At 42.4% G+C, this 72,089-nt stretch overlaps 2 protein-coding genes and 2 long non-coding RNA genes across 5 annotated transcripts; all 4 read right to left on the bottom strand.

Annotated features, from left to right (window-relative positions):
• Positions 1-5,071: 5,071 nt before the first annotated feature.
• Positions 5,072-10,176, bottom strand: LOC307025245. 2 transcript variants are annotated; one of them, XR_013804126.1, is made up of 3 exons: positions 9,847-10,170; positions 8,007-8,106; positions 5,072-7,458 (listed from the first exon to the last, which is right to left on the bottom strand). It is a non-coding gene; the product is annotated as an uncharacterized lncRNA (long non-coding RNA). The 2 variants fall into 2 exon arrangements; XR_013804125.1 differs by lacking the exon at positions 5,072-7,458 and having other exon boundaries at positions 7,805-8,106; positions 9,847-10,176.
• Positions 10,177-10,634: 458 nt separating this feature from the next.
• LOC307025347 (uncharacterized protein) lies at positions 10,635-12,719 on the bottom strand (the record flags this gene model as incomplete). The annotated part of the gene is made up of 3 exons (XM_079659981.1): positions 10,635-11,726; positions 11,996-12,610; positions 12,697-12,719. 3 exons carry the CDS (start codon positions 12,717-12,719, stop codon positions 11,324-11,326), a joined length of 1,041 nt encoding a protein of 346 aa, XP_079516107.1. The 3' UTR covers positions 10,635-11,323.
• Positions 12,720-19,169: 6,450 nt separating this feature from the next.
• LOC307024148 lies at positions 19,170-35,776 on the bottom strand. Its single transcript, XR_013803851.1, has 4 exons — positions 29,839-35,776; positions 26,610-26,709; positions 25,983-26,048; positions 19,170-21,153 (listed from the first exon to the last, which is right to left on the bottom strand). It is a non-coding gene; the product is annotated as an uncharacterized lncRNA (long non-coding RNA).
• Positions 35,777-40,865: 5,089 nt separating this feature from the next.
• LOC307025867 (uncharacterized protein) lies at positions 40,866-56,628 on the bottom strand. Its single transcript, XM_079660822.1, has 3 exons — positions 55,649-56,628; positions 50,036-50,101; positions 40,866-42,309 (listed from the first exon to the last, which is right to left on the bottom strand). The coding sequence occupies exons 2-3, from the start codon at positions 50,066-50,068 to the stop codon at positions 41,023-41,025; spliced, it is 1,320 nt and encodes a 439-aa protein (XP_079516948.1). The 5' UTR covers positions 50,069-50,101; positions 55,649-56,628; the 3' UTR covers positions 40,866-41,022.
• Positions 56,629-72,089: the final 15,461 nt, after the last annotated feature.

Below are 72,089 nucleotides of genomic sequence, written 5' to 3'. Positions count from 1 at the left end.
ACCAATGTGAGTTTGGAAAATTGCACAGTATTTTTCAATTTTAGTATACCTCAACAATGGAATTATGATCAATGGAAACGGCCATGACATGTGACCTTTAACAATGTGTGAAATTGGACTTTTAAAATGTGCTATATTTATTATGATAAATACGCCTCCTCGCTCACACCCGCTCCCGAGACCACATCGCTCCCGTCCTCCAGAACCTCCGCTGGCTCCCCGTCCGTCAAAGAATCCACTTCAAAGTCCTCCTGATTACTTACAAAGACCTCAATAATCAGGCCCCCCCCCACCTCACAGACCTGCTGCACCACCACACCCCTTCCCGCTGCCTCTGCTCATCAGAAGCCAACCTCCTATCCATCCCCACCCGCATCAATCACCGGACCTGGGGGGACAGAGCCTTCTCCGTCGCTGCCCCCTCCTCTGGAACTCACTCCCCCAACCCATCAGAGACTGCACTGACCTCACCACCTTCAAAACACTTACACAATCTCACCTCTTCAATCTGACTTTTAATGTTTGTTTTTGTATTATTTGACAAGGTGATCACTCTGTGTTTTAGTACTTTCATCCTCCATATAAAGATCTGTCCTCTAAATCTATGATCTAACTAAAGATGTGTTTAACTTGCGGTGCAGTGTGTCCTGCAGCGTGCACACCCAGAGCTTCTAACAGTGGCATGACCCAGGAGGAGATGAGAGGAAATGCAGAGTGTTTTCTCTGGGATATTTGTACCTCTGCGCCGCTGTGTTGGCGTCCAGGATCCCCACGCCCTGCATCCTGGACCGGACCGGGGTCATGCCGGTGGGGAGCGGCTCCTCCTTCATGGTCAGGGCCACCCGAAGAAGAAGAATCAGAATCAGAATCCTCCCTGCTGTACCAGACACTCAAAGAAGCCAAAAGGACAACCTGGATTAAGGTGGAGAAAAAGCGCTGCAGAAAGGAGGAGGAGGGGAGGAGGACTCCCAAAGTACCGGGTCCCGATCCAAAGAAGAGCCCGGGATCCCTGTGGGTTTCTCCAGGGTGGTTTTTTAGTTCCCAGTGTTCAGAGCAGTCCTTTTAAAGCTGGAGTATATCCAGGGGAGGATAGGGGAGGATCAGCCGGGAGAGGAGAGCCTGGTGGAGCCTCTCGCTCGCTCCCTCGCACGCGCACACACCTGCTTTCCATCAAGCCATTTACAACGGCATATCAACGGAGGCTCCACAACCTTTCTCCGCCAGATCGTCAAGTATCAGCCGTATCTCTCTCTCCTCCGGTACACAGCACCGTAGTGTGGAGTTGCATTAGGTAACGCGAGATACGGCTGATACTTGCGCATTAGTTTCTGTTATGGATCAGTATCAACAGTACTGCCAGTAACGTTACTATATTATCAATGCTGCTTTAGTTATAGCCTGATATATGATGGCTAACTTCACAATGTTGTGATGTGACGTTAGCTAACGCCGGTCACTCACCAAGACAGCTGCTCTGTTCTCCACTGGTTCTCCTCACACCACAGCTCCATTTATCTCCGATGGCCGTTATTTCTTCTAATCCTTGGCTGCTCCTGGTCTCTGGGACGCCTAGCAGGCTCATAATTATAAGGTTGTGGTCCGTCATATGCATTTGAATATTCATGTTCAACTTCTTCTGTGTCGAAACTAGCATTGGGATCCATGTTTATTAATACGTTACACCGGCCGCTCTCCCCCTTGTGTCCCCCATGTTACGTCACAGGCGGGAGGTCACGTGCCGAGTTTTTTTTTTAGCGGAAGTGAACATTTCTTACAAAAACGACGGCAGATGTCACTGTAGTGTATATTTCTGTATATCTTTTTGAAAATCTAATGTATTCTTCATTTTCCTACACATTTATTCACAGGTGTCTTTAACCTGGAAGTTGCTCTTTAAAGAAGCAGCAAATAAAACCATACCAAAAAGAACAACAGAGGGCAGGAAGACGGTGGTGCCGTGGTGGAATGAGGAATGTAGCAGAGCTATTAAAACACCTTAGGCCCCACGGACCCGGTTCCGGGGCCGAAATCGCGTCATTTGCAGGAAACAACGTCTAAGGAACCTTAATATTTAATGAACTATGAATATTTTATATCCATATAACGGGAAAAAAACTAATTTAACTGATCTTTTTCATTTTGTTTTTCAAAAAAAAACACACAATGCTAACAGTGAGCCTCCGGATTAGCCCCGAGCGAAAAATGCTAACCTATTACTGCACGGAAAATCACTCCTAGCTCCCTTATTACTTATCCTAGCTGAACATCCAACACATTGTTTATGATCGTAAAGACACAGAATCTAACGGTGCCCACCTCAACACTGAAAGATACAAACTCGCGACGTTAACAAAAACGTACATCAAAACAAGTGGCGCTAGGTAGCTCACAATGCTTGTTGAGGGCTTTTGTAAGTAATCAGGAGGACTTTGGACGTGGAGCCAGCGGAGGTTCTGGAGGACGGGAGCGATGTGGTCTCGGGAGCGGGTGTGAGCGAGGAGGCGTATTTATCATAATAAATATAGCACATTTTAAATGTCCAATTTCACACGTATTGTTAATGCGTCATTGTAATAAGTCATTGTGAATACACTAAAATATGGAATACAATGCTGGTGCCGGGAACACTTACCCCTCATGCAAGAAAGACAGAAATGGTGCAAGGAGAAGAGAAGCGTTAAACCTGGAGATGTAGTCATGGTAGTTGACCCTACTGCTCCCCGCAGCTCTTGGATCCTGGGAAGAGTGCTAGAAGCTATGGCAGACACTAAAGGACTGGTTCGAGCTGTCAAAGTTAAAACACAGACCAGTGTGCTGGAGAGGCCAATTACCAAGATCTGTCTGCTGTTAGAATGTGAAGAGTGACAGCAGCAAACAGGGTATATGCAGGAATCCTGAAGTCAGATGTAAGAACTTTTTTAAGACCCTTTCCATACATTTTAAGACCTCATCGCCACTTGGAGTTTTAACCGGTTACATTGGCGACACACTTTACCTCACATTGACAATATACAGTATTGATTGTCCTTCCTCCTTATCTTCCAACCATTTGGACGCAAACTTGCATTTCCCCATAACCATGTTGTTTAACAACCGGCGTAAACGGAGCTTCGCGCGCTATCGAGCAGTGAGCGTGCGATGTCCTGTTCAGATGACGTCAAATCCAACGGGATGCCATAAATAAAGTACACAGAATCACACTACACACCTACGCAATGATTACATTCAGGCAGACTGTAGAATACAACCTCTTTGGACAATTTATATACTTATTGAAAACAAGCTACAAAATGTAACACCTTGGAAAATGCCGTTTAATACTTTTTAATAGCCTTCATTTTCGCTAAATAGATTTATCAACTTATATTACTTTTTAAGACCCCGCAGACACCCTGGCAAAGAGTCTTCTTCCGCTGATGGCACGATGATATCATGTAGACAGGATGAGTGACACCACAACTCATATTGATGGATGACTGGATTCATGAAATGAATAGAAGTCCTGAACTGTATAGGCTCCTTTTTAAAAAAAAACATTTTGATAATTGTTTTTGTGGTACTCCAAAATATTATATATAATAATTTTTAGAGAACCTTTCAGAGCCTGAGATTCTGTGGTTTATATTATTTATTATTTAATTTGAGTGCGTTACTCCTGCAGGTCGAGGTGCTGCAGCATAAAAGGAGAGGTGCTGCAGCCTACTGGTGCGGCTGACTGAAGCAAACTGTTCTCCTTGCTGGTTGGAAGTGTCACAGCTTGGTTCTTGTGCCTTTAACATTGAAGTATCAGTTTATATGACAAATAGTTTGTTTAAAAGCATTTATTTATTTTGGCCTTTTTTGGAATAAACTCTTACTTTTCACTCGCATCTGGACATTTCTATATTTTTCTCTCAAACTACAAGCGTCTATTCCTCGGTCAGCCCCACGAGTGAATCACAAACAAAGCACACAAAACAAATGGATATCGTGGTCACTACACGGTTCAAGTGTGAGCTTCCAGTCCCAGTGCATTGTGGAGATATGACCTTGTGTGTTTCAAATACCCCAGATCCTGCAGTCATGTATCTGAAGAGTACACTTCAGATACATGACTACAGGATCTCAGGTATGCAAAGTGGACAGGTAGGCGAGAAAGGCTTTTTTGAGTCTCAGAGACCAAGGTCCTGTACACTTCGCATACATTGACGGCACAACGTCAGGTCTGCGATGTGGACAGTACACCTCAAATACACCACTACATAACATGGTATTCAAAAATAAGGCAATGACATGTTTATAATATGCTGCAAAACACAACAAATATGCAGGGTTATGAGTCTGTTTCTAAGGCCACTTTATTTTTGGAACAGAGAAAACACAATAATAACAAACAACTGTTAGTCAGACTTCAACTCAGAGAAAAAAGCTTTCCCACACTGTTAAAACCACTATGGGTTTTCTCTTGTGTGAATACGGTGATGTGTTTTGAGATTACCTGATGTAGTGAACGTTTTCCCACACTCTTCACACCAGTACGGTTTTTCTCCAGTGTGAATACGGTGATGTGATTTAAGATGACCTGATCTAGAGAAAGTTGTCCCACACTCTTCACAGCTGTACGGTTTTTCTCCAGTGTGAATACGGTGATGTGTTTTGAGAGCATCTGATCTAGTGAATATTTTCCCGCACTCTTCACACCAGTACGGTTTTTCTCCAGTGTGAATACGGTGATGTACTTTGAAAGCATCTGCTGTAGTGAACATTTTCCCACACTCTTCACAGCTGTACGGTCTTTCTCCAGTGTGAATACGGTGATGTGTTTTGAGAGCATCTGATCTAGTGAACATTTTCCCACACTCTTCACACCAGTACGGTTTTTTTCCAGTGTGAATACGGTGATGTACTTTGAGAGCACTTGATGTAGAGAAAGTTGTCCCACACTCTTCACAGCTGTACGTTTTTTCTCCCGTGTGAACACGAAGATGTATTTTGAGAGCACCTGATGTAGAGAAAGTTGTCCCACACTCTTCACAGCTGTACGGTTTTTCTCCCGTGTGAACACGGAGATGTATTTTGAGAGCACCTGCTGTAGAGAAAGTTGTCCCACACTCTTCACAGCTGTATGTTTTTTCTCCTGTGTGAATAAGCAGGTGGCGCTTTAAATTTCCAGATGTTGTAAAGGATTTGTCACATTGCTGACAGCTGTGAAGTCTCTCTTTTCCTTTCGGTTTCTAGAACAGACGGACAGAGAAAGAGAGAAAGTCAATACAATAAAAACTCACTTAATATAAACCTTGAGTTAACAAAATACTACTTATCAACTGTTTGTGTTTATTATATTTGATCCAGTAATACAGCAACATTCTAATCACAGTATATACCAGAGGTGGGGGACTCGAGTCAAATGACTTCAGTCACATATTTTTTTACTTGAGACTTGCTTGAATAACATTGATAAAAGACTCGACTTGACTTGTGTAGGGGTGTAGAGTTATTTGTTCAAGCACCGGATCGGCAAAACAGGAGAGTCTGTGAACCAGTCTGCCTTGATCTATGTATTCATGTCTGTGACTCTCACAGTATCTGCTGCCCACAGCTGTTTTGTAGAAGGAAAACCTCCTTCACTTCATGAAATCTCTGCAGCACCAGGAGGCAGTAACGTGTAACTCAGCAGAATCTGAGAAGAGCAGCACCAGCTGCAAAGAGCTGTGCCTTTTACCGTTTACTTCACTGTGTTTACCTTCATTAGAACAGCTAAAGAGCGACCGCAGGCTTCTACGTTTTAACCACACGCACCTCTACACACGCATACACACACTGAACTCCCCAATAATTGCCCCTATTACCTGTTTTATTATTTCAGAGTAGGGCTGCTCGATTATGGGAAAAATCATAATCTCGATTATTAAAAAACGATTATCCATTTACTTTGAAAACATCAATTTATTGAAAGAAAAAAGGTCTAGTATGTTTTTAACAGTTGACTACCCTGAACTTTAAGTATAATTCAATTGAAAAACTAATACAAAATATATATATATATTTTTAAATAAATACAAAAATAATCATTTTATTTTGATTAATTGTTTTCATAATCGTTGCAAGCCAAAATTGTAATTGCGATTAAAATACGATTAATTGAGCAGCCCTATTTCAGAGCCCCACTCTCCATTGTTGTTAATGTGGAAAATAAAACTCTAGTTTCATAACCACTGTCTTTTAACTGATTTAAATGCGGAAACTGGGGTTATTCATCAGGATTTCGTAGGACTTGACTTGCTTGACTCTCACCCCAGTAACTTGAGACTTGCACATGTATGACTTACTCCCACCCCTGGTATACAGGAGACAGAGGGAGACGGCATCCTGTCACTGCGAGTCTCAGTATGCTCTGTTCGTCTTGTTTTTTGTTTTTGTTTTTTTGGTCTAATTATTGTCTAAACTTTGTCGTGTCTGTATGAAACGTCATTTTGAGAGACCATGCTTTTGATCCTGTGGATTACATTTGCCTTCTGCAGACCATGTCTGGCCATTCAACTTTCCAAGAGACACCTGAGTGACAGCACGAAAAGGTATGGCGAGGAGCCCCGGCTTCTATGCTGCTACAGCCACGAGGCTATGCTAGAGCTACAATGCGATCGGCCTCCTACGAATACATCAAGCCATCTGTGGTCTTCGATATTGGATGACATCCCTCGGGAGCCGCTTAGAAACACCAGGAAAAAGAGACGAGGAAGGAGGGGAGGCGTTCAGAATCGCCTACGGCGGAGATTCAGCCGGCCACCACTTCCATCCATCATTCTCACAAACCTGTGCTCATTGAGCAACAACGTGGACACACTAAGGACATACACAAGGTACTGTCATGAATTTCTTGAGGCCTCTTTATTATGTTTCAAGGAAAGTTGGCTACAATCTACAATTCCTGAATCTCTCTTTGAAGTACCCGGATTCACCCTTGTTCGAGCAGACAGGGATGCGAACTCGGGAAAACCAGAGGAGGCGATATTTGTGTGTATATTAAGCAAGGGGGTGGTACTGTTGCTACTCTGGTTCATATCATTACTAAACATTTAGATAAACGTCACACCTATGCAAGAGCCCTCTTCCTAGACTTCTCAGCCGCATTCAACACAATACAAGCAGACATCTTGGTGTCAACAATTGCCAAAATGGGATCTCATGAATCTTTGTGGGAAAAGTACTGCGGTGTGAATTTTGAATTGAGCCGTCCCTTATAGATACTATCTCTTTACGTATTAGTGATGGGAATTCCGGCTCTTTTTAGTGAGTCGGATTATTTGACTCGGCTCACTAAGAAGAGCCGGCTCTTTCGGCTCCCAGACGGCTCTTCATGTTACCACAGTTTACCAGAGCCTCAGTTTCGCCGCTGGTGAAGTGCACACTGGCCTGAGCTCCAGGGGTCTCCTTGTTCTCCTCCATGCTGCTCTCAGGGCTCCTTCTCCGGCTGGGTCTCTGAAATAATCAACACAAAACAAGACAACTCAAGACAACCGACAGACACAACAAAACTAATCTACTTCGTAGGTTCATAGCAGAGGTGAGAAGTAACTAAGTACATTTACTCAAGTAGTTGAACCACTGTTCAGTGGCGGTTCTAGACCAATTTCACTGGGGGGGCCACTGGGGGGCCAGTTATTTTCTGAGGGGGGCACAATAAATGCAGGACGAAAAAGAGAACTAGACAGTATGAAGTAATTGCGCATAAGAAGTATTTGTTTCATTCCACTTATTTATTTCAGATAGATCTTATAGTTATTACTGTTAGCTTAAGTTATAGTACCATTTTTGCACTAACACCATATCATATTTATATAAAAATAAAGGCAATGAACAGTTACATCTCTACTTTACATAAGGGTGTCTGCATCCCAGGCTGTAGTCTCCTTCCCAAAATGTCACAGACATTGTCTGTGCTATTCGGAGGGCTAAAATGTCTGCATGCGTAACAATGAGCAGAGTCTGACATTTTGGAGTACTCAAGCTAGGGGTGAATCTTGTACCAGTCAGCCTTGAAACTCCTTCTCCGGTCGCCCATCCAGGTCCTTGGAAACAATTTAGGGTGTGGTTGCATTGGTGGCTCCTCTTTGCACTTGCTGATATCTGTGGAGAAAGATAACGCAAATAAATATGTTTATTATTATTATTATAATTGAAACAGATCATTATTAATGATATATAAACATTTACCAGAGCAATGAACAAACACAAATTAGATATCTATATTAATAGATTTATGACAAAAAGCTGCTTTCTCCCTGTTATATTTGGTTAAGCCAGACAACAGGCTTTGGGATAAGATAAGGGCTTGCCTGGACACAAACCATCTCGGCTGCCAACAATAAATACAATAATATTAATAAATAAATATAAATAAATAAGTGACAGAAAAATTATTGTAATAATAATGAAAGAAGTTCAATTAAATGGGAAATGGATGAATTAATCAGAAAAGGAAGAGATGTGTATGTGTTTGTATATGTACATATGTGTGCATATATATTTATATATGTATCTATTTATTTATTACACCTTTTTTTTGTTTTATAATAAAAGAGGAAAAAATAGGTATATCTATATTATGAAGCAAATCATGTATAAATACAACGCCATATGCATACATAAAATGTAACTGACACTGTCATCCCCCTGCCCCCCACCCTTCATGTTATTGTCCTGTCCTATTTGTGATGTGTGTGAGCCATGTCCTTGTCCGTATGTTTTTGTCTTTGAAAATGTTTAATAAAATATAAATGTTAAAAAAAAAAAATTATGACATGAGGGAAAATGAATTAGTATCACACACACTCCGACAAACCATTTGAACTGTAACTAAGATTAAAGCAGGCACGTTTGTTTTTCAAAATCACAAACCTGATGTTCCAGTATTTGTGGATCTATCCCCTGTCTCTGTCTCACTCTCGATTTAATCCTCAGCCTCACTCTGTGACTCCCCATCTTTCTCTCCCTGCTCTGAACCTTCACTTTCCAGATCAGTCTCTCCTGAAAAGTCCTCCGGCTCTGTCTCTGTGGCAATCTGCACTTCCTGCTGTGTGTTACTGTCTGCCTCATCATATTTTTTGGGGGGGGCGATAAAGGACATAATGTCCTTTTTCGCTTCATTTTGAAACTATAGAGCAAACACAAAGGGGGAGGACAACACTTCAGCAACGCAGAATATAAATGTATAACCGCTAGATACATTTCACAACTATATAAGTGGGGTGACCAGGTGTCCCTCTTAAAATAGAACGAAATCGCGGGATACACTTTTGGTGGTGTAAAATGGAGCCTGTGACAAAGAAAATGCAGCTACAACAAAGCCTGGGAAGGTACTTATTATTGGGTAAAACCGGTGGATGGAGATTCCCAGAGCGTGTTCTGGCTCGGTTCGCTGACGGCCGGCGTTACCGTTTAACTGGTGACGCGGGGGAACTCGGGACGTTCTATAACGGTAGGAATGAATGAATGAAAACTTTATTACAGACTCAGGGTCCAGATAAAAGACATTTATTATATGTAATGCCTTGTATTTTATCTATGTAATGTCTTGTCCTTTATCTGGACCCTGATTCTGTAATAAAGTTCATTCATTCCTTCCTACCGTTATAGAACGTCACGAGTTCCCCCGCGTCACCAGTTAAACGGTAACACCGGCACCGCCCTTTATTATTTATTTATTTTAAACGGCATCATTTAAGGCAATGACAGATGATGAAAGCAAACTGTTTGCTGTCGCTGATTACTTTGCACACTACGTTAACTAATGTTAGTCAACAACAACACTTACTGACCTAAAGTCTTACCTTGTAACAATTACACGGATACAATAGTTTAACTCACCTTCAATTATCGTGGTAGTCTCTCGAAACGTAGGTTTCAATCAGTCTTTCTTGGATGCAACAGCCTCTGATGATCCGAGATGAAAAGTGTTTGTTTTTTTCGCGCTTCAGCCGGACAGTGAAAGTGAGTGCACCGCTCTAATGGGTCCTGGGTGCACCGCTCTAATGGGTCCGACTAGAATGACGAATAACGTTAGTTCTGCCTATTCCGTCATTCAATAAATCATGTAATAAACATAGACTGTATATATAAATGGAAGTAGGGTCCGTGACGTCACCCATAGGATTCTGCAGAGTTGCCGAGAAGCCCTTAGTAGGCGGAGTCGGCCACTAACGGCTCGACAGTGACGTCAGAGTTCAACTCCCGCCTACTCCAGCCTGCTCCAAATAAGGGCAAAGACGCGGAGCCGAGGCGGGAACTGCTTCCACCCAGCTGAAAGTTCCAGAGCTAGCTGAAGCTACCAAGCTAAGCTAACATGCTCCCCATCTGCACACTGCCGTGGCATTTTACGTTTCTAAGGTAAGCAGACATGAAACTATTCAGCAAAACTATAAATAATAATCTAAGTTATTGAGTTTTTAGCATAATACTTCAGAATCTTAAAATCCCTTAACGTTTGTATACAATTGTGCTAAATTCAACACTGGAATCAAGCAAATATTAATATGTTTGCATGACATTAGTTATTTATATTTTGATATCACTTAACTATACGTTTAATACATTTAAGTCAAGGTAAGGTACATGTGATGGTAGCTATAGTGCTCTTACCTGTGAGTAGGGTTGCCAACTCCCAGAGTTTCAAATAAGGGACACATCTTGGCAGCGCGGCAAAACCCCCCATTTTTGGGTTAAACCCCTCAATTCCAGTCTAAATTTTGTGTCAAACACCCAAAGTGTGAGGTTATAGTTAGGTTATAGACATGAGACATGAGAAACAGATTATCGTTCAATCATTTATTTTTTCAAATGTGCAAAACAGTTGTCTTTAAATAACTAAATAAATCAGTGCAAAACACACCTTCTGAACAAAAACATAAATATACACCTTCTGAACAAAACACATAAATATAAACCTTCTGAACAAAAAACTGTGTGTTTGAGATGTAGTGCAAACATATTTGGCCTCTTTGAAAGAAAAAAGTAGATTAGTGCAAAATCGTAAACTAAAGAAAAACACACCACCTGTGTGTGTGTGTGTGTGTGTGTGTGTGTGTGTGTGTGTGTGTGTGTGTGTGTGTGTGTGTGTGTGTGTGTGTGTGTGTGTGTGTGTGTGTGTGTGTGTGTGTGTGTGTGTGTGTGTGTGTGTGTGTGTGTGTGTGTGTGTGTGTGTGTGTGTGTGTGTGTGTGTGTGTGTGTGTGTGTGTGTGTGTGTGTGTGTGTGTGTGTGTGTGTGCGCACATTAAAGCAGAAAAAAAATACTATTGGCAAACCCCAAAACTGCCTATGGAACAACCAGAGACGATGTCACACAACCCTATTTCTTCCACTTGTATTTTTGTTGGCCTTTTGCAGCAGCAAGGAGTTGTCTATCCACCAGAGATGCAGTGTAAAACTCTGAGCAAGACTCTTCATAATTGAGAGTGACAATCAGCTCACTCTTAATTAGTTCAACAGAGCATCTGTTCCGCACATCTGACCATTTATTTTTCATCAAAGAAAAGACCCTCTCCACGTACCCAGTAGAGGAAGGGATGCTGAGGACAAAGGACACCACAGCCAGAATGTTTGGAAGGTCAGCTGCCCGGCCCCTGAGAACTGCTACCCACCTCTCAGCTGTTCCCTTCAGCTCCCAATCATCCTTTGACTTTGTGAGGTGATCGAGGAGGCTGTTTGCCGTAACACACTCATCAAAGAGCTCATCCATGGAGAGGTTGAGCCTGCGAATAGAGATGAAACTGGAATTCAGTTCAGTAGCATTATTAAAAACTACTGAGACACTTGTTGAATTCATTTGATAAAATGTTATATTAAAAACAACACATAAAAGCCCCGTGCATTTGTTTGCATTTAAATAAGACATGATTTGTATGATGAGAAGTATTTATGTATAATTTTGTTTTTTATTAATACAAGACAAAAGTGGTGTGCATAATATGCCAGTATAAAGGGAATAAGTACAAAGTGGTACAGTGTGTGAGTTACATACCTGGCAACTAGGTGTAGCTTCTCAATGATCTTTTCCATGTCTTCATATGAGATGTTCCCAGATGTCAGACAGAGTGGCTGCAGGTAAAAGAGCCAGTTTTCCTGAGAGAATGTGAACCACTTCTGCAGATAAGTGATGGCAGTGTTTAAGAAGGCTGTAAACTCTTCCCTGGCAAGGTTAGCTTCAGATGGAATGAGACGCCGAAGCTTTTGTTTGGTGAGGTAGCCATAGAACTGATCATCTCTTCTCTTGATTAGTTTTCTCAGAAAAGAGTCCATGATGGCATATAGGTCAGCAGATGTGGTGGCATCCCTCTCCAGTTTTTTGACCGACTCTTCAAAAAGCATCAGGACATTGTTGCAGAAGAGGAGATACACCTCTGCAAGATCAGCCTCCTCTTCAACCCCAGCTGCATCTTCAGGCAACCTCAGCAACTCTCGCAGCCGCCTTGGACATTCATCACCGAGGCTGATGAAATATGACTTCAGCGCAGTCCAGTTCTCCAACAAGCGGCTGATTGCAGGGTTGAGTGACAGCCATCTGGTCACCACATGGCGCAGAATGTCATGGAACTCTACATCCAGAAACTCACAGAACTCCTTCAGGGTCTCTCTCCTTTTGGTAGAGATGGAAAAGTGACCGTACACCTTCAGGACAATATTTTCCACATCAATTGACAGCTTATCCAAGGCATGTTTCACGGTGTTATGGACCACATGTGCATGGCAGTTGCCACTGAGGATCTCGCTGTTGGACTCCTTCAATTTTGTGAAGACAGAGTTATGGATGCCATAATTGACATTTGCATTGTCTGCACTGAATGCAGACACATGATCCAAAGTTAGACCCATTTTGTCCAGAGAACTTTGGATTGAACTGGCTATCCCTGCAGCAGACTCATCTGCATTTTCAACAAAGTCGATCAGCCTTTTAACAATGCCCTTCTCTGGAGTGAAAAACTGCACAGCCAAGGGAAACATCTTACGATTGCCTCTATTTGAGGCATCAGTTTGTAGAGAAAACTGGAGCGGCTTCACTTCACTCTTCAAATGGCTGAGTACCTCTTCAACTGCCTTTGGTGCCAGGACATCAGTGACCACTGCCTCAGCTTTTGTCTTCCCACACGACATCTTTTTTGCGATTGAGGAGTCACTTAGTGTTTGCAGGGTCAATTTGAATGCACAATCAGATGAGTTATAGCTCAAATTATGTTTGACCGTGTGATAAACATGGGCTACCTCAGCAGCAGTTACCTGTAAAAGAAAAAGAAAATATCACTATACATATAATCATTGTAATATAATATTATATATAATATCAAATACTACCTGATATGTATTACACATGTATATACTAGCTGTTTGAGTGTGTATAGGTTGTATATAGTATGCATTATTTTTTATTATGAACAGAGGTGGGTAGTAATGAGTTACATTTACTTGAGTAGCTTTTTGGATAAATTGTACTTTGAAGAGTAGTTTTAATGAAAAATACTTTTTACTTTTACTTAAGTAATATTGTTCTAAAATAAGAATACGGTTGGCTGCTCTACCCACCTCTTGAATACAATATATATATATATATATATATATATATATATATATATATATATTCCTTCCCTCCCTCCTTGCTTCTTTCCTTTCTTAAATCTGTACTTCATTCATTCCTTCTTTACTTCCATCCTTCCCCCTCTTTCCTTCTTTCCCTCCTTACTTCTTTCCATCTTCCACTCCTTCCTTCCTACCTTACTTGCTTATTTCCTTCCTTCAATCTTTCCTCCTTCCTTCCTTCTTTCCCTAGCTCCTTCTGACCTCCCTTCACTCCTCCCTCCATCCTTCAGTCCTTCCTTTCCCTTGGTGTCCTCTATAGTGGACACAATTAATTTCTGGGTCTCCGGAGGTGAATAGTAGTTTTAATGAAAAATACTTCTTACTTTTACTTGAGTAATATTGTTTTAAAACAACAATACTCTTACTTGAGTACACTTTTGGCTACTCTACCACCTCTGATTATGAATAAATATTAGTCATTACATCTACTTGCATCATTATATGATTAAGTTGATCATATATTGTTTAAAAAATATCACAGTGTATCAGTGTTGGGGTACTTAATTACATTGAACATTTAGCAGTATGAAATTGACCAAACAAAATGTTTGTAAATGTAGGTTTAATTTAAATTCATATACAAAATTAACATCCTTATTTGACATACCAAGTTAGCCTCTGGAGTTGCTGGACGAACGAGGAACTGTGTCAAGGCTCCCTGGCTTCTCCTTTGCTTCTCTGTTTTCATGTGGTTTTCACCTGCAGCATGTTGTTTAACGTCAGTTAGTCCTCCGTGACTAACTGAAAATTGTCGGCGGCAGACAGTACAATTTGCCTTGTGCACATCGTCCCTTACGCTTTCTAGCCACACGTATTCTTTTTCCCACTCAGTTCTGTAGTAACTCTTTCTTTTCGTCTTTTTCTTCGGCGGAGGAGGAGGAGAAAAGTTGTTTTTTGCATCACTTTCGGACTCTGAGGAGGTAGTTTTGTTTGTGCTTGTCGTCGGCAGCATCTTCCATGTTGGGCAGGACGAGCAGCATGGAGGTGAAACGGTTGCTAAGATACGATACGTTATAGTGATTGGCTCCTCTGCTGCATGACTATGAGTATTGACCAATGAGCTGAGCGTGCATGCTGCTGCTCCCACAGCTCAAGATAGCCCCCCCTGCTTGTGTGTGTGTGGCTCTGAGAGGTGCGCACGCAGTCCTCAAGAGAGCGAATGACTGAGAATCACCATAACGAGCGGTCATTCTTCCACCACCCCAAAATACGGGACAAGGTGCGTCCCGTATCAGTTCATTACGGGACAGGTACTTACGTTTCCAAAAACGGGACAATCCCGTATTTTACGGGACAGTTGGCAACCCTACCTGTGAGGCCTCCTCCAAACAGCATAATAACCAGACTGTATCATTAAAACTAAGTACCAGTTCTAGATCCTTGACTTTAGACAAACAATTCAAAAGACGACATGTATTTAAAGACCAATCTTTATTTGAATGTGCCTCTTAACCTGGTATATTAGTTATAAAGTAATAGTATCTACAATCTAAAAAAACTGAGCAACTCAACTGTCAACTTTATATTTCTTATTGTCTAAAGCATTTTTTTTTTTTCTCCCAACAACGAAAAATAAAATGAATTGACACACCAAGCTTTTTTCTTTCTCACTGCTTTCTCTTTGCTTCTTTATTTTTATTCTGGATTTACCCCTCTCATTCTGTTCTTTTCCTCTGATCTTTAATAATAGATAGTAGATAGTTGATAGATAGATGGCTGCACTTTGGTTAACTGACTAACATTGATTTCCTCAATTATACCATAACCTTTTGTCCTCTATCCCTTAACTCCTCTTCCTATACATATTTACTTACCTCTAGTCAGTTCAGGATTAAAGAAAGATTAATCTGGTTGATTTTTTTATTTCCAGGATTGAATGTTCAGACCAAGGCCTAAAACCTGGCATTTCATAAGAAAGTGACTGACCCAATATTACATTTGGTTTATATATTAAACACTACACCAAATGGACAGACACAGATTCAAATAAAGTCACCTGGTTTGTCTCTAGAGTCTGACTGCCATGAGAAAAATCAAATAAATGTTCCAAAATCCGTCACTAGATGTCGTTCATTGTACCAATACGGTTGATATAATACATAACATATTATTATTCTAGTAAAAGGGCTCGCTTTGGTATAAACCTGATCCATACAGGCAGCCCTAAATAATAACAAGTAACCATCATGTGTGGTGCTATCTGTAGTTGTCTGTCTTGTTTTTTGTTGATGTCAAACAACATGGATTTCAAGTCAATATACGAAAGTAAATCAAGAAATGAAGTAAAAAAGCTGATCTTCAAGCTCCTCAAAAACACTGGTCTGAGGACAAGGATTTAATATAAACATTTAATAAATCAACAGTAGGTGGCGATATATGCTCCAAGTGGAAATGATTCGCCATTAAAGAAAAAAGAATGTAGTAGAAGAAGAAATACGCTAACGCTACAAAAAGGCACAACACTGTTACTCTGTTTTTGCTGACATGTAAAATTTGATTTCACCTTGCTCCATTTTTTTTAACGCACGTTCAAAAACGGGAACATTTTCGGGAGTTTCAACCGGGTACCAGCCACCGACAACGGGGACTCTGCTCGGAAAACGGGGACGTTTTGGTCACCCATCCGACTGTGTTTACAGCTAAGCACACACGCTAACATTAAGACTACAATCTCACTTGGGGTTGAGGCTTTTTTTACCCGTTGCTTGACATATCTGATCCAAACATAGTAACGTGTATTAGGGAAAATTATTATTTAAAGTTATTTAATAATTGTAACATTTATTGTACTTTTTGATGGATGAATGATGCTCAAAGTGAGGGGGCAAAGAATACAACTGAGGGGGCAATGCCCCCTTTTGCCCCCTCGTGGCGCCGGGCCCGGTTATTACATAAAGTAATTAACTATTATAAACAATTACGCATGAACAGCATACAGGAATACACACAATGAAGTCTCTATGACTACAATATAAAGAACACTGCATACATTGGCCCCTGCATCAACTTAGCGTTACATTGTTCATTATGCAAGGTGAGGGAGCGTTCCTGGTGCGGCCGCACCTCGTGCTGTCCCATAGTCAGCATGGCAAAGTTAGCGGCTATTGCTAACTGCAGTTACGGTTCATCTATAGGGCAATTATGAGGACAACTCTGGATTACGGGTGTATAATATATGCAGCAGCAGCGAAAACGTCATTACTAAAAATGGATAGGTTACAATATAAAGCGTTACGGTTGTGTATCGGTGCAATTAAGTCAAACCCTACTAATGCAATATTAGTTGAAGCAGAGAGACTCCATTGGAGCTAAGAAGAGAGAAAATTGCTCTTGCTTATTGCGTCAGGTTAAAAGGAAGTGGGGAAGGAAATGTCACAAACAAAACAGAGTGCTGGGAATATTCCAAGTTTCAGGGGCGTGGGATGGACAAGTAAAGGAAAAATAAGGACATACGGCATGAGTTAGTTTTCACCATCAAATCCATTCAGTAGTGTACCCCCATGGCTCTTTCCAATAGTAAATATAGATGTGAGTATTGTAGAAGGAAAAAAGAGAGTGGCAAATAAATGAAGTAGGATTCAAAACAAGTAGTACCTCAGCAGTAATTATCACAATTACCTCAAAATATACACAGATGGTTCTAAGAACAAGGAAGAGTGTGTCGGAGTTGGTATATATATATATATATATATATATATATATATATATATATATATATATATATATATATATATATATATATATATATATATATATAAATGCCGTTTAATACTTTTTAATAGCCTTAATTTTCGCTAAATTGATTTATCAACGTTTAATACTTTTTAAGACCCCGCGGACACCCTGAAGAAAGACAGAAATGGTGCAAGGAGAAGAGAAGCGTTGAACCTGGAGATGTAGTCATGGTAGTTGACCCTACTGCTCCCCGCAGCTCTTGGATCCTGGGAAGAGTGCTAGAAGCTATGGCAGACACTAAAGGACTGGTTCGAGCTGTCAAAGTTAAAACACAGACCAGTGTGCTGGAGAGGCCAATTACCAAGATCTGTCTGCTGTTAGAATGTGAAGAGTGACAGCAGCAAACAGGGTATATGCAGGAATCCTGAAGTCAGATGTAAGACCTTTTTTAAGACCCTTTCCATACATTTTAAGACCTCATCGCCACTTGGAGTTTGAACCGGTTACCTTGGCGACACATCTTACCTCATATTGACTATATACAGTAAGGATTGTCCTTCCTCCTTATCTTCCAACCATTTGGACGCAGACTTGCATTTCCCCATAACGATGTTGCTTAACAACCGGCATAAACGGAGCTTCGCGTGCTATCAAGCAGTGAGCGTGCGATGTCCTGTTCAGATGACGTCAAATCCAACGGGATGCCATAAATAAAGTACACAGAATCACACTACACACCTACGCAATGATTACATTCAGGCAGAATGTAGAATACAACCTCTTTGGACAATTTATATACTTATTGAAGACAAGCTTCAAAATGTAACACCTTGGAAAATGCCGTTTAATACTTTTTAATAGCCTTAATTTTCGCTAAATAGATTTATCAACTTTTATTACTTTTTAAGACCCCGCGGACACCCTGGCAAAGAGTCTTCTTCCGCTGATGGCACGATGATATCATGTAGACAGGATGAGTAACACCACAACTCATATTGATGGATGACTGGATTCATGAAATTAATAGAAATCCTGAACTGTATAGGCTCCTTTTTTTAAAAAAAAATGTGATAATTTTTTTGTGGTACTCCAAAATACAACTAGAGGCCGGTTATGTAGGAGCCATTTCCTTAGATTATATTATTTTATCTTTTTAGAGTACATTTCAGAGCCTGAGATTCTGTGGTTTATATTATTTATTATTTAATTTGAGTGCGTTACTCCTGCAGGTCGAGGTGCTGCAGCATAAAAGGAGAGGTGCTGCAGCCTACTGGTGCGGCTGACTGAAGCAAACTGTTCTCCTTGCTGGTTGGGAGTGTCACAGCTTGGTTATTGTGCCTTTAACATTGAAGTATCAGTTTATATGACAAATAGTTTGTTTAAAAACATTTATTTATTTTTGCCTTTTTAGAATAAACTCTTACTTTTCACTCGCATCTGGACATTTCTATATTTTTTCTCTCAAACTACAAGCGTCTATTCCTCGGTCAGCCCCACGAGTGAATCACAAACAAAGGACACAAAACAAATGGATATCGTGGTCACTACGCGGTTCAAGTGTGAGCTTCCAGTCCCAGTGCATTGTGGAGATATGACCTTGTGTGTTTCAAATACCCCAGATCCTGCAGTCATGTATCTGAAGAGTACACTTCAGATACATGACTGCAGGATCTCAGGTATGCAAAGTGGACAGGTAGGCGAGAAAGGCTTTTTTGAGTCTCAGAGACCAAGGTCCTGTACACTTCGCATACATTGACGGCACAACGTCAGGTCTGCGATGTGGACAGTACACCTCAAATACACCACTACACAACCTGTGGTATTCGAAAATAAGGGAATGACATGTTTATAATATGCTGCAAATCACAACAAATATGCAGGGTTATGAGTCTGTTTCTAAGGACATTTTATTTTTGGAACAGAGAAAACACAATAACATAAACAACTGTTAGTCAGACTTCAACTCAGAAAAAAAAGCTTTCCCACACTCTTAAAGGCCCAGTGAAGTGCATGTTTTTGCACCAAAATGAAATGGCAGTGTCATTCCTTACATATCATTGTGCCTGTTCATGGCTAAAATAATTTTTCATAATTCATAATTAATGAATTATTAATTTTGCCGTCTGAGCCTAACGGAAGTTGCAGACGATAGTGGCTGTGACGTCACAAGAGGTACCCAGTTGCGATTGTAAACATGGCGGAGACTCTGGAAAGTGATACTAGTGGGAGAGAAATGATTGATTTGGACAGCTTTTCGGACAGGATAGATGAGGAAAGTGATCAATCTGGTGCACTTTGAGGGCAACATTAGGAGATTTATGGATACAGCTCTCAACACTCATATGAAACATATATTTCAATAATCAAAAAACATTGGAAGGATTTCTTAACCTATTTTATACAACTAATATTACATAGATGGAAATATTTGTTTACATAGATGACCAAACCCACTGAGATAACTTAGGCTACAGTTTACCTCCCTGAGCTGACGTTATCTCTCTCAGTCCCACAGGAGAGCACTCTCCCTCTCCTTATTGTTGAAACAGCTAATCTCCGTTAGCTCCGAGCTAGCACCAGATGCTAACAACAGCCCTGTAACTCTGTCAGTCTCTCTTTCTCTCTCTCTCGAATCGACCAGTGGCCGTTATTTATCATGATCAATCAAAGAATCTACGAAACAATGACACCAGCCAGGCTCACCTTCATCTTTTGGGAACAGAAACATCGCCACTTCGGCAGACTTGACATTACTACAGCCAGCGGCAATGCATCGTTTCCCCTGTGATTTTCATCCCTCTTTCTTCACTGTCGCCTCCATTGTCAGGTTTTCTTGATTGGCAATCACTTCCAGTCGACTCCGACACACTTTCCAGGAAAATACTAGCTCAAAAACGTTGAGAAATTTGACTTTGAAAAAGAGAAAAAACGAACGGTGGTGAATGTATACAGTGCGGCGGCGTCCATCTCGTGACGTCACGCAGTAGATCGCAAGCCACGCCCACGAAGGCGAAGGTCGACTGCAGATTTCCCCGGAAAATTCAAAACTCGTAGAATTTGTTGCTATTCCAACATTTTTTGATTTGGGTTCCAATGGACAATTTTGGTCATTACTATACGTATTAGCATAACAGATCATGCACAGGTGCACACTTCACAGGGCCTTTAAAACCACTATGGGTTTTCTCCAGTGTGAATACGGTGATGTATTTTGAGATTACCTGATGTAGTGAACGTTTTCCCACACTCTTCACACCAGTACGGTTTTTCTCCAGTGTGAATACGTTGATGTGATTTAAGATTACCTGATCTAGAGAAAGTTGTCCCACACTCTTCACAGCTGTACGGTTTTTCTCCAGTGTGAATACGGTAATGTGTTTTGAGAGCATCTGATCTAGTGAACGTTTTCCCACACTCTTCACACCAGTACGGTTTTTCACCAGTGTGAATACGGTGATGTACTTTGAGAGCATCTGCTGTAGTGAACGTTTTCCCACACTCTTCACAGCTGTACGGTTTTTCTCCAGTGTGAATACGGTGATGTGTTTTGAGATTAGTTAATTGATTGAAAGTTGCCCCACACTCTTCACAGCTGTACGGTTTTTCTCCAGTGTGAATACGGTGATGTACTTTGAGAGCACTTGATGTAGAGAAAGTTGTCCCACACTCTTCACAGCTGTACGGTTTTTCTCCCGTGTGAACACGAAGATGTATTTTGAGAGCACCTGCTGTAGAGAAAGTTGTCCCACACTCTTCACAGCTGTATGTTTTTTCACCTGTATGAATAAGCAGGTGGCGCTTTAAATTTGCAGATGTTGTAAAGGATTTGTCACATTGCTGACAGCTGTGACGTCTCTCTTTTCCTTTCGGTTTCTAGAACAGACGGACAGAGAAAGAGAGAAAGTCAACACAATAAAAACTCACTTAATATAAACCTTGAGTTAACAAAATACTACTTATCAACTGTTTGTGTTTATTATATTTGTATTATATTTGATCCAGTAATACAGCAACATTCTAATCACAGTATATACCAGAGGTGGGGGACTCGAGTCAAATGACTTGAGTCACATATTTTTTAACTTGAGACTTGCTTGAATAACATTGATAAAAGACTCGACTTGACTTGTGTAGGGGTGTAGAGCTATTTGTTCAAGCACCGGATCGGCAAAACAGGAGAGTCTGTGAACCGGTCTGCCTTGATCTATGTATTCATGTCTGTGACTCTCACAGTATCTGCTGCCCACAGCTGTTTTGTAGAAGGAAAACCTCCTTCACTTCATGAAATCTCTGCAGCACCAGGAGGCAGTAACGTGTAACTCAGCAGAATCTGAGAAGAGCAGCACCAGCTGCAAAGAGCTGTGCCTTTTACCGTTTACTTCACTGTGTTTACCTTCATAAGAACAGCTAAAGAGCGACCGCAGGCTTCTACGTTTTAACCACACGCACCTCTACACACGTATACACACACTGAACTCCCCAATAATTCCCCCTATTACCTGTTTTATTATTTCAGAGCAGGGCTGCTCGATTATGGGAAAAATCATAATCTCGATTATTTGGGTCAATAATTGATATCACGACTATTAAAAAACGATTATCCATTTACTTTGAAAACATCAATTTATTGAAAGAAAAAAGGTCTAGTATTTTTTTAACAGTTGATTACCCTGAACTTTAAGTATAATTCAATTGAAAAACCAATACACATTTTTTTTTGTGTGTTAAATAAATAATAAAAAAATAATCATTTTATTTTGATTAAGTTGTTTTCATAATCGTTGCAAGCCAAAACCGTAATTGCGATTAAAATACGATTAATTGAGCAGCCCTATTTCAGAGCCCCACTCTCCATTGTTGTTAATGTGGAAAATAAAACTCTAGTTTCATAACCACTGTCTTTTAACTGAGTTTAACTAGTGCTGCATTTGATACTATCGACCATGATATCCTATTGCAAAGACTAGAGCACTTAGTTGGCATACAGGGAACTGCTTTAGGCTGGTTTAGGTCCTATCTATCTGAACGCTCTCAGTTTGTACGTGTCAACGATTAATCTTCCATGCAAACCAAAGTTAGCCATGGAGTGCCACAGGGCTCAGTGCTTGGACCTATTTTGTTCACACTATATATGCTTCCGTTAGGCAATATTATAAGGAATCATTCTGTAAACTTTCATTGTTATGCGGATGATACTCAACTATATTTATCAATCAAGCCTGATGAAATTAATCATCTAAATAAAATTCAAGACTGCCTCAAGGACTTAAAAACTTGGATGACCTTAAATGTTTTGATGTTAAACACGACCAAAACTGAAGTTATTGTACTTGGCCCGAAGAATCTACGAAACAAATTATCTAAAGATATACTAACTATGGATGGCATTAATTTGGCCTCCAGTGAGACTGTAAGGAATCTTGGTGTTATATTTGATCAGGATTTATCCTTTAACGCCCACATAAAATCAATTTCAAGGACCGCCTACTTCCATCTACGTAACATTGCAAAAATCAGGCATATCTTGCCTCAAAACGATGCAGAGAAACTAGTCCATGCATTTGTTACTTCAAGGCTGGATTATTGTAACTCCTTATCATCAGGGTGTACAAAGAAGTCAGTCAAGTCGCTTCAGTTGATTCAAAATGCTGCAGCTCGTGTACTAACCAGAGTTAGGAAAAGGGACCACATTACTCCTGTTCTGGCTGCCTTACACTGGCTCCCTATAGAACACAGGATAGAATTTAAAATTCTTCTTCTCGCCTACAAAGCCCTTAATGGGCAGGCGCTATCTTACCTTAAAGAACTCATTATACCCTATTGTCCTACTAGGGCATTGCGTTCCAAGAATGCAGGGTTTTTGGTTGTTCCTAGAGTCTCTAAAAGTACAATGGGAGCCAGAGCCTTTTCTTATCAAGCTCCACTTTTGTGGAATCAGCTTCCAGTTTGTGTTCGGGCGGCAGACACCCTATCCGTTTTTAAGAGTGCGCTTAAGACCTTCCTTTTTGATAAAGCTTATAGTTAGGGCTGATTAGATTCAGCCCCTAGTTTTGCTGATATAGGCTTAGTTTGTTGGGGGACATCTTACTTCTTCCTTCTCTCTGTCTATACCTGTGTACTCTCATGTTCCGATTAACCCAGCTTCCCCAAATGTCTTTCTTTTTGGTGTCTATCTACGCCGGGATCCGGAGTCATGGATGATCCTGCGGTCCTGTGTCATGGATCGTGAGTCCTGGATCTTGAGTCGTGGCTGTGGTCCTGGATCATAAGTCCTGGATGGATATCCTCGTGGATTCATCTTCCTATTATACACACATGCATTTCAAAACATTTGGACTACCTATGTTGCAAATTTATTATCTTTTCAATTTACACACAGCATCTATTGCACGTCTGTCCGTCCTGGGAGAGGGATCCCTCCTCTGTTGCTCTCCCTGAGGTTTCTCCCGTGTTCCCCTTTAAACTGTGGGTTTTCTCTGGAAGTTTTTCCTTGTACGATGTGAGGGTCTAAGGACAGAGGGTCTAAGGACAGAGGGTGTCGTATTGTCATACTGATATTCTGTACAAACTGTGAAGTCCACTGAGACAAATGTAACATTTGTGATATTGGGCTATATAAATAAACATTAATTGATTGATTGATTTAAATGCGGAAACTGGAGTTATTCATCAGGATTTCGTAGGACTTGACTTGCTTGACTCTCACCCAAGTAACTTGAGACTTGCACATGTATGACTTACTCCCACCCCTGGTATACAGGAGACAGAGGGAGACGGCATCCTGTCACTGCGAGTCTCAGTATGCTCTGTTCGTCTTGTTTTTTGTTTTAGTTTTTTTGGTCTAATTATTGTCTAAACTTTGTCGTGTCTGTATGAAACGTCATTTTTGAGAGACCATGCTTTTGATCCTGTGGATTACATTTGCCTTCTGCAGACCATGTCTGGCCATTCAACTTTCCAAGAGACACCTGAGTGACAGCACGAACAGGTATGGTGAGGAGCCCCGGCCTCTACGCTGCTACAGCCGCGAGGCTATGCTAGAGCTACAATGCGATCGGCCTCCTACGAATACACCAAGCCATCTGTGCTCTTCGATATTGGATGACATCCCTCGGGAGCCGCTTAGAAACACCAGGAAAAAGAGACGAGGAAGAAGGGGAGGCGTTCAGAATCGCCTACGGCGGAGATTCAGCCGGCCACCACTTCCATCCATCATTCTCACAAACATGCGCTTATTGAGCAACAACGAGGACACACTAAGGACATACACAAGGTACAGTCATGAATTTCTTGAGGCCTCTTTCTTATGTTTCAAGGAAAGTTGGCTACAATCTACAATGCCTGAATCTCTCTTTGAAGTACCACCTAAGTATTCACCCTTGTTTGAGCAGACAGGGATGCGAACTCGGGAAAACCAGAGTAGGCGATATTTGTGTGTATATTAATGACCTGTGGTGCCGATCAGTCAAATGTAAAACCTGCAATCCCAACGTGGAAATTCTCTGCATGACGTTAAGACCCTTTTATCTGCCTAGAGAATTCAGGTGTTTTACTGTTTGTTGTTTACGTGTCTCCCAGCAGCAGAGCGCCACTGGCGGCCGGCTCCATCGCTGACTGTGTTCACGAGCTGCAACTCAGCCACCCCCATGCACCGGCAATAGTGCTCTGGGACATGAAGCAATGTCGCCTGGAGACTGTGTTACCTGGGTTCCAGCAGTATGTTAGGGATCACAGCAGGAAACACAATATCCTGGACAAATGCACCGTAAATGATAAAGGAGCCTTTGTGTCCAAATACTGACCACCAATACTGAACTCTGATCATAATGTTGTGAATATGATACCAGTGTATAAGACCAAACTGAAGGGAAGTCAACCAGAAAAGAAAGTAATAAGGACATGGACAAATGAAAGTAGGGAACAGTTGAAAGCCTGTTTTGATTGGACAGATTGGGACATTTTTCAGGAAGGTTCACTCGATGAAATAACTAATGTTACCAAAGACTATATTAACTTCTGTGTTTCCACTAAAGAAATACAAATCTATCCAAGTGATAAATCATATGTGACTAAGGACATTAACAAAAAGTTATAAAAAACAGGAAAATAGTTTTCAAAAACAAAGACTATGGAAAGAACTGAAAGTCAAATTGAGGGAATCAAAACTGGCACACAGAGAGCTTTTGGGAAATGCTTTTAAAGCCAAAGACCACAAAAAAGTGTGGGACACCATGAGAACCATGACAGGAATGACCTCTTCAGCTAAACCTATTGTGATGGACAAGACATACTTGATCCATACCAATTTGCCTATAAGCAAGGGGGTGGTACTGTTGCTACTCTGGTTCATATCATTACTAAACATTTAGATAAACGTCACACCTATGCAAGAGCCCTCTTCCTAGACTTCTCAGCCGCATTCAACTCAATACAAGCAGACATCTTGGTGTCAACAATTGCCAAAATGGGATCTCATGAATCTTTGTGGGAAAAGTACTGCGGTGTGAATTTTGAATTGAGCCGTCCCTAATAGATACTATCTCTTTACGTATTAGTGATGGGAATGCCGGCTCTTTTTAGAGAGTCGGATCATTTGACTCGGCTCACTAAGAAGAGCCGGCTCTTTCGGCTCCCAGACGGCTCTTCATGTTACCACAGTTTACCAGAGCCTCAGTTTCGCTGCTGATGAAGTGCACACTGACCTGAGCTCCAGAGGTCTCCTTGTTCTCCTCCATGCTGCTCTCAGGGCTCCTTCTCCGGCTGGGTCTCTGAAATAATCAACACAACTACAGCTGACACAAAACAAGACAACTCAATACAACCGAGAGACACAACAAAACTAATCTACTTCGTAGGTTCATAGCAGAGGTGAGAAGTAACTAAGTACATTTACTCAAGTACTTGAACCACTGTTCAGTGGCAGTTCTAGACCAATTTGACTGGGGGGGCCACTGGGGGGCCAGTTATTTTCTGAGGGGGGCACAATAAATGCAGGACGAAAAAGAGAACTAGACAGTATGAAGTAATTGCGCATAAGAAGTATTTGTTTCATTACACTTATTTATTTCAGATAGATCTTATAGTTATTACTGTTAGCTTAAGTTATAGTACCATTTTTGCACTAACACCATATCATATTTATATAAAAATAAAGGCAATGAACAGTTACATCTCTACTTTACATAAGGGTGTCTGCATCCCAGGCTGTAGTCTCCTTCCCAAAATGTCACAGACATTGTCTGCTATTCGGAGGGCTAAAATGTCTGCAGGCGTAACAATGAGCAGAGTCTGACATTTTGGAGTACTCAAGCTAGGGGTGAATCTTGTACCAGTCAGCCTTGAAACTCCTTCTCCGGTCGCCCATCCAGGTCCTTGGAAACAATTTAGGGTGTGGTTGTATTGGTGGCTCCTCTGTGCACTTGCTGATATCTGTGGAGAAAGATAACGCAAATAAATATGTTTATTATTATTATTATAATTGAAACAGATCATTATAAATTATATATGCACATTTACCAGAGCAATGAACAACCACAAATTAGATATCTATATTAATAGATTTATGACACAAAGCTGCTTTCTCCCTGTTATATTTGGTTAAGCCAGACAACAGGCTTTGGGATAAGATAAGGGCTTGCCTGGACTCAAACCATCTCGGCTGCCAACAATAAATACAATAATATTAATAAATAAATATAAATAAGTGACAGAAAAATAATTGTAATAATAATGAAAGAAGTTCAATTAAATGGGAAATGGATGAATTAATCAGAAAAGGAAGAGATGTGTATGTGTGTGTATATGTACATATGTGTGCATATATATTTATATATGTATCTATTTATTTATTACACCTTTTTTTTGTTTTATAATAAAAGAGGAAAAAATAGGTATATCTATATTATGAAGCAAATCATGTATAAATACAACGCCATATGCATACATAAAATGTAACTGACACTGTCATCCCCCTGCCCCCCACCCTTCATGTTATTGTCCTGTCCTATTTGTGATGTGTGTGAGCCATGTCCTTGTCCGTATGTTTTTGTCTTTGAAAATGTTTAATAAAATATAAATGTTAAAAAAAAGATTTATGACATGAGGGAAAATGAATTAGTATCACACACACTCCGACAAACCATTTGAACTGTAACTAAGATTAAAACAGGCACGTTTGTTTTTCAAAATCACAAACCTGATGTTCCAGTATTTGTGGATCTATCCTCTGTCTCACTCTCGATTTCATCCTCAGCCTCACTCTGTGACTCCCCATCTTTCTCTCCCTGCTCTGAACCTTCGCTTTCCAGATCAGTCTCTCCTGAAAAGTCCTCCGGCTCTGTCTCTGTGGCAATCTGCACTTCCTGCTGTGTGTTACTGTCTACCTCATCATATTTTTTTGGGGGGGCGATAAAGGACATAATGTCCTTTTTTTCATTTTGAAACTATAGAGCAAACACAAAGGGGGAGGACAACACTTCAGCAACGCAGAATATAAATGTATAACTGCTAGATACATTTCACAACTATATAAGTGGGGTGACCAGGTGTCCCTCTTAAAATAGAACGAAATGGCGGGATACACTTTTGGTGGTGTAAAATGGAGCCTGAGACAAAGAAAATGCAGCTACAACAAAGCCTGGGAAGGTACTTATTATTGGGTAAAACCGGTGGATGGAGATTCCCAGAGCGTGTTCTGGCTCGGTTCGCTGACGGCCGGTGTTACCGTTTAACTGGTGACGCGGGGGAACTCGGGACGTTCTATAACGGTAGGAATGAATGAATGAACTTTATTACAGACTCAGGGTCCAGATAAAATACAAGGCATTACATATAATAAATTACATACACAGCATAACAGGAATGTGTCAGGGGCTTGTACTTTGAGGAGCCATTGTCGAATAGCCAGGAAATACACATTTCGATCGCCTCTTCTGTTGTTTACATTTATCTTTTGGTATATTTGGCTCCATAGGAACACTTTGATGCACATTCAGTACCAGTGTGTGAGGTTGTGGTTGCGATGCCGATATCCGGACGCATACAGCGAGGACTACAACATGACAATGAGGTGAACGGGGATGTCTGTTCAAAACATTGCAATCGTGAATAAATCATTTCAAATATATATTTGTCTCCGACTTTCATTTGTACATCGTTGTTAATGTGATGTTTAGTAGCTTTGATAGCTGTCCATACCTTCAGACAGCCTAAAAGTAAGACACAAGTTGTTTACTCACAGCCCGAATGCAGCATTGAGATCTGTGGCAAGCTGTGATCCTCTCCGATTAAGTTGTGACAGGTCTTCTGTAGCTATTCTCCAGCGAGCAAAGTTTTTATTAAATACCTCCATCCCTCTCATCACAACAAGACTCTACACTGTGCAGAAAAAAAAAACATAAATGAAAATAACCTTGCTGGATAGCTTAGAGTGAAACAAACAAACTATCTTCCATGGCTGATATTGATGTCACAGTAACAAGTAAACCACAGAAAAGTCCAGTGGGGCACAAGTTGAATCCATATGATGAAATTGTTATTTTATATATATATATATACACATGCTATATATATTTATATTTAATTCTATCCTAGATTTTCTAGGCTATATAAACCGGCCATAGAAGATAGTTTGTTTGTTTCACTCTAAGCTATCCAGCAAGGTTATTTTCATTTATGTTGTTTTTTTTCTGCATAGTGTAGAGTCTTGTTGTGATGAGAGGGATGGAGGTATTTAATAAAAACCTTGCTCGCTGGAGAATAGCTATGTCCTGTCACAACTTAATCGGAGAGGATCACAGCTTGCCACAGATCTCAATGCTGCATTCGGGCTGTGAGTAAACAACTTGTGTCTTACTTTTAGGTTGTCAGAAGGTATGAACAGCTATCAAAGCTACTAAACATCACATTAACAACGATGTACAAATGAAAGTCGGAGACAAATATATATTTGAAATGATTTATTCACGTTTGCAATGTTTTGAACAGACATCCCCAGTCACCTCATTGTCATGTTGTAGTCCTCGCTGTATGCGTCCGGATATCGGCATCGCAACCACAACCTCACACACTGGTACTGAATGTGCATCAAAGTGTTCCTATGGAGCCAAATATACCGAAAGATAAATGTAAACAACAGAAGAGGCGATCGAAATGTGTATTTCCTGGCTATTCGACAATGGCTCCTCAAAGTACACGCCCCTGACACATTCCTGTTATGCTGTGTATGTAATTTATTATATGTAATGCCTTGTATTTTATCTATGTAGTGTCTTTTATCTGGAGCCTGAGTCTGTAATAAAGTTCATTCATTCCTTCCTACCGTTATAGAACGTCACGAGTTCCCCCGCGTCACCAGTTAAACGGTAACACCGGCACCGCCCTTTATTATTTATTTATTTCAAACGGCATCATTTAAGGCAATGACAGATGATGAAAGCAAACTGTTTGCTGTCGCTGATTACTTTGCACACTACGTTAACTAACGTTAGTCAACAACAACACTTACTGACCTAAAGTCTTACCTTGTAACAATTACACGGATACAATAGTTTAACTCACCTTCAATTATCGTGGTAGTCTCTCGAAACGTAGGTTTCAATCAGTCTTTCTTGGATGCAACAGCCTCTGATGATCCGAGATGAAAAGTGTTTGTTTTTTTCGCGCTTCAGCCAGACAGTGAAAGTGAGTGCACCGCTCTAATGGGTCCTTGGTGCACCGCTCTAATGGGTCCGACTAGAATGACGAATAACGTTAGTTCTGCCTATTCCGTCATTCAATAAATCATGTAATAAACATAGACTGTATATATAAATGGACGTAGGGTCTGTGACGTCACCCATAGGATTCTGCAGAGTTGCCGAGAAGCCCTTAGTATGCGGAGTCGCCCACTAACGGCTCGACAGTGACGTCAGAGTTCAACTCCCGTCTTCTCCATCCGTAGTAGTGACACCGTTACACAGCAAACCGCGCAGACAAAGAAATGGCACAATTAGCAGGCCGATGCTGCCCTCTATTGGCCAAAGGCCACAACAGAATAGCGATTGAAGTGACACGTTATTACATAAAGTAATTAACTATTATAAACAATTACGCATGAACAGCATACAGGAATACACACAATGAAGTCTATATGACTACATTATAAAGAACACTGCATACATTGGCCCCTGCATCAACTTAGCGTTACATTGTTCATTATGCAAGGTGAGGGAGCGTTCCTTGTGCGGCCGCACCTCGTGCTGTCCCATAGTCAGCATGGCAAAGTTAGCGGCTATTGCTAACTGCAGTTACGGTTCATCTCACCTCAATTATGAGGACAACTCTGGATTACGGGTGTATAATATATGCAGCAGCAGCAAAAACGTCATTACTAAAAATGGATAGGTTACAATATAAAGCGTTACGGTTGTGTATCGGTGGAATTAAGTCAAACCCTACTAATGCAATATTAGTTGAAGCAGGAGAGACTCCATTGGAGCTAAGAAGAGAGAAAATTGCCCTTGCTTATTGGGTCAGGTTAAAAGGAAGTGGGGAAGGAAATGTCACAAACAAAACAGAGTGCTGGGAATATTCCAAGTTTCAGGGGCGTGGGATGGACAAGTAAAGGAAAAATAAGGACATACGGCATGAGTTAGTTTTCACCATCAAATCCATTCAGTAGTGTACCCCCATGGCTCTTTCCAATAGTAAATATAGATGTGAGTATTGTAGAAAGGAAAAGAGAGTGGTAAATAAATGAAGTAGGATTCAAAACAAGTAGTACCTCAGCAGTAATTATCACAATTACCTCAAAATATACACAGATGGTTCTAAGAACAAGGAAGAGTGTGTCGGAGTTGGTATATATATCCCAGACTTTAAAATATCGATATCAAAAAGAGCGTCAGACCAACTTTCAGTGTATACAGCAGAAATGCTGGCAGTAGAAATAGGACTACAGTGGGTGGAAGAGGTCAGACCAGATAGGGTGGTGATATGCACAGATTCCTTATCCAGTTTACAAAGCATACAGTCAACAACAACTGCCAGAGAAGACATTCTCATAGAAATCAATCACAGCCTGTTAAGACTCCACAGAAGCGGCATAGATCTGCAGTTCTGCTGGGTGCCTGCTCATGAGGGGGTGAAAGGGAACGAGTGTGCTGACAGATTAGCAAAAAGTGCACTACTAAAGGAAATCACATTACCAGTTCAACTTGGAGAAGGAGAAGGAAAAGCAGCAATTAAGAAGAAAGGGATGGAGATCTGGCAGAAAAGGTGGGAGAAAGACCAGAAAGGCAAAGAGTATCAAAAGTGCAAAAGACAATCACAATAAATATTTATAAAGAAAGAAACAGAAGGGAGGAAATCATGATAGCTAGACTCAGACTGGATCACACTGCTTTGAATGGTACGCTGCATGTCATGGTGAAAAGTGACAGTGACAAGTGGGAACTGTGGAGTTAGGGAAAATGTGGAACATATTTTATTACATTGTGTCACCTATAGAGTTAAAAGAGGAAAATGAAGGGATAAAGTTTTAGAGGCAGAGAGGGAGTGGAATAGCTGGTATTCTGGGAACAGAAGGAGAAGGAGTAAGAGCTACCAGAAAGGCACTGTTCACCTTTCTGAGGGAAACTGGGATAGGGAAAATAATCTAACACTAGGTTAGAATAAGATCATGGATGATTTGTTTTCTGTTTTTGCTTTGTTTTATTTATTTTATGGTTTCTTAGTTTTATGTTTTTCGATATGCTGGTTTATTAGAGGGATGACATGATACAAACTCTTGTACAGTAGGTGGCGGTATGCAACCAAAAGCTGGGTGCGATCCGCCATTAAAAAGAGAAGAAGAAGAAGAAGAAGAAATAAATGTCATTAGGGGAGAATAAATAATTCTCACATCTGATATATATAGTTAAAGTAAAATAATACAAAAACAAACATTAAAAGTCAGATTGAAGAGGTGAGATTGTGTAAGTGTTTTGAAGGTGGTGAGGTCAGTGCAGTCTCTGATGGGTTGGGGGAGTGAGTTCCAGAGGGAGGGGGCAGCGACGGAGAAGGCTCTGTCCCCCCAGGTCCGGTGATTGATGCGGGTGGGGATGGATAGGAGGTTGGCTTCTGATGAGCAAAGGCAGCGGGAAGGGGTGTGGTGGTGCAGCAGGTCTGTGAGGTAGGGGGGGGGGCCTGGTTGTTGAGGGCTTTGTAAGTAATCAGGAGGACTTTGAAGTGGATTCTTAGACGGACGGGGAGCCAGCGGAGGTTCTGGAGGACGGGAGCGCTGTGGTCTCGGGAGCGGGTGTGAGCGAGGAGGCGTATTTATCATAATAAATATAGCACATTTTAAAAGTCCAATTTCACACGTATTGTTAATGCGTCATTGTAATAAGTCATTGTGAATTCACTAAACATGGAATACAAGCTCAATTAATGAGAGAAAACAGTAATGCTATGAATGAAATGCAAGGTGCTCTCATTAATACATTTGGTGATCTATATCAACTGATTGATTGACAACAACATGAAGGTGTTCACATCACACTATGACCACACGAGGGAGCTAATATCCTCATTGCCATTCTGTCAATATGTAAATTATCCCAGTGTCATTTTTTTCCTACAAATTTTGGCCAATGGCGTCACTTACAATTGCACTTCGATACGGCCGATCGCCATTCGCAACTGAGAGAGCACTTGGAGTGCAATGGTGTGTGGAAGAGGACAATTTTACATTCAATGTCAGCATCAAGCCACAACCACGCACAAGGAGAGGAATATTATCTATGAGCTCCATCTAGAATCCTCTTGGGTTCCTTGCACCCTTCACTCTGCCTGCCAAGTTGCCATTACCAGAGCTGTGTAGCACTAGCTACGGTTGGGATGAGAACATACCTGGTTAGTTAGCAGTGGGTTACATGGAAGCTAGATCTTCAGAAGATGACTGACATCAAGGTAAAAAGGTGCATCAAGCCCAATGACTTTGGCCAACAGATCCAAGCACAACTACACCATTTCTGGGATGCAAGTGAGCAGGGGTACGGCACAGTGAGCTACTTGAGACTGGTAAACCACAATAACAACATTCACGTGGCATTCATGATGGGAAAGGCAAGAGTAGCTCCTCTCAAGAAGATCACAATCCCCAGGATGGAGCTTGCTGCTGCAGTGCTGGCTACAAGAGTGGACACATTACTCAGAACAGAGTTGCAACTACAGTTGGAAAGCTCTATGTTTTGGACTGATAGCCAATCTGTGCTCAAATACATTGCAAACCAACACACAAGGTTTCACACATTTGTTGCAAACAGGATCTCCATCATCAGGGAGTCCACAGAGATAACCCAATGGCACCATGTGAACACAAAGATCCATCCTGCTGATGTCGCCTCTAGAGGACAAAAGGCCGACACATTAATGGAGAACAGAACATGGATCCGTGGCCCAGAAATGCTCTGGAAGTCAGAAAAGGACTAGCCGCTGTTTCCCCTGGAATCCATCTCTCTCTCCTGTGATGATTTAGAGGTCAAAATAATTGCTATTGTCAACACAGTTATAGTCACAGAAAATCCTACAGGCAAGCTACTCATGCATTTCTCCAGATGGAGGAAACTACAAGTTGCAGTAGCATGGATCCTGAAGTTCAAAGAAGGCTTGAAGCGGCTCGTTCAAAGGAGAAAAGAGCTTATTTCCACTTTAAATGACTCCAACACCGATGCTCAAAACAAAAGCAATGTCGAGCAGAAAATAGAAACCATGAAGGCCACACTGGGTGGACAGACCATTACTCTGGAAGATCTTGAGAAGGCAGAAAACTCCATCATATGCCAAACCCAAAGACAGTATTTTCCAGAGGAAATGACAGCACTGCAAACAACAAAACGTGGTGTCAAAAGGACAAGCAGCCTCTACAAGCTTGATCCAGTGTTAAAGGATGGAGTGCTAAGAATGGGAGGACACCTGAGGAGGGCAGCGATGCCAGAAGAAACTAAGTTCCCTGTCATACTGCCAAAAAACTGCCATGTGTCAACTCTCACATTAAGGCACATGCATGAAAGAACTGGACATGGAGGAAGAAACCACATCCTCTCTGAAGTTAGGAAGAGGTATTGGATCATCAAAGCCAACTCCGCTGCAAGAAAAATATTGGGGGATTGGGTTTTGTGCAGACGACAAAGAGCCACAGTTGGAGAGCAGAAGATGGCTGACTTGCCACAGGAAAGGCTTGAGCCAGACATGCCTCCATTTACCGATGTTGGTGTGGACTACTTTGGCCCTATTCAAGTCAAGAGAGGACGTACCACATTAAAGAGGTACGGAGTGCTGTACACGTGCATGACAAGCAGAGCTGTGCATATTGAGGTCGCCAGCTCACTTGATACAGACTCATGCATTGATGCTTTGAGAAGATTCATATGCAGAAGAGGTCAAGTGAAACATATAAGATCTGACAATGGGACCCATTTTGTTGGAGCTCAGAGAGAGTTAAAGGAAGCCCTCTCCATTCTGAACCAGCACAGAATTCAGGGAACTATGCTGCAAAAGGGCATAAAGTGGAGTTTCAACCCCCCAGGAGCATCCCACCATGGAGGAGTATGGGAGCGTCTGATAAAGTCTGTGAGACTTTAGATCAGTGGTCGCCAACCAGTCGATCGCGAGTGTGGTGCGGGTAGATCGCGGACGGTTAAAAAAAAAGTAACAAAAGAAAGAAAAATTAAATTAAAATAATAATGTTTGAAAAATACGTTTTTAGATGTAAACCTATCATCCACCACCCCGTTAGCAGGTGCCACTTGATTGACGTATATTTGAGACACCTCAATAATATAATACATTAACCATGCTTTACGTGAACCTCATCATGACACAAGAGACAACGGCAGGACTGTAATTTCCCGTGTTCAGTGAACGCAACAGAGGCAAGACACCACACCAATCAGAGAGTTGCATGGAAATACACGTGTGCTTGTGTCATTCAAGCTCGGCTCTGTGTGTGTGTGGCGATAGCGCATTTAGTGTGATAGAGAGCAGTGGTGTAGTCTACGTGATACGCTGGTATACGCCGTATACCCACTAGAAAATGCCAGTGATTTCCGTATGCCCTCTTAAAAATGAGCGATGATACGTAACAACATCATTTTGTGACTTCGCTTTCACGCTTTCGCCCCCTTCTGTGTTAATACTTTTGGACGTCTGGGGCTTCCGTCGCCTTTGGCCTGTTGCTAAGCAACAGCAACACACTTTGTTCGGCTCTGACAAACCCCACGTTTCTCCAACGTTATCAGAATTTGATCCTTCCATCATTCAAGTTCGCGGAGCGCTAAACAGGAAGCAAACATGAAACGAAAACAGACGAAAATATTTTAATGTTTTCCGAAGTTTTCCCCTATTACCACTACAGAAGAAGAGCCAGGTCAGGCGGCTGTCCTAAAGGTGACAGAGAACGAGCCCGGCGCTACCGCAAATTTACCCGGTAAGTGGAATTAGCATGGTTATCATTAACATAACAGTAGCTGGAATGTAAGAACAGGCATCCTTGGTTAGAGTGGAGGGACAGAAAGTTAGGTAAATGTCAGCACACATGCAAAGGAAAGCTGATCTAAACAACAGAAATTCATAAAGTCAATGACTATGCAAATGAGAGTTAATTCATGGTCATGTTAAAAGTGCATTTAAAACATTTGCACCATTATATTACTATATGTTAGTTATCAGTAGTTGTCAAATAATTAGCTATTGAAAAAGTGGAACATTTTTCTCCTTTTATCTGCTTTTCATGCATTTGTTAGCCATGATGTAAATATTGTAATCAGTTTATTAAATACTTTTGAGTAAATCTTGGCTCTTTTCTGCAGATATTAGCGCTACAAAATCAACAGGTGTCCTCACAGAACAACGAGTGTCTATGTCTGAGGAGTGGGTGCACTTTAAGATCCAGTCCTCAGATTCAAGCAGATCAACATCTCTGGCCTCTTTGAGAAACAAGATTAGACGACATGAGACGTCCAGAGCACACAAAATAGCCCAGGAGCTCACGGAGAAGGGTGGACAGGATTTAGTTGGAAATGTGGTGAGAGCTGTGTCAGAGGCAGTGTTTGCAGTAGGCCATATTGAGATTTTGATAAAAATGTCGATTAATTGTTCAACCCTAGAAGATAAGTGGGCTTTTTCCATCATTGTTCATTCTTTTATTTTTTTATTGTTAATGTCTCTGGCAGTTAAAAGTCACATAAAAATGCTTATAATACATTGACATGTTGATAACACATAACCAGTCTCAAGACTAGTCTATGCATTTGTAAGTGTGATGGTGTTCATGAGGTGTTGCTTCGAGACAGGATGAATACAATTATTACAGTATACCCACTACAAAAAAGTAGACTAAACCACTGATAGAGAGGGAGTGAGGGAGAGAGGGAGTGAGGGAGAGAGAGGTACCGGTGCTAGCGGGGACCGTGATGTTAGCATCTGGTTAGCTAGCTGCACTAACGGACATGAGGAGCCGTTTCCACAACAAGCTGGAGGAGAGTCCTCTCCTGTCAGACTGAGGGGCTCAGGTGAGCTAAAGGACTCTTGAGTGTTTAGAACCGTTTTATCACAAATTATTCAAAAGATTATTTCCGCGGCACATCTTCATATGATCATTATAGTTATACAAAAAATAAGAGAATAAATGAAAAAAAGGTATGAAATAGCCTACTATATGGCAGTAAAACAAGAATACAGTTTAATGTGATTTGTAAAATATCCATAAAGAAAAAGAAAATCTGTTTACAATTCTGTTTCATATGGGTGCTGAGAGAGGTATCCATAGATCTCTTCATGTTGCTCTCAAAGTGCACCAGATTGATGCTTTCAACTTCAATATTTAAAAAAAAATCTTCCCGGGGGAGAATCCCCCCGGATCCCCGGTGAGGAGGTGAGGTCCGCCCCCCAATAGCACTTTACCCCTGTCTATATGCCGTGAGCTGATTATGGAGCCTTCATTGTAACAGTAATTCAGATGAGCCAGATATAAAAGACCTCAAATTGGAAGCATTGTCTGGGCCGTCTTTTTTCACTCAATTCTGCAATAGGTAGATCTCGCCTGTCACCTAGGCCGAGGTCGGTGATCTTGGGCTTAAAAAGGTTGGTGACCACTGCTTTAGATGAAGAAGGGCTACAAACCCTTTTATGTGAGGTAGAGGCCATTTTGAACAGTGGACCAATCACAACAGTCTCAAATGACCCTCAAGACCTGGAGCCTCTAACCCCAAATCACATCTTGCTTTTAAAAACCAAGCCAATTCTGCCCCTGGCGTTTTTGACAAGAACGACCTGCACGTAAGAACCCGATGGAAACAGGTGCAATACATGGCAGACCTAATTTGGAAACGCTGGTGCCGGGAACACTTACCCCTCATGCAAGAAAGACAGAAATGATGCAAGGAGAAGAGAAGCGTTGAACCTGGAGATGTAGTCATGGTAGTTGACCCTACTGCTCCCCGCAGCTCTTGGATCCTGGGAAGAGTGCTAGAAGCTATGGCAGACACTAAAGGACTGGTTCGAGCTGTCAAAGTTAAAACACAGACCAGTGTGCTGGAGAGGCCAATTACCAAGATCTGTCTGCTGTTAGAATGTGAAGAGTGACGGCAGCAAACAGGGTATATGCAGGAATCCTGAAGTCAGATGTAGGACCTTTTTTAAGACCCTTTCCATACATTTTAAGACCTCGTCGCCACTTTTTAAGTTTTAACCAGTTACATTGGCGACACACTTTACCTCACATTGACTATATACAGTATTGATTGTCCTTCCTCCTTATCTTCCAACCATTTGGACACAAACTTGCATTTCCCCATAACAATGTTGTTTAACAACCGGCGTAAACGGACCTTCACGCGCTATCAAGCAGTGAGCGTGCGATGTCCTGTTCAGATGACGTCAAATCCAACAGGATGCCATAAATAAAGTACACAGAATCACACTACACACCTACGCAATGATTACATTCAGGCAGACTGTAGAATACAACCTCTTTGGTCAATTTATATACTTATTGAAAACAAGCTACAAAATGTAATACCTTGGAAAATTAATAGCCTTCATTTTCGCTAAATAGATTGATCAACTTTTTATACTTTTTAAGACCCCGCGGACACCCTGGCAAAGAGTCTTCTTCCGCTGATGGCACGATGATATCATGTAGACAGGATGAGTAACACCACAACTCATATTGGTAAATGACTGGATTCATGAAATGAATAGAAATCCTGAACTGTATAGGCTCCTTTTTTTAAATGTATATTTGATAATTGTTTTTGTGGTACTCAAATACAATTAGAGGCCGGTTATGTAGGAGCCATTTCCTTAGATTATATTATTTTATCTTTTTAGAGTACCTTTCAGAGCCTGAGATTCTGTGGTTTATATTATTTATTATTTAATTTGAGTGCGTTACTCCTGCAGGTCGAGGTGCTGCAGCATAAAAGGAGAGGTGCTGCAGCCTACCGGTGCAGCTGACTGGAGCAAACTGCTTTTTGACCTTGCTGGTTGGGAGCGTCACAGCTTGGTTCTTGTGCCTTTAAAGAGCAACTTGCAGGTTTTTTTTTTTACTACATTTATGCTTAACCTTGCCTGAAAATTACAATTAAAAATGTTAATGCAGGATTTGATATGTTTTACAAGACATAAGGGCAGGAATTCAGAGGGAAAGGAGCCGTTTTGAGCTCTGCTACTAAAAACTGCTATTTTTTTTAACCGTCATACGTTAAACGCGTCATCTTACGTCACATGGGGGAGTTAACTTTCTCGGACTCGTTCTCTGCCCAATCCGCGGTAGTAGTTTGTAGTTGGTTTGAGCGGTTGTGATTTAGTGAGCTGGTATTTTTTCGGTAATTTTAAATTGCATTTCACCATTTGTAATCATGGTGAGCTTGTGTTTGTGCAGGTTGCACAAACTCAAGCCTGTCAGGGCATCGAGTCCACAGTTTCCCTCACGGAAAAAGGACCGGAGCTAGCGTTCGTTCCTGGGTGCGTTGTGCATCCACCTCCCTGCAGAACATACTCTCCACAGCTTTATCAGGAAACCGTATTACTTCTCTCTCCCCCCCCCTTCGCTGCTCTCTCTCTCTCTCTCTCCCCTCCGGTACACGGCACCGTAAGACGTAGTGTGAAGTTTCATTAGGTAACGCTGTGGTGGCTGTACTGCTCCAGCCGTCTCCTTTGTGTTTGTTTGTTTCCCCCTGTCTGTGCTGTTTGTATGTGCGTGGTGGCTGTCACTCCTGGCTCCCGGCTCAACCTCCACTCACCTGCTGCAATCAGCTGTGCACCCTCCCCGACTACACACCTGCTTTCCATCAAGCCATTTACAACGACATATCAACGGAGGCTCCACAACCTTTCTCCGCCAGATCGTCAAGTATCAGCCGTATCTCGCGTCTCTCCTCCGGTACACAGCACCGTAGTGTGGAGTTGCATTAGGTAACGCGAGATACGGCTGATACTTGCGCATTAGTTTCTGTTATGGATCAGTATAAACAGTCCTGGCAGTAACGTTACTATATTATCAATACTACTTTAGTTATAGCCTGATATATGATTGCTAACTTTACAATGTTGTGATGTGACTGTTGTTAGCTAACATGCTAACGACGGTCACTCACCAAGACAGCTGCTCTGTTCTCCACTGGTTCTCCTCACACCAAAGCTCCATTTCTCTCCGATGGCCGTTATTTTTTCTAATCCTTGGCGGCTCCTGGTCTCTTGGACGCCTAGCAGGCTTATAATTATAATCGTATGCATTCGAATATATATTTTCAACCTCTTCTGTGTCAAAACTAGCATTGTGATCCATGTTTATTCATACGTTAGACCGGCCGCTCTCCCCCTTCTTTCCCCTATGTTACGTCAAACGCGGGATTTCACGTGCGGAGGCTTTTTTTATGCGGAAGTGAACATTTCTTACTAAAACGACGGCAGATGTCACTGTAGTGTATATCTCTGTATATTTTTGGGAAAATCTAGTGTATTCATCATTTTCCTACACATTTATTCACTGGTGTCTCTAACCTGCAAATTGCTCTTTAACATTGAAGTATCAGTTTATCTGACAAATAGTTTGTTTAAAAACATCAATTTATTTGTGCCTTTTTTGGAATAAACTCTTACTTTTCAAATCGCATCTGGATATTTCTATATTTTTCTCTCAAACTACAAGCGTCTATTCCTCGGTCAGCCCCACGAGTGAATCACAAACAAAGGACACAAAACAAATGGACATCGTGGTCACTACACGGTTCAAGTGTGAGCTTCCAGTCCCAGTGCATTGTGGAGATATGACCTTGTGCATTTCAAATACCCCAGATCCTGCAGTCATTTATCTGAAGAGTACACTTCAGATAAATGACTGCAGAATCTCAGGTATGCAAAGTGGACAGGTAGGCGAGAAAGGCTTTTTTGAGTCTCAGAGACCAAGGTCCTGTACACTTCGCATACATTGACTGCACAACGTCAGGTCTGCGATGTGGACAGTACACCTCAAATACACCACTACACAACCTGTGGTATTCGAAAATAAGGGAATGACATGTTTATAATATGCTGCAAAACACAACAAATATGCAGGGCGCGAGTCTGTTTCTAAGGCCATTTTATTTTTGGAACAGAGAAAACACCGTAAATAACAATAATAATAAACAATAATAATAACATAAACAATAATAAAATAAACAACTGTTAGTCAGACTTCAACTCAGAAAAAAAAGTTTTCCCACACTCTTAAAACCACTATGGGTTTTCTCTTGTGTGAATACGGTGATGTGTTTTGAGATTACCTGATGTAGTGAACGTTTTCCCACACTCTTCACACCAGTACGGTTTTTCTCCAGTGTGAATACGGTGATGTGATTTAAGATTACCTGATCTAGAGAAAGTTTTCCCACACTCTTCACAGCTGTACGGTTTTTCTCCAGTGTGAATACGGTGATGTGTTTTGAGAGCATCTGATCTAGTGAACGTTTTCCCACACTCTTCACACCAGTACGGTTTTTCTCCAGTGTGAATATGGTGATGTACTTTGAGAGCACCTGATGTAGTGAAAGTTGTCCCACACTCTTCACAGCTGTACGGTTTTTCTCCAGTGTGAATACGGTGATGTACTTTGAGAGCACCTGATGTAGTGAAAGTTGTCCCACACTCTTCACACCAGTACGGTTTTTCGCCAGTGTGACTACGGTGATGTATTTTGAGAGCATCTGATGTAGTGAACATTTTCCCACACTCTTCATAGCTGTACGTTTTTTCACCAGTGTGAATACGGTGATGTATTTTGAGAGCACCTGATGTAGTGAAAGTTGTCCCACACTCTTCACAGCTGTACGGTTTTTCACCAGTGTGACTACGGTGATGTATTTTGAGAGCATCTGATGTAGTGAACATTTTCCCACACTCTTCACACCAGTACGGTTTTTCACCAGTGTGAATACGGTGATGTATTTTGAGATCACCTGATCTAGAGAAAGTTTTCCCACACTCTTCACAGCTGTACGGTTTTTCTCCAGTGTGAACACGAAGATGTATTTTGAGAGCACCTGAACTAGAGAAAGTTGTCCCACACTCTTCACACCAGTACGGTTTTTCACCAGTGTGAATACGGTGATGTGATTTGAGAGCACCTGATGTAGTGCAAGTTTTCCCACACTCGTCACAGCTGTACGGTTTTTCTCCAGTATGAACACGAAGATGTGTTTTGAGAGCACCTGATCTAGAGAAAGTTGTCCCACACTCTTCACAGCCGTACGGTTTTTCTCCCGTGTGAATACGGTGATGTATTTTGAGATCACCTGATGTAGTGAAAGTCGTCCCACACTCTTCACAGCTGTACGGTTTTTCACCAGTGTGAATACGGTGATGTATTTTGAGATGACTTGATCTGGAGAAAGTTGTCCCACACTCTTCACAGCTGTACGGTTTTTCTCCAGTGTGAATACGCAGGTGGCGCTTCAAAGTTCCAGATGTTGTAAAGGATTTGTCACATTGCTGACAGCTGTGAGGTCTCTCTTTTCCTTTCGGTTTCTAGAACAGACGGACAGAGAAAGCGAGAAAGTCAATCTAAAAAGCATAAATACACAAGTCAACACAATAAAAACTCACTTAATATAAACCTTGAGTTAACAAAATACTACTTATCAACTGTTTGTGTTTATTATATTTGTATTATATTTGATACAGTAATACAGCAACATTCTAATCACAGTATATACCAGAGGTGGGGGACTCGAGTCAAATGACTTGAGTCACATATTTTTTAACTTGAGACTTGCTTGAATAACATTGATAAAAGACTCGACTTGACTTGTGTAGGGGTGTAGAGCTATTTGTTCAAGCACCGGATCGGCAAAACAGGAGAGTCTGTGAACCAGTCTGCCTTGATCTATGTATTCATGTCTGTGACTCTCACAGTATCTGCTGCCCACAGCTGTTTTGTAGAAGGAAAACCTCCTTCACTTCATGAAATCTCTGCAGCACCAGGAGGCAGTAACGTGTAACTCAGCAGAATCTGAGAAGAGCAGCACCAGCTGCAAAGAGCTGTGCCTTTTACTGTTTACTTTACTGTTTTTACCTTCATTAGAACAGAGTAGGGATGGGTATCGTTAGGATTTTATCGATACCGGTACTGCTTATCGGTATCGGTATTTTTCGATACTCTTATCGATACTTTTCAATAATTTGGTGTTAATAAACTAAAAAAAGACAAGGCGATGTGCCTGCAAGACTGCACCAAGGTAAAAAAAACATATTACTCGTGCGCAGCATCTAACCTGCCTGCGAGCCTTCGCTCAGGTCACATTTACACACGGCGCGGCTGAAGCCCGCTAGCACTATTAGCACTATTAGCACTATCGCTAGCACCGTTTTAGATTCAATGAGTGTCTCGTTTGCAAATGCTTCATTAAGTTGCTTGTGTCACCCCCTTTACAAGCAACTAGTTGAGTACATAGATTGCACCTTGCACTATCGCCACTACATTTTTTTAAAGTGCACCTAGACCTTGGATCGCTTCCCTCTGTCCGCCATGCCTGCGGGAGTCTCACAACAATAATAAGAGCGCTGTTGAGAGAGATGAGGAGTGGCATTTACAGTGGCCAATCAGAGGGGTCTCAAACCGGATACATCACACGGGATGAGGGTTCCCAACCAACCAGAATGGTTTAAAGTTAAACTAAGGAAGTAGACGTAACAGATATCGATAGCAGCACCGTTTGTCCAGCGGCTTAACGGTATACCGATACCGTCCAATCAGGTACCGGTATTGACTTAGTACCGGTTCTCGGTACCCATCCCTAGAACAGAGCGACCGCAGGCTGCTAACCAAACACACAACACACACACACTGAACTCCCCAATTATTCCCCCTATTACCTGTTTTATTATTTCAGAGTAGGGCTGCTCGATTATGGCAAAAATCATAATCTCGATTATTTGGGTCAATAATTGATATCACGATTATTAAAAACGATTATCCATTTACTTTGAAAACATCAATTTATTGAAAGAAAAAAGGTGAAGTATGTTTTTAACAGTTGATTACCCTGAACTTTCAGTATAATTCAATTGAAAAACCAATACAAAAAATAATATATTTATTTTTTTAAATAAAAAAATAATCATTTTATTTTGATTAATTGTTTTCATAATCGTTGGGGGAGAAGACGACAGCCTCCACGCGGCCACCCCTGCAAGTAACGAGAGATGGTGAAAGACCAGCTCGTGAAACCAATGTCGCCACCCAATCATCGTCAACCTGGCAGACCAAGGCGTAAAAGGTCGGGGGGATGCAAGTCCACGCCAGGACGGGTATCCATCCCGACGGTCGACCACCAAGGTCTGGCAGTGTTCCAGCTAAACGTCGAGGGCCTCACCAACGCCAAACTCGAGATCATACGCCACCTCGCCGACTCCCACAAGGTTGCAGCCGTCCTCCTACAGGAAACCCACTGTATGGCTGAAGACACCCTAAAGCTGCCCGGGTTCCACCTCGCTGGTTCCATCCTCAGCAGACATCACGGTATTGCGACTTTTGTGAGGTCTGATCTTGGGTGGATAGCCACTGGCCAATCTCCACCAAATGCCAGCGTTGAATGGCTGTCCACCAGGATACAGGCAACATCTGTCGTAAATGTGTACAAGCCTCCACCATCTACACTGACCGTGTCGGCCCTCCCGCTTGTCCAGGCACCTGCCATCTATGCAGGGGACTTTAACTGCCAGCACACTGACTGGGGATACTTCCACACGACACCAGACGGAGAGACGCTGTGTGAGTGGGCCTCCAACGCCAATGCCCAGCTCTTGTTCGACCCTAAAGAGCCACCAAGTTTCCACTCTTCAAGATGGAACACCTTCACCAACCCAGACCTCGCATTTGCTGTATGCCACAACAGTGACCCAATTCCAGAGAGACAGGTTATCGATAGGTTCCCCCGGTCACACCACCGACCGTCTGTCATCAAAGCCCCCTCACTGGTGCAGCCGGTAGAAGGTAAACCTGCCCGTAGGTGGAACTTCCGGAAGGCCAACTGGCAGGCATTCACCGCGGAGACAGAGAGAACATCAGCCAGCCTCCCGGACCCAGACATCACTGATGTGGACTCAGCATATGCAGCCTTCTGCGAAGTGCTTCTAAGTGCAGCAAAGAAAACAATCCCTCGCGGCTACAATGCGAGCTACATCCCGGGCTGGGACGAAGAGTGCAACCACCTCCTGCGCGAACATCAACAGGCTGGCTCAAGGGAGGATGTGGACACGACTGCAACGGCACTACTCCACAAGCTGGACGCCACCCGAAGGGCCAGATGGACTGAAATTGTTGAGTCAATCGATTTCACCCATTCCAGCCGTAAGGCGTGGCAGATTATTAACCAGCTCACTGGCAGGAAAACAACACCCCCCAAGTGCCCTGTGACAGCAGATGCCATTGCAGCCCAGCTCCTGAAGAACAGCCAATTCCAAGGTGCAGACAAGAACTTCGCCCGCTTTACGCTGCGCGAGGTATCTTCCATCTCTAGGGCACCCAGTGTCGATGCTGACATCTCCGGGGAATTTACAACAGCTGAACTTAGGGCGGCCATTAGCAACCTTAGGCAAGGCAAGTCCCCGGGGCATGATAATATCCATCCGGAGTTCATGACCCACCAGAGTGAGACAACATCTGCCTGGCTCTGCTCCTTTTTTACATCCTGCTTCCAGAGGTCCAAACTGCCGAAGACCTGGCGCCGTGCTGCTGTTTTCGCTCTGCTGAAACCAGGCAAAACTGCGGAAGACCCCAAGGCCTACAGACCCATCTCGCTGCTCTGCGTCCCATTAAAGATTCTGGAGAGGATGATCCTCAGCCGCATAGAGCCAGTAGTAGACCCACAGCTTCCAAGGGAACAGGCTGGTTTCCGGCGGGGCAGATCAACAGTAGATCAAGTAACCCTGCTCACCCAGGACATCGAGGACAGCTTTCAGGCCAAAGACAAAGCTGGGGTAGTGTTGCTCGACCTAACGGCCGCATATGACACCGTCTGGCACCGTGGACTTCACCTGAAGCTGCTGAGGACAATCCCAGACCGGCATATGGTGAAGTTCCTAATGGAGATGCTGTCCAACCGCAGCTTCATCCTTCGGACCAGCGATGGCCAGCGAAGCAGACTGAGAAGATTGAGGAACGGGGTGCCACAGGGGTCTGTCCTCTCACCACTGCTGTTTAACATCTATATCCACGACCTCCCGGAGATAACATCCAGTAAATATGGTTACGCGGATGATCTGGCCATCATGCTGCGTCAACCAACATGGTCAGCGGTGGAACAGGGTCTCAACCAGGACATGGGCATCTTGGCTGCCTACATGTGCATGTGGCGTCTGCAGCTCAGTACTGGGAAGACTGTGTCGGCCGCATACCACCTGTGCAACAGAGAGGCAAAAAGGGAACTATCGGTGTCCATTGACAACAAACGTTTGGAGCACCAACTAGCCCCCAAGTACCTCGGTGTTCGGCTGGACAGGACATTGTCCTATAAACAACACCTGGATGAAGTGAGAGCCAAAGTTACAGCAAGGGTCTCGCTTATCCGCCGCCTCGCTGGTACAACCTGGGGTGCCTCCGCCAGGACGCTACGAATATCCACACAAGCCCTGGTGTTCTCTGCTGCCGAATATTGTGCCCCAGTCTGGTGTAGAAGCCCACATGTGAAGAAGATTGATCCTGTCATTAACAACGCCCTTCGGATCATAACTGGTTGCCTGAAGCCCACCCCCGTGTCCTACCTGCCAGTCCTAGCGGGAATTGCCCCGGCCGGCCTCCGACGAGAGGCCGCTACCCTTGCACTTGCAAGGAAAGCCCAAGAACATGACTGGCATATCCTGCATGAAACCACAACTAAGGCAGCAACCCCAAGCAGACTCAAGTCCCGTCACCCCTACAACAGGAGAGCACAAGAGATGCTTGGTTCCATCCCTGAGGACCTGTCTACAAGGGCATGGTTAGCAACTTCCTGGAAGCAGGAATGGGAGTCGGCTGAGCTCACACGTCTGCACCATCACATCCAAGACCCGGGAGATGGAGTCGAAGGAGAACATCTACCACGCCGGCACTGGACCCTACTGAACCGCCTCCGTACTAGGGTTGGTCGTTTCAAATCATCAATGAAGGAGTGGGGCCTGGTAGACAGCGCAGTATGCAAGTGTGGCGAGCCTGAGCAGACTGCCAACCACATAATCACCACCTGTCCTCTGTACAGACCTCCTTCAGAGGCTGGCCTCTTCCAAGTGGGACCAGAGACGAGAGCGTGGCTTGAGACTGAGCTGGACATATGACGACGATACACGAAAGAAAGAAGATAATCGTTGCAAGCCAAAATCGTAATTGCGATTAAAATACGATTAATTGAGCAGCCCTATTTCAGAGCCCCACTCTCCATTGTTGTTAATGTGGAAAATAAAACTCTAGTTTCATAACCACTGTCTTTTAACTGATTTAAATGCGGAAACTGGGGTTATTCATCATGATTTCGTAGGACTTGACTTGCTTGACTGACACCCAAGTAACTTGAGACTTGCACATGTATGACTTACTCCCACCCCTGGTATTCAGGAGACAGAAGGAGACGGCATCCTGTCACTGCGAGTCTCACGAGAAGCAATGTCGCCTGGAGACTGTGTTACCTGGATTCCAGCAGTATGTTAGGGATCACAGCAGGAAAGACAATATCCTGGACAAATGCTTCTTAAATGATAAAGGAGCCTTTGTGTCTAAATATAGACCACCAATAATGAACTCTGATCATAATGTTGTGAATATGACACCAGTGTATAACACCAAACTGAAGGGAAGTCAACCAGAAAAGAAAGTAATAAGGACATGGACAAATGAAAGTAGGGAACAGTTGAAAGCCTGTTTTGATTGGACAGATTGGGACATTTTTCAGGAAGGTTCACTTGAGGAAATAACTACCGTTACCAAAGACTATATTAACTTCTGTGTTTCCACTAAAGAAATACAAATCTATCCAAGTGATAAATCATATGTGACTAAGGACATTAACAAAAAGTTATAAAAACCGGGAAAATAGCTTTCAAAAACAAAGACTATGGAAATAACTGAAAGTCAAATTGAGGGAATCAAAACTGGCACACAGAGAGCTTTTGGGAAATGATTTTAAAGCCAAAGACCACAAAAAAGTGTGGGACACCATGAGAACCATGAAAGAAATGACCTCTTCAGCTAAACCTATTGTGACGGACAAGACATACTTGATCCATACCAATTTGCCTATAAGCAAGGGGGTGGTACTGTTGCTACTCTGGTTCATATCATTACTAAACATTTAGATAAACATCACACCTATGCAAGAGCCCTCTTCCTAGACTTCTCAGCCGCATTCAACTCAATACAAGCAGACATCTTGGTGTCAAGAATGGGATCTCATGAATCTTTGTGGGAAAAGTACTGCGGTGTGAATTTTGAATTGAGCCGTCCCTTATAGATACTATCTCTTTACGTATTAGTGATGGGAATTCCGGCTCTTTTTAGTGAGTCCAGGGTATATGCAGGAATCCTGAAGCCAAATTTAATACCTTTTAAGACCTTTTTTAAGACCCTTTCCATACATTTTAAGACCTCATCGCAACTTTGAGTTCTAACCGGTTACATTGGCAACACACTTTACTATATTGATTGTAAGATAGCAAAACTAAACAGAGTGCAGACAGACTACTGAAGCCTCCTCTCCACATGAACTTCAACCTCTCTGTGAAGGTCAGGTTTAATGCAGTATGCTGCTTTTTTGCTTCTGTACTCTGTGCTCTTTCATTCCAGTCAAACTCCTCAGAAACAATTAGAAACCATTATTTGACCAATAAACAAAACAATTGACAAAACTTTGAACTATGAAATATGTTAAACTTTGGTGAGCTTCAGCGGGGTAATGCCATATAGGAGCTCCCTCACAAATACCCAGGGGTTAAATTGGGCTGGGGCTGTCCGGGGCTAAGCCCTGGCACATAGGACGATGCTCTGACGTCATCACCCTCACACATTTGTCATATGTTTACAAAAAAGGATATATATGTTAAGACTTTTCTCGTTCTTAATATAGACTATATTTAGGGTCTATATGTGTTGACTTTACTTTAAAATAGCAGATCTCTGTGACCGGATATAGTTTGGCTTAGACCCCGGCCCCACAAGGACGCATACAGTAAAACGCATACGCAAGCGCAAAAAAGTCTTCCGTTCACACGCATTCGATTCATTAACGTGTCCGTTCACACTAGACCGCTGGAAATGCTGGAAACGATGTAGTACATATGTCAGGCCTGTAAGTGGCGCTGCTGCCGCCCGAAATACACCAAAAGCAGCGAAGAAGACCCCGGAGCATGGTTGCCATGGTTGCCCTTCTGTTTATTCTCCGCGGTGGACGGCGTGTTCTCCTGCTGTATCTCTCAGGTAGTCCACCAGCAGATGAAAAACACCCACCTCTCCGCCTCTTCCAAGGGACGAGGGGACCGTGCGGCAGTTTCCGTAAAAAAAAATGTTCCGCCGGTCAACATGTCCGTTAAAGTTTAAATCTTCCGTACAAAATAAGAAAAGTGCCGGTCAGAGGTCTTCTTTGTTATTTATTGAGCTTTAAAACAAATTGATAACGACTCTGTTCTCTGGATAATAATATAATAATATTTAATAAACAGTGCCTGCCTCTCTTTTCCTCCCCCTCTTCTGACAGCCCAGCAGCAGCAGGAGACGTGGGGAGAGGGAGGCGGGCTATATCATCGTTATCAGAAAATGATCATATAGGGCACACACGGAGCCGTTGGACCCCCAGAGCGTTGCGTATGCCGGTCTACCCACCTTGGGACCCGTTACCGTAGTCGTTTATTCCCTCCCCCCCACAGAGCGGAGCAAGGCAACGAAACTTAAAATAATAAGCAGCATTTTACAGCGCGCTATGCATGGGGCCGCCTTGGGGGGTTTCCCGACATGTCGTTTCAGTAAATTAAAGGGTGTTTCATGTTGTCGTTGCTGTGGACCTTCTTAATACCTTGGAAAATGCCATTTAATACTTTTTAATAGCCTTAATTTTCGCTAAATTGATTTATCAACTTTTAATACTTTTTAAGACCCCGCGGACACCCTGGAGTCGGATCATTTGGCTCGGCTCACTCAGAAGAGCCGGCTCTTTCGGCTCCCAAAACGGCTCTTCATGTTACCACAGTTTACCAGAGCCTCAGTTTCGCCGCTGATGAAGTGCACACTGACCTGAGCTCCAGAGGTCTCCTTGTTCTCCTCCATGCTGCTCTCAGGGCTCCTTCTCCGGCTGGGTCTCTGAAATAATCAACACAACGACAGCTGACACAAAACAAGACAACTCAATACAACCGACAGACACAACAAAACTAATCTACAGCTACTTCGTAGGTTCATAGCAGAGGTGAGAAGTAACTAAGTACATTTACTCAAGTACTTGAACCACTGTTCAGTGGCTGTTCTAGACCAATTTGACTAGGGGGGCCACTGGGGGGCCAGTTATTTTCTGAGGGAGGCACAATAAATGCAGGACGGAAAAGAGAACTAGGCAGTATGAAGTAATTGCGCATAAGAAGTATTTGTTTCATTCCACTTATTTATTTCAGATAGATCTTATAGTTATTACTGTTAGCTTCAGCTTAAGTTATAGTAAAATGTTTGGTATATTCATCTTAATGTCACCTCATATATTCGTGTGTGTTAAATTTGAAGGGACAAAGTACATTTTTCCTCTTTTAAATATAGCACAATAGTCTTTTCTTCCACTTTTATCTGTGATGAAAAGGTTGGTTTTTTGGCTATCTGTGGTTAGGCATAATACAAATGACCATTGACATCTGCTTTGCCGTTCCCAGACCTCTAAAGAGGCCCCGAGTCTCTGGCTTCCTCTGTTAAGTGCTAAAACTATTATTGATTAAGCCAAAGGACATTTTCCTCAAATATAATGCAATTAAAGTCCTGTTGATTAGTGATTCATGTCCAGCATGCATTAGTTAAGAAACTATAAGGATGTTGGTGTGTTGAAATGTACGTGCGTTTCCTGCAAGACTCTTATCAGATCAGGAGATGATTGGGTCACACACAAGTTAGAGAGACAATGGTCCTTCTGATTCTAAAGTAAGCTGACTTTGGGGTGAAGGGGAGTTCAGGGAATACCTTAGGGCATGGGAACAGTTAACTTCTGTTTGTTGACTGATCGGTGACTGTCATGGGACGATGGCGTTTGGATATTTACAAATATGGCTTTCATAAAGAAAAGCAGGTGACTGTTGTGTGATAAGATACATGACAGGATGTGTGTGTCCGTTGAAGATGTTTAGGGGGAATGAGTATGTGTCCTGTCAAAGAGTCCTCTGTCATGACTCCAAATCATTGATTTGGACACACACACACACACACACACACACACACACACACACACACACACACACACACACACACACACACACACACACACACACACACACACACACACACACACACACACACACACACACACACACACACACACACACACACACACACACACACACACACACACACACACACACACACACACACACACACACACACACACACACACACACACACACACACACACACACACACACACACACACACACACACACACACTCAGAAGTGAACTCACCAATAAACAAATAGCTAGGGAAGAGCAAGCTACAAAACTCCTCCCCACCTGTGTATAAATGTTGTGATTATTTTGAAGATCGGCGCTCTTGTTTCTGACTGGCTGTCGTGGTACGTATATCACACGGTGGTAGAACCTGAGCCCGGAGTACTCTGCAGAGTGCTTCGTGATTAGGTGATGTATTGTATGTTTTACCATTGAAACGGATTATTGTTTAACCCTTATCCTGGTGCTTTGACTTTTCCTTCTTTTAAAACAAACTCATAGAGGAACGCGCGGAGCAGAGGTTCTGCTCCAACAACATATATTAATATGATAAAGAAAAAAAAATTAAAGAAAAATAAATTAAATCAAATATGTTGCAGTGCACGGTCACAACCTACTGAAACTCCTTAACATAGCCAACATTTTGGTAAAACATATTCAACATATTCCACTCAGTGAAACGTTGAAGGATGGCCAACCGTCATGGTCCAGAAGTAACAGGAAATAAATGTTGAACTACAATTTAAGACCAAATAAAAATGTTTTGACCACCATGGCAAATGCTGGTAGGGCTGCTCATGTCATCTCTTAAATATGTTTTACAATAAACACCAGCCTGTTCGCATGGTCTGGCTTCAGAGATGAGCGCAGGCAGGTGACAATATTGCCACCTGTACTGAAGACCCTCTCTGAAGAGGAGCTTGTGGCAGTGCTGCCACATATGACACAGGAAAAAAAGAAAAGACTCTGAACCCTTTCTTTGCCATTATATAAAAATAGTGTTGCTACAAAAGTATAAATTAGGCTACTAATAAGACAACTCAGATCTGAAGCTACACAGGAATCTGCTGCCAAAGTGCAATAAAAAAGACAAAATTAATAGAATCAAACCCATTTTTTGTTGCATTTTATTAGAGTATAAAAAGAAATGCCTTTAAAATAGGATGCAAGCAACACTAGTTTCTTAACCTGAATTGATAATAGACTATAATCAATTTAAAACAGAACAGATCTTAATGTTTGCATTCTTATACCATTTTTTCTACAATAAGCAGCCTTGCTCTTGTTATTGGGCCTGGTGAAAATGGACTGCTGTGCATTTAGCTGTCCTCTCAGGCCCCTCCCCTTTTGGCAGCGTAGGGCAGAATTAGGAGGGAATTCCGTCTCGTAGCGTTTGTGCACTGTTTTCAGGGATGCAAACACACGTATGGTGAAAAAAGAGAGAACTATTCGAAGCAGAAAAAAAACAGCGTAATATACCATCTGACAAAGGCCTGCGCTATAATGCTTCAATGAACTGGCTATTCTTAATATACTCAGATCAATAGAAGACAGAGATGTTAAATTATAAATCAAGGGTTTTTATTATTATTTACAGCAGGGGTGGGGAACCTTTTTCCTTTCAATTTTTACAACATCCTCCGAGGGCCGTACAAATTATTGAACTGCTTAAAAAAACTAAAATCACAGCCCATTAATTTGGCCTTTCTCTCATGCTGTGCAAAGAAAAAGCAAACTCTTAATCCAGATATTTTACCATGACTCGCGCATGCACGCACGCACGTGCAGGGTTGTGGCAGAAAGATATGGACACAAGATGTGTGCAAATGTATTAAGTATCCTATCCATGTGAACATGATTTAAGTGGGGGGGACTTTACCTCCTCTAGTGGGGTCCGGGGCATGCTCCCCCAGGAAGATTTTTTTTTTAAATATTGAAGTTAAAAGCATCAATCTGGTGCACTTTGAGAGCAACCTGAAGAGATCTATGGATACATCTCAACACCCATTTGAAACAGAACTGTAAGGAGATTCTTCTTTTTGGATATTTTACAAATCACTCCCTTTTTAAACTCTATTCTTGTTGTTTTTAACAACTTTTTTGTTACTGTCATATTGTATTTTATACCTGTTTTTCATTTAGACTCTAATGTCTCATTAATAACTATAATGATGTCAAGGTGTGCCTTAACCTCACTGAGCTGAGGTTATTTGAGCCTCTCAGGAGAGCGCTCTCTTCCACCTGGTTGTAGAAAAGCTCTTTAAATTCGTTAGCATAGCTAGCTAACCAGATGCTAATAACAGATCGCCACTGTGCTTACAACTAAAGACACAGCCTCGCAAACACTGCGGTGTGTACGGCTCCTTATGGGTACTGCAATATTTGAAGAGCTGGAGCGGCGTTCCGGTGCTCTCCGTCGGCACTCTAGTCTACACTCCTTTCCGACGAGACATATACCACGTGAAGACACGTTACGCTCGTGTTGTGTTCAAGGAACCTGCCCTTGGCCAGGAAAAACAGGCACTCGCTTGTTTAATTATTTTGCGGTCTAGATTTCTTCTTCTTTTTTGAAGTGAAAAGTTGTCCGTTAGTCGGACTGATGGACGGACGGACGGACGGACGGACAGACGGACAGACGGACAGACGGACCCCCCCCCACCCCACCCCCAAAACGAAAACTCTTCGGTTCTCCGCGAATTACACAAGTCACCCAAATCAGCGTTAAAAAAGCGGGAGGCGCCGAAAAGCGACTAATTTGCATCACTGTGTTTTGAAATGCCGCTCCTAAATTACCCTTCTTCGATAAAGCCACGCTCGCATTGCAGATGAGACAGATGGACTTTGAATTGGAAAAGATAATCATCCTCCCAATCGGAGTGAAAATTATATATTTTGGGCTTTTTTGCTTCTGCCATAATTGCGGTCTTGTGTGTGTGCGGACTGTCACTCCTGTTGACACGGGGGATGTCTGTTCAAAACATTGCAATCGTGAATAAATCATTTCAAATATATATTTGTCTCCGACTTTCATTTGTACATCGTTGTTAATGTGATGTTTAGTAGCTTTGATAGCTGTCCATACCTTCAGACAGCCTAAAAGTAAGACACAAGTTGTTTACTCACAGCCCGAATGCAGCATCGAGATCTGTGGCAAGCTGTGATCCTCTCCGATTAAGTTGTGACAGGACATAGCTATTCTCCAGCGAGCAAGGTTTTTATTAAATACCTCCATCCCTCTCATCACAACAAGACTCTACACTGTGCAGAAAAAAAAAAACATAAATGAAAATAACCTTGCTGGATAGCTTAGAGTGAAACAAACAAACTATCTTCCATGGCTGATATTGATGTCACAGTAACAAGTAAACCACATAAAAGTCCAGTGGGGCACAAGTTGAATCCATATGATGAAATTGTTATTTTATATATATATACACATGCTATATATATTTATATTTATTTCTATCCTAGATTTTCTAGGCTATATAAACCGGCCATGGAAGATAGTTTGTTTGTTTCACTCTAAGCTATCCAGCAAGGTTATTTTCATTTATGTTTTTTTTTTCTGCACAGTGTAGAGTCTTGTTGTGATGAGAGGGATGGAGGTATTTAATAAAAACCTTGCTCGCTGGAGAATAGCTACAGAAGACCTGTCACAACTTAATCGGAGAGGATCACAGCTTGCCACAGATCTCAATGCTGCATTCGGGCTGTGAGTAAACAACTTGTGTCTTACTTTTAGGTTGTAAGAAGGTATGGACAGCTATCAAAGCTACTAAACATCACATTAACAACGATGTACAAATGAAAGTCGGAGACAAATATATATTTGAAATGATTTATTCACGTTTGCAATGTTTTGAACAGACATCCCCAGTCACCTCATTGTCATGTTGTAGTCCTCGCTGTATGCGTCCGGATATCGCATCGCAACCACAACCTCACACACTGGTACTGAATGTGCATCAAAGTGTTCCTATGGAGCCAAATATACCGAAAGAACAGAAGAAGAAGCGATCGAAATGTGTATTTCCTGGCTATTCGACAATGGCTCCTCAAAGTACAAGCCTCTGACACATTCCTGTTATGCTGTGTATGTAATTTATTATATGTAATGCCTTGTATTTTATCTATGTAATGTCTTTTATCTGGAGCCTGAGTCTGTAATAAAGTTCATTCATTCCTTCCTACCGTTATAAAACGTCACGAGTTCCCCCGCGTCACCAGTTAAACGGTAACACCGGCACCGCCCTTTATTATTTATTTATTTTAAACGGCATCATTTAAGGCAATGACAGATGATGAAAGCAAACTGTTTTCTGTCGCTGATTACTTTGCACACTACGTTAACTAACGTTCGTCAACAACAACACTTACTGACCTAAAGTCTTACCTTGTAACAATTACACGGATACAATAGTTTAACTCACCTTCAATTATCGTGGTAGTCTCTCGAAACGTAGGTTTCAATCAGTCTTTCTTGGATGCAACAGCCTCTGATGATCCGAGATGAAAAGTGTTTGTTTTTTTCGCGCTTCAGCCGGACAGTGAAAGTGAGTGCACCGCTCTAATGGGTCCTGGGTGCACCGCTCTAATGGGTCCGACTAGAATGACGAATAACGTTAGTTCCGCCTATTCCGTCATTCAATAAATCATGTAATAAACATAGACTGTATATATAAATGGACTTAGGGTCTGTGACGTCACCCATAGGATTCTGCAGAGTTGCCGAGAAGCCCTTAGTAGGCGGAGTCGGCCACTAACGGCTCGACAGTGACGTCAGAGTTCAACTCCCGCCTACTCCAGCCTGATCCAAATAAGTGCAAAGACGCGGAGCCGAGGCGGGACCTGCTGCCACCGAGCTGAAAGTTCCAGAGCTAGCTGAAGCTACCAAGCTAAGCTAACATGCTCCCCATCTGCACACTGCCGTGGCATTTTACGTTTCTAAGGTAAGCAGACATGAAACTATTCAGCAAAACTATAAATAATAATCTAAGTTATTGAGCTTTTAGCATAATACTTCAGAATCTTAAAATCCCTTAACGTTTGTATACAATTGTGCTAAATTCAACACTGGAATCAAGCAAATATTAATATGTTTGCATGACATTAGTTATTTATATTTTGATATCACTTAACTATACGTTTAATACATTTAAGTCAAGCTAAGGTACATGTGATGGTAGCTATAGTGCTCTTACCTGTGAGGCCTCCTCCAAACAGCATAATAACCAGACTGTATCATTAAAACTAAGTACCAGTTCTAGATCCTTGACTTTAGACAAACAATTCAAAAGACGACATGTATTTAAAGACCAATCTTTATTTGAATGTGCCTCTTAACCTGGTATATTAGTTATAAAGTAATAGTATCTACAATCTAAAAAAACTGAGCAACTCAACTGTCAACTTTATATTTCTTATTGTCTAAAGCATTTTTTTTTTCTCCCAACAACGAAAAATAAAATGAATTGACACACCAAGCTTTTTTCTTTCTCACTGCTTTCTCTTTGCTTCTTTATTTTTATTCTGGATTTACCCCTCTCATTCTGTTCTTTTCCTCTGATCTTTAATAATAGATAGTAGATAGTTGATAGATAGATGGCTGCACTTTGGTTAACTGACTAACATTGATTTCCTCAATTATACCATAACCTTTTGTCCTCTATCCCTTAACTCCTCTTCCTATACATATTTACTTACCTCTAGTCAGTTCAGGATTAAAGAAAGATTAATCTGGTTGATTTTTTTATTTCCAGGATTGAATGTTCAGACCAAGGCCTAAAACCTGGCATTTCATAAGAAAGTGACTAATATATAAACCAAATGTAATATTGGATCAAACACTACACCAAATGGACAGACGCAGATTCAAATAAAGTCCCCTGGTTTGTCTCTAGAGTCTGACTGCCATGAGAAAAATCAAATAAATGTTGCAAAATCCGTCACTAGATGTCGTTCATTGTACCAATACGGTTGATATAATACATAACATATTATTATCCTAGTAAAAGGGCTCGCTTTGGCAAAAACCTGATCCATACAGGCAGCCCTAATTAATAACAAGTAACCATCATGTGTGGTGCTATCTGTAGTTGTCTGTCTTGTTTTTTGTTGATGTCAAACAACATGGATTTCAAGTCAATATACGAAAGTAAATCAAGAAATGAAGTAAACAAGCTGATCTTCAAGCTCCTCAAAAACACTGGTCTGAGGACAAGGATTTAATATAAACATTTAATAAATCAACAGTAGGTGGCGATATATGCTCCAAGTGGAAATGATTCGCCATTAAAGAAAAAAGAAGAAGAATGTAGTAGAAGTAGTAGAAGAAGAAATACGCTAACGCTACAAAAAGGCGCAACACTGTTACTCTGTTTTTGCTGACATGTACAATTTAATTTCAGCTTGCTCTATTTTTTTTAACGCACGTTCAAAAACGGGAACATTTTCGGGAGTTTCAACCGGGTACCAGCCACCGACACCGGGGACTCTGCCCGGAAAACGGGGACGTTTTGGTCACCCTTCCGACTGTGTTTACAGCTAAGCGCACACGCTAACATTAAGACTACAATCTCACTTGGGGTTGAGGCTTTTTTTACCCGTTGCTTGACATATCTGATCCAAACATAGTAACGTGTATTAGGGAAAATAATTATTTAAAGTTATTTAATAATTGTAACATTTATTGTACTTTTTGATGGATGAATGATGCTCAAAGTGAGGGGGCAAAGAATACAACTGAGGGGGCAATGCCCCCTTTTGCCCACTCGTGGCGCCGGGCCCGGTTATTACATAAAGTAATTAACTATTATAAACAATTACGCATGAACAGCATACAGGAATACACACAATGAAGTCTCTATGACTACAATATAAAGAACACTGCATACATTGGCCCCTGCATCAACTTAGCGTTACATTGTTCATTATGCAAGGTGAGGGAGCGTTCCTGGTGCGGCCGCACCTCGTGCTGTCCCATAGTCAGCATGGCAAAGTTAGCGGCTATTGCTAACTGCAGTTACGGTTCATCTATAGGGCAATTATGAGGACAACTCTGGATTACGGGTGTATAATATATGCAGCAGCAGCAAAAACGTCATTACTAAAAATGGATAGGTTACAATATAAAGCGTTACGGTTGTGTATCGGTGCAATTAAGTCAAACCCTACTAATGCAATATTAGTTGAAGCAGGAGAGACTCCATTGGAGCTAAGAAGAGAGAAAATTGCTCTTGCTTATTGCGTCAGGTTAAAAGGAAGTGGGGAAGGAAATGTCACAAACAAAACAGAGTGCTGGGAATATTCCAAGTTTCAGGGGCGTGGGATGGACAAGTAAAGGAAAAATAAGGACATACGGCATGAGTTAGTTTTCACCATCAAATCCATTCAGTAGTGTACCCCCATGGCTCTTTCCAATAGTAAATATAGATGTGAGTATTGTAGAAAGAAAAAAGAGAGTGGCAAATAAATGAAGTAGGATTCAAAACAAGTAGTACCTCAGCAGTAATTATCACAATTACCTCAAAATATACACAGATGGTTCTAAGAACAAGGAAGAGTGTGTCGGAGTTGGTATATATATCCCAGACTTTAAAATGTCGATCTCAAAAAGAGCGTCTGATCAACTTTCAGTGTATACAGCAGAAATGCTGGCAGTAGAAATAGGACTACAGTGGGTGGAAGAGGTCAGACCAGATAGGGTGGTGATATGCACAGATTCCTTATCCAGTTTACAAAGCATACAGTCAACAACAACTGCCAGAGAAGACATTCTCATAGAAATCAGTCACAGCCTGTTAAGACTCCACAGAAGCGACATAGATCTGCAGTTCTGCTGGGTGCCTGCGCATGAGGGGGTGAAAGGGAACGAGTGTGCTGACAGATTAGCAAAAAGTGCACTACCAAAGGAAATCACATTACCAGTTCAACTTGGAGAAGGAAAAGGAAAAGCAGTAATTAAGAAGAAAGGGATGGAGATCTGGCAGAAAAGGTGGGAGAAAGACCAGAAAGGCAAAGAGTATCAAAAGTGCAAAAGACAATCACAATAAATATTTATAAAGAAAGAAACAGAAGGGAGGAAATCATGATAGCTAGACTCAGGCGTATTTATCATAATAAATATAGCACATTTTAAAAGTCCAATTTCACGCATTGTTAATGCATCATTGTAATAAGTCATTGTGAATTCACTAAACATGGAATACAAGCTCAACTAATGAGAGAAAACAGTAATGCTATGAATGAAATGCAAGGTGCTCTCATTAATACATTTGGTGATCTATATCAACTGATTGATTGACAACAACATGAAGGTGTTCACATCACACTATGACCACACGAGGGAGCTAATATCCTCATTGCCATTCTGTCAATATGTAAATTCTCCCAAAGTGCCATTTTTTTCTACAAATGTGGGCCAATGGCGTCACTTACAATTGCACTTCAATATGGCCGATCGCCATTCGCAACTGAGAGCACTTGGAGTGCAATGGTGTGTGGAAGATGATCATTTTACATTCAATGTCAGCATCAAGCCACAACCACACACAAGGAGAGGAATATTATCTATGAGCTCCATCTAGGATCCTCTTGGGTTCCTTGCACCCTTCAATCTGCCTGCCAAGTTGCCATTACAAGAGCTGTGTAGAACTAGCTACGGTTGGGATGAGAACATACCTGGTTAGTTAGCAGTGGGTTACATGGAAGCTAGATCTTCAGAAGATGACTGACTTCAAGGTAAAAAAAGTGCATCAACGGAGTGCTGTTCACGTGCATGACAAGCAGAGCTGTGCATATTGAGGTCGCCAGCTCACTTGATACAGACTCATGCATTGACGCTTTGAGAAGATTCAAATGCGGAAGAGGTCAAGTGAAACAAATAAGATCTGACAATGGGACCAATTTTGTTGGAGCTCAGAGAGAGTTAAAGGAAGCCCTCTCCATTCTGAACCAGCACAGAATTCAGGGAACTCTGCTAAATAGATAGACCCTCCAGAAAAACGGTCAAAAATCCTTGATTATGCGATTAAACATACAGGGTTTTTATGTGATTTTATGCGTTGAAATTGCGGGAAGTTGCTAAATATGCTAAATATGCGGGGAAAAAGAATAAAACATTTTTTATTTATTCTCTCACACACAACCTGCCACTAACGTTAAACCCCTTTACTATTCAATTAAACACATTCAATGTTTATTTATTGTAAAATAAATTGGGCTATTTTAATCTCACACACACACACACACACACACACACACACACCCCACACACACACACACACACTTCTCCGCCTCATTCTGTTTTCATTTACTCGTTCGTTGTCTGACCAGCTTCAATCTTGTAGGCTACTCACTTCGTTTCTTGTAGCCCTCGAAAGGGTTTTGGAGGTTGATGCCTCGGTGAACGTGAGTTGTTTGGCTTTCTTGTCCGCAGCAGCAGAAAGCATTTTCGAATGTTTGAATGAATCAAAGTGGGTCGTCACCGTCAACTTTCTCTAATGCTCCAACACACAGTTGCACGGGGTGTAGAATAGTTTCCCCCCACTTTTTGCCCGGTCTTTAGTAGAAATGTTCGTCGGTAAATGAGATGGATTAGATTTTTTAATCTTGGTGTTTTTTCTATCGTGTGAGCTCCACACGTTCACTCTATACAGTGTTGTTTACATTCTGTGATGCGCGAACTGATGACGTCACGTCAAGACGAGTTCACTTTTTTTTTTACATTACATTGCATTTAGCTGACGCTTTTATCCAAAGCGACTTACAATAAGTGCATTCGACCAGGAAGATACAACCTTTAAGAAAACAGAATCATATAAGTACATCAGGTTTCATAGAGCCAAACATTTCAAGTGCTACTCAACTGGCATTTAGAAAGCCAGCCCTTTATTAGTATATAAGTGCTTTGTTAGTAATTCTATCGCTCGAAGTGGAGTCTAAAGAGATGAGTTTTCAGTTTGCGTCGGAAGATGTGTAAGCTATCTGCTGTCCTGATTTCAATGGGGAGCTCATTCCACCATTTTGGAGCCAGGATAGCAAACCCACGTGTTTTTGCTGACGGGAACTTGGGTCCCCCTCGCAGTGCGGGTGCAGCGAGCTGTTTGGCTGATGCAGAGCGGAGTGCACGTGCTGGGGTGTACGGTTTAACCATGTCCTGGATGTAGGAAGGGCCGGATCCATTCACAGCATGGTACGCAAGTACCAGTGTCTTGAAGTGGATTCTAGCAGTTACTGGAAGCCAGTGAAGGGAGCGGAGGAGCGGTGTGGTGTGGGAGAATTTGGGAAGGTTGAAGACCAGACGAGCCGCTGCATTCTGGATGAGCTGCAGAGGTCGGATGGCACATGCAGGTAGACCAGCCAGGAGGGAGTTGCAGTAGTCTAGGCGTGAGATGACGAGAGCCTGGACCAGAATCTGCGCTGATGTCTGGGTCAGCTGGGGACGTATCCTCCTGATGTTGTAAAGCGTGTATCTGCAGCAGCGGGTTGTAGCAGCGATGTTTGCAGTGAAGGACAATTTGTTATCTAGGACCACACCCAGATTCCTTGCAGTCTGAGTCGGGGAAACAACAGAGGTGCCGATGTTGATTGTTAGGTCAAGAGTGGGACAATCTTTTCCCGGAAGGAAGAGCAGTTCAGTCTTGTCAAGGTTGAGCTTGAGGTGATGAGCAGACATCCACCGAGAGATGTCTGCTAGGCAAGCAGAGATGCGTGCGACGACCTGGGTCTCTGAGCGGGGAAAGGACAGAATTAGTTGGGTGTCGTCAGCGTAGCAGTGGTATGAAAAACCATGCGGGCTAATGACAGACCCGAGCGAGTTTGTGTACAGGGAGAAGAGGAGGGGACCAAGAACCGAGCCCTGAGGGACCCCTGTAGTTAATTGACAAGGGTCGGACTCGGACCCTCTCCAAGTAACCCTGTAGGTGCGGTCGTTGAGGTATGAGGTGAGGAGGGAAAGTGCAGTGCCTGAAACTCCAAGTTCTTGGAGAGTGCGAAGGAGGATCCGATGGTTCACTGTGTCGAATGCAGCAGACAGGTCCAGAAGGATGATGACAGAGGAGAGGGAGGCTGCTTTAGCAGTGTGCAGTTCATCAGAGACAGCAAGGAGAGCAGTTTCTGTTGAGTGACCTGCCTTGAAACCAGACTGGTGCGGATCCAGAAGGTTGTTCTGATAGAGATAACAGGAGAGTTGTTTAAAGACAGCGCGTTCAAGTGTTTTAGACAGGAACGGGAGGAGAGAGACGGGCCTGTAGTTAATAACATCAGACGGATTGAGAGTGGGTTTCTTAAGGAGAGGGTTTACTCTTGCCTCCTTGAGACTGTTTGGAAAGTGACCAGAAGTTAGAGAAGTGTTGATGAAATGGGTGAGAAATGGTAGAATATCAGGAGCGATAGTCTGAAGGAGGTTTGAGGGGATAGGGTCCAGAGAACAGGTGGTAGGACGGGCAGAGGTAACGAGGGTAAGAACCTCACTTGGAGAGAGAGGGGAGAAGGAGGTCAGTGTGTGGGTGAAGGGAGGGTCTGGTGACCCAGCGGTGAGTAAAGGTGAGTCAGAAAAGGAAGAGCGAATATCATCAACCTTTTTTTCAAAGTGGTTAACAAAGTCGCTTGACAGAAGGGAGGAGGGGGGAGGTGCTTTGGGAGGGTCCAAGAGGGTGGAGAAGATAGAAAATAGTTTTTTGGGATTGGGATTTTTCTTCTCAACTTTGTGTGGAAAAATGCGGGGAATTATGCGGCCTTTTGAAAAATCTGCGCCATTTTGCTGATTATGCGGTAAATTCTGCGATCGCAGAATCGCGTTTTTCTGGAGGGTCTAAATAGATTTATCAACTTTTATTACTTTTTAAGACCCCGCAGACACCCTGGCAAAGAGTCTTCTTCCGCTGATGGCACGAGGATATCATGTAGACAGGATGAGTAACATCACAACTCATATTGATGGATGACTGGATTCATGAAATGAATATAAATCCTGAACTGTATAGGCTCCTCTTAAAAAAAAAGAAATTGATAAAAAAAATTGTGGTACTCCAAAATACAACTAGAGGCCGGTTATGTAGGAGCTATTTTCTTAGATTATATTATTTTATCTTTTTAGAGTACCTTTCAGAGCCTGAGATTCTGTTCTGTATATTATTTATTATTTAATTTGAGTGCGTTACTCCTGCAGGTCGAGGTGCTGCTGCATAAAAGGAGAGGTGCTGCAGCCTACTGGTGCGGCTGATTGAAGCAAATCGTTTTTAGACCTTTCTGGTTGGGAGTGTCACAGCTTGGTTCTTGTGCCTTTAAAATTGAAGTATCAGTTTATTTGACAAATAGTTTGCAAAGTGGACAGGTAACCGAGAAAAGCTTTTTTGAGTCTCAGAGACCAAGGTCCTGTACACTTCGCATACATTGACTGCACAACGTCAGGTCTGCGATGTGGACAGTAAACCTCAAATACATCACTACACAACCTGTGGTATTTGAAAATAAGGGAATGACATGTTTATAATATGCTGCAAATCACAACAAATATGCAGGGTTATGAGTCTGTTTCTAAGGACATTTTATTTTTGGAACAGAGAAAACACCGTAAATAACAATAATAATAACAAACAACTGTTCGTCAAACTTCAACTCAGAAAAAAAAGTGTTCTCACACTCTTAAAACCACTATGGGTTTTCTCTTGTGTGAATACGGTGATGTGATTTGAGAGCACCTGATGTAGTGAATGTTTTCCCACACTCTTCACACCAGTATGGTTTTTCTCCCGTGTGAATACGGTGATGTTTTTTGAGAGCACCTGATGTCCTGAATGTTTTCCCACACTCTTCACACCAGTACGGTTTTTCTCCCGTGTGAATACGGTGATGTGATTTGAGATCACTTGATGTAGTGAACATTTTCCCACACTCTTCACACCAGTGCGGTTTTTCTCCCGTGTGAATACGGTGATGTATTTTGAGAGCATCTGCTGTAGCGAAAGTTTTCCCACACTCTTCACAGCTGTACGGTTTTTCTCCAGTGTGAACACGAAGATGTATTTTGAGAGCATCTGATCTAGTGAAAGTTTTCCCACACTCTTCACAGCTGTACGGTTTTTCACCCGTGTGAGTACGGTGATGTATTTTGAGATGACTTGATGTAGTGAAAGTTTTCCCACACTCTTCACAGCTGTACGGTTTTTCTCCCGTGTGAATACGGTGATGTATATTGAGATGACTTGATCTAGAGAAAGTTGTCCCACACTCTTCACAGCTGTACGGTTTTTCTCCAGTGTGAATACGCAGGTGGCGCTTCAAAGTTCCAGATGTTGTAAAGGATTTGTCACATTGCTGACAGCTGTGACGTCTCTCTTTTCCTTTCGGTTTCTAGAACAGACGGACAGAGAAAGCGAGAAAGTCAATCTAAAATGCATAAATACACAAGTTAACACAATAAAAACTCACTTAATATAAACCTTGAGTTAACAAAATACTACTTATCAACTGTTTGTGTTTATTATATTTGTATCCATTGTTGTTAATGTGGAAAATAAAACTCTAGTTTCATAACCACTGTCTTTTAACTGATTTAAATGCGGAAACTGGGTTTATTCATCAGGATTTCGTAGGACTTTACTTGCTTGACTCTCACCCCAGTAACTTGAAACTTGCACATGTATGACTTACTCCCACCCCTGGTATTCAGGAGACAGAGGGAGACGGCATCCTGTCACTGCGAGTCTCAGTATGCTCTGTTCGTCTTGTTTTTGTTTTTTTTGTCTAATTATTGTCTAAACTTTGTCGTGTCTGTATGAAACGTCATTTTGAGAGACCATGCTTTTGTTCCTGTGGATTACATTTGCCTTCTGCAGACCATGTCTGGCCATTCAACTTTCCAAGAGACACCTGAGTGACAGCACGAACAGGTATGGCGAGGAGCCCCGGCCTCTACGCTGCTACAGCCACGAGGCTATGCTAGAGCTACAATGCCATCGGCCTCCTACGAACACATCAAGCCATCTGTGCTCTTCGATATTGGATGACATCCCTCGGGAGCCGCTGAGAAACGCCAGGAAAAAGAGATGAGGAAGGAGGGGAGGCGTTCAGAATCGCCTACGTTGGAGATTTAGCCGGCCACCACTTCCCTCCATCATTCTCAAAAACCTGCGCTCATTGAGCAACAACGTGGACACACTAAGGACATACACAAGGTACTGTCATGAATGTCTTGAGGCCTCTTTATTATGTTTCACGGAAAGTTGGCTACAATCTACAATGCCTGATCTCTCTTTGAAGTACCCGGATTCACCCTTGTTCGAGCAGACAGGGATGCGAACTCGGGGGAAACCAGAGGAGGCGATATTTGTGTGTATATTAATGACCTGTGGTGCCGATCAGTCAAATGTAAAACCTGCAATCCCAACGTGGAAATTCTCGGCATGAACTTAAGACCCTTTTATCTACCTAGAGAATTTGGGTGTTTTACTGTTTGTTGTTTACGTGTCTTCCAGCAGCAGAGTGCCACTGGCGGCCGGCTCTATCGCTGACTGTGTTCACGAGCTGCAACTCAGCCACCCCGATGCACCGGCAATAGTGCTCTGGGACATGAAGCAATGTCGCCTGGAGACTGTGTTACCTGGGTTCCAGCAGTATGTTAGGGATCACAGCAGAAAAGACAATATCCTGGACAAATGCACCGTAAATGATAAAGGAGCCTTTGTGTCTAAATACTGACCACCAATACTGAACTCTGATCACAATGTTGTGAATATGATACCAGTGTATAAGACCAAACTGAAGGGAAGTCAACCAGAAAAGAAAGTAATAAGGACATGGACAAATGAAAGTAGGGAACAGTTGAAAGCCTGTTTTGATTGGACAGATTGGGACATATTTCAGGAAGGTTCACTAGATGAAATAACTAATGTTACCAAAGACTATATTAACTTCTGTGTTCCCACTAAAGAAACACAAATCTATCCAAGTAATAAATCATGTGACTAAGGACATTAACAAAAAGTTATTAAAACCAGGAAAATAGCTTTCAAAAACAAAGACTACGGGAGCACTTAGAGAAATAACTGAAAGTCAAATTGAGGGAATAAAAACTGGCACACAGAGAGCTTTTGGGAAATGCTTTTAAAGCCAAAGACCACAAAAAAGTGTGGGACACCATGAGAACCATGACAGGAATGACCTCTTCAGCTAAACCTATTGTGATGGACAAGACATACTTGATCCATACCAATTTGCCTATAAGCAAGGGGGTGGTACTGTTGCTACTCTGGTTCATATCATTACTAAACATTTAGATAAACGTCACACCTATGCAAGAGCCCTCTTCCTAGACTTCTCAGCCACATTCAACACAATACAAGCAGACATCTTGGTGTCAACAATTGCCAAAATGGGATCTCATTCATCTTTGTGGGAAAAGTACTGCTGTATGAATTTTGAATTGAGCCGTCCCTAATAGATACTATCTCTTTACGTATTAGTGATGGGAATTCCGGCTCTTTTTAGTGAGTCGGATCATTTGGCTTGGCTCACTAAGAAGAGCCGGCTCTTTCGGCACCCAAAACGGCTCTTCATGTTACCACAGTTTACCAGAGCCTCAGTTTCGCCGCCTGCTCCACTAGCACCCCCCGTCAAGGCTCTCCGGCAGTAAACTTTCCATCACAGGGACACGCTTTGCCCCTCCAACAGAGGGATGTCCTTCTTCCCCCTTTCGTAATTTCAAGCAATAAAAACTCTTTTGGACGCCCTCGGCGTTCTGAGCTGAATAAGGGCGTAAAATGACAGCAAGACGCCCGCCTGGCGGATACACTGGGATTAGGAATATATTTTGATGAAGTGCACACTGACCTGAGCTCCAGGGGTCTCCTTGTTCTCCTCCATGCCGCTCTCAGTGCTCCTTCTCCGGCTGGGTCTCTGAAATAATCAACACAACTACACCACCTGTCAAAGAGGACTTTCTTCTCCCTCGCAAAGTCCACTTAAGTTTGGCCAGAAGTTTTCTTCAGGCCGCGAAAACGTTGCCTGTAGGCCTCAGGCACAAGCTCATATACCCTGAGAATAGCACCTTTAACCTTCTCATACACCAAACTATCCTCGACAGAAAGAGAAGAGCAAGCCTCTTGAGCCTTTCCGACTAGCTTGCACTGTAAAAGAGTAGCCCACACATCTTCTGGCCAGTGCAGAGCAGCAGCAATGCGCTCAAATGCACCGAAGTAGATTTCCACCTCTGATTCACGAAACATAGGGACCAAAGAAATATGCCTACTCACGTCAAAGGTGGCAGCAGGACCAGAAGGTGTAACGGCAGAATCACCCGCCCCAGCTGCCTGAATCTCTAATTGACGCATCCAGACAGCAGTGTTTGCCTCCAACTCCAACTTCCTGATCTCCAGCGTCCTGATCTCCAGCTCCCTCCTGAGCTGAAAATCCCTATCTCGCTCCCCCCTCTCACACTGTAGACGAGCCATACGCACTTTTACCTTAGCATCTAATTTAGACCCCGTATGTTAGGATCCTTCCGAAAACGAGTCGAATTGAGGTATGGTGAAAATTCTTGCCTGTTCCGTAGCACTCTTAACACCAGGAGTAACACCAATGCGGCCTCCATCATAAGACTCTGCTGCTACAGCCCCGGCCACCGTGCCAGGAGATTCCACCAAAGTAAGCAGACTCAAAACCCCCACTGTTCAACTAGTCCAGTTAGCACAGTAGCCTTGAGTTCACTTTTAACAAGAGCAGTGGAGACAGAAATGTGATAATGTTCAGCAACTAACCGCAAATCAACCTTCCTACACAAGTATAGTTGACCCACAGTAGGACTGGCCACAAACTGCTCCAAAACAAAAGCCATACTTATCAACGGCTACTTATAATTATTATTATTTATTTTATTCCCCAGATCCTGCATACCAAACTCACCTAGCGTGCCGGGCTCGAGGCGATTTTAAAGGCAAACATCAGCGGCCGAAACCCTGAATCGCCCGCCCCCAACAGGGAATAAATCCCCACCCAGGATTACCCCGAAAATAAAAAAGGCAAAATAATAAATGAGTGCCTGAAGGAAGGACTGATTCAGCCCAGCTAGACACTTCCCTCTCTAAACTGAGGAAGCTGTTCAACAGTAACTAATTCAGCCAATGCTACACTTATATACACCACTACTACCACCAAAGACAATCATCAACACCACACAACAAACAAATACTCACTCCTTGTCTCAAGAATGGACGAGCCCCCATTTGTTACGTTCCCTTTAGATCCAGGGGCACAAAGGGAAGTAACAACACGAAAAAATAACCGGCCGAGAGAAAAAGGAGAGGAAACTGATCTCTGAAGCCATAAGCAGGTCTTTTAATTAACAAAAAGAAAAAGGGCTCACCAGCCAACTTGCAAAACAAATTTAGATGCAAAAATATATACTGGAGACATGGACACCACGCTGCACACATCCAGCCAGGGGAGAAGGAGAGAGCGACTGCAACCCTCCTCATGTCCTATATGGAGGCCCTGATTGGAGATTGGGAGCACCTGGGGAGAGGCTGCACCTGAGGACAATCAGGCTGCACCTGGGGAAGACAGAGGGAGAGAGAGAAAAACACACACACACACCCACACAAACACTCGCCTTACAACCACATACGGGCCTGAGAAACGTGCATTGAGAGCAGATCCGGGTGTAGGCAGCAACACCAGCACCTGCTCACCAGGCTGAAACTGCCGCTTAACTGCTCTCCTATCGTACCTGTTCTTCATGCTTTCTTGCGAAGATGCAAGAGCTTCCCTTGCTAGCTTAGTTGCCTTTTGTAAATGCTCACGACACTGGGACACAAACTTCTTCACATCAGTTTTCGGAAAGGACTCGGACATCAATTTATCTTTTAGCATCTTTAGTGGGCCACGCACATTGTGCCCAAACACTAGTTCAGCTGGGCTAAACCCAATAGACTCCTGCTTTGCGTCATGAATAGCAAATAACACGAAGGGAACACCCTCATCCCGGTCCCTGTCTGTGTCATGGCAGTATTTACCAAGCCTCGACTTCAATGTCTGATGCCAACGCTCAAGTGCCCCTTATGACTCTGGATGGTAGGCACTAGATACTGAATGGGGAAACACCCAATGACTGCAAGGTTTGCCTAAAAATCTTGGAAAGAAAGTTCGTTCCCTGATCAGTCTGCACAACCTTCGGCAACCCAAAGGTGGTAAAAAACTTGGTCAGTGCTTTAATGATGGTGGGTGCAGTGATTTTACGCAAAGGGATGGCCTCAGGGAAACGGGTTGATACACACATCACAGTCAGCAAAAACTGATTACCTGCCTTGGTCTTCGGCAATGGACCGACACAGTCAGCAATGATGTCGTCAAAAGGCTCGCCAATAGCCGGAACAGGACACAACGGTGCTGGGGGAACTACTTGATTTGGTTTACCCACCACCTGGCATGTGCTACAAGTTCTACAGAAACACACTATGTCATCTTTCAACCCTGGCCAAAAGAAATGTTGAAGGATCCGGTCATAAGTCTTAGTCACACCTAAATGGCCAAACCACAAGTGCTCATGGGCTAACGCCAGAACCTGCTGCCGACAACTCACAGGAACCACTAACTGATAAACGCTGTTCCAATCAACATCTGAACCAACATCTGCATCACTTGATTCATCAGCCCACCGGCGCATCAGCACCCCATTATCCACAAAAAAACACTGTTTCTTATTGCATTCGTTAGGGTTCCCAGCAGCATCGAAACACTTAATCAAGGTAGGATCTTCTCTCTGTGCCGTGATGAGCGCCTCACGGGTCAAAGGCATAGCCACCTCTGGAGCAATAGCGACAGGCTCCATTTCACAATCACACACTGTTGGAGGGCCCTCCACTAATCCATCAACAGAGGTCAACATCTCGTTAGGGCAGAAACAAACCAAGAATCAGACAAATCCACATCCTGAGCCTGCTTACGGGCCTGAGCTCTGGTCAAAACGCTAACTGCAAATACCTCCGGATGAGTCAGAGCTAGGTTATCATCTATAGCATCAGGAACTGGAACGTCAACAACCTCTGGAGTAGGATACACTTTACCTCCGGCGATATCGTTTCCCATTATGAAATCCACACCTTCGATTGGAAACTTGGGGAGTAAGGCAACTGTGACGAAACTCGTAGCCAGTTTAGACTGGACATGGACATTGTGTAGAGGTGCGGGCACAAAACGCATTTCGAAACCTCTTACCACTGCACTTGTATCACAGGCGGACTCAGTACTCATTGGCAGAGCACTGGCAAGAATGAATGACTGTGAGCCACCACTATCTCGTAGCACAGTAACCTGCCGCTGGTCCTCCACCTTCCCTGATAGAGAGACAAAAGCAGTCGAGATGAACGGCTTAAAACACTCATCAGGGCCCGTTTTAACGGGCCGGTTAGAAGAGGGCGGAGTACTTTAGATCCACTGCTGAGCCTGGAGTCTGAAGTCAGGAAAGCCCAAGCGAACAAGGAGTGTGTTGTAGCTGTATTCTTTGATGTGGAAAAAGCTTACGATATGATGTGGAAGGAAGGATTATTAATAAAACTGGACATTATGGGTCTGGGAGGTAATGTATACAATTGGATTATGGATTTTTTGTTTGGCCGTGCCATCAGAGTCCGAGTTGGCAATTCATATTCTCGAAGGCATGAAGTTGAAAATGGAACCCCGCAGGGGAGTGTCATCAGTCCTCTTTTATTTTCATGATCAATGATATATACACACAAGTAGGATCTGATATTGGTAAGCCACTTTTTGCAGATGATGGAGCTATTTGGAAAAGGGGCAGAAATTTAAAATATATTGTAGCTAAGATTCAGGAAGCAATTACGGAAATTGAAAGCTGGTCTCGGACGGGGGGTTTAGATTGTCGGTGGAAAAAACTGAAACTTTATTTTTTACGAGGAAAAGGATAGGTGAGGAGGTTAGGTTAAAACTTTATGGACAAGATCTAAAGAAAGTGAAGACATTTACATTTCTGGGAATATGGTTGGACGAGAGAGTCACATGGAGTACTCACATTGATAAAGTCGTAGATAAATGTAAAAGGGTTTTAAATGTTATGAGGTGCTTGGCAGGCACTAAGTGGGGGGCTGATCAAGCTGCTTTGAGGAACGTGTACACGGCCTTAATTAGATCAGCCATAGAATACGGACTAATAGTGTATGGGTCAGCTGCATATTCTTCTCTTCAAAAATTAGATAGAGTCCAGGCACAAGCACTAAGGATATGCTGTGGGGCAGTCAGATCTACACCAGTGTCGGCACTTCAGGTAGAGGTCGGAGAAATACCTATTTCTTTGAGGAGAAAACAGTTAATTGTTAATTACTGGGCAAATCTACAGGGTCATAAAGATACTCACCCTACTAAACAAACTGTACAAACAAGTTGGGAGTTTTTGTGTTTGTGTTTCGGAAATATGTAAGGAATTCAAAGTTAAAGAATGGAATATTAGTCCGACGGTGTTGTTATCAGCTGTTCCACCATGGTTGCTACCTCAACCTATAGTAGATTTATCACTATTGAAACGGTTACATTCAATGAAAAACAAATTCAATGTACAGGCTTATGTGAATACTGTTCTACATGAACAATATGGGCAGTTTATAAAAATATTTAGTGATGGATCCAAAAATCCAGAAAATGGTCTAACTAGTTGTGCATTTTATGTTCCTGAATTAAAAGTCAAAGTGGGAAAGCGTACAAGTGATCACATTGCAGTATACACAGTAGAGATGATGGCTATCTCTCTAGCACTTCAGTGGGTAGAGGAAATACAGCCAGTGAGAGTGGCCATTTGCTCTGACTCCAGTGCAGCTCTGGAGAGTATAGACAACTTCTCTTCAGAATGTCGTCAGGATATAT

This window comes from Notothenia rossii (assembly GCF_949606895.1).
Source record: "Notothenia rossii genome assembly, chromosome: 11".
Taxonomy (NCBI): domain Eukaryota; kingdom Metazoa; phylum Chordata; class Actinopteri; order Perciformes; family Nototheniidae; genus Notothenia; species Notothenia rossii.
The sequence above is the reverse complement of the archived record's forward strand: the minus strand, read 5'-3'. Positions and strand labels throughout refer to the sequence as shown.

Coding starts and splice junctions, on each gene's coding strand:
- LOC307025867 (XM_079660822.1), bottom strand. CDS start 50,068: ATGGAGGAGAACAAGGAGACCTCTGGAGCTCAG. Junction 42,310..50,035: donor AGGAGACCTCTGGAGCTCAG/GTCAGTGTGCAC, acceptor CGTCTGTTCTAG/AAACCGAAAGGAAAAGAGAG.